This window comes from Solanum tuberosum, unplaced genomic scaffold, assembly GCF_000226075.1.
Source record: "Solanum tuberosum cultivar DM 1-3 516 R44 unplaced genomic scaffold, SolTub_3.0 scf00302, whole genome shotgun sequence".
NCBI classification, from domain to species: Eukaryota; Viridiplantae; Streptophyta; class Magnoliopsida; order Solanales; family Solanaceae; genus Solanum; species Solanum tuberosum.
In genome coordinates this window covers 184260-256348 of record NW_006239238.1, presented here as the reverse complement: position 1 = coordinate 256348, position 72089 = coordinate 184260, and the positions used below count along the sequence as shown (strand labels likewise).

At 33.6% G+C, this 72089-nt stretch overlaps 6 protein-coding genes across 7 annotated transcripts; 2 read left to right on the top strand and 4 right to left on the bottom strand.

Annotated features, from left to right (window-relative positions):
* Positions 1–269: 269 nt before the first annotated feature.
* Positions 270–3522, bottom strand: LOC102578160 (scarecrow-like protein 21). Its single transcript, XM_006360044.2, has 2 exons — positions 3368–3522; positions 270–2321 (listed from the first exon to the last, which is right to left on the bottom strand). Exon 2 carries the CDS (start codon positions 2235–2237, stop codon positions 489–491), a length of 1749 nt encoding a protein of 582 aa, XP_006360106.1. The 5' UTR covers positions 2238–2321; positions 3368–3522; the 3' UTR covers positions 270–488.
* A 21104-nt stretch (positions 3523–24626) lies between these two features.
* LOC102605911 (probable leucine-rich repeat receptor-like serine/threonine-protein kinase At5g15730) lies at positions 24627–30016 on the top strand. Of its 2 annotated transcripts, XM_015314706.1 has the most exons (9): positions 24627–24816; positions 24993–25029; positions 25545–25914; positions 26541–26694; positions 27385–27511; positions 28278–28363; positions 28587–28658; positions 28855–29058; positions 29439–30016. In XM_015314706.1, the coding sequence occupies exons 3-9, from the start codon at positions 25601–25603 to the stop codon at positions 29772–29774; spliced, it is 1293 nt and encodes a 430-aa protein (XP_015170192.1). In that variant the 5' UTR covers positions 24627–24816; positions 24993–25029; positions 25545–25600; the 3' UTR covers positions 29775–30016. The 2 variants fall into 2 exon arrangements, with proteins under 2 accessions (XP_015170192.1, XP_006360104.1); XM_006360042.2 differs by lacking the exon at positions 24993–25029.
* A 352-nt stretch (positions 30017–30368) lies between these two features.
* On the top strand, positions 30369–33441 carry LOC102605576 (50S ribosomal protein L24, chloroplastic). Its single transcript, XM_006360041.1, has 4 exons — positions 30369–30570; positions 32342–32380; positions 32693–32923; positions 33110–33441. The coding sequence occupies exons 1-4, from the start codon at positions 30478–30480 to the stop codon at positions 33314–33316; spliced, it is 570 nt and encodes a 189-aa protein (XP_006360103.1). The 5' UTR covers positions 30369–30477; the 3' UTR covers positions 33317–33441.
* Positions 33442–35421: 1980 nt separating this feature from the next.
* LOC102605244 (uncharacterized) lies at positions 35422–38231 on the bottom strand. The gene is made up of 2 exons (XM_006360040.2): positions 37079–38231; positions 35422–36223 (listed from the first exon to the last, which is right to left on the bottom strand). Exons 1-2 carry the CDS (start codon positions 37737–37739, stop codon positions 35592–35594), a joined length of 1293 nt encoding a protein of 430 aa, XP_006360102.1. The 5' UTR covers positions 37740–38231; the 3' UTR covers positions 35422–35591.
* A 15979-nt stretch (positions 38232–54210) lies between these two features.
* On the bottom strand, positions 54211–55446 carry LOC107063168 (myb-like protein X). Its single transcript, XM_015314673.1, has one exon. The coding sequence runs from the start codon at positions 55444–55446 to the stop codon at positions 54211–54213; it is 1236 nt and encodes a 411-aa protein (XP_015170159.1).
* A 9363-nt stretch (positions 55447–64809) lies between these two features.
* Positions 64810–65285, bottom strand: LOC107063167 (ribosomal biogenesis protein LAS1L-like). Its single transcript, XM_015314672.1, has 2 exons — positions 65198–65285; positions 64810–65078 (listed from the first exon to the last, which is right to left on the bottom strand). Exons 1-2 carry the CDS (start codon positions 65283–65285, stop codon positions 64810–64812), a joined length of 357 nt encoding a protein of 118 aa, XP_015170158.1.
* Positions 65286–72089: the final 6804 nt, after the last annotated feature.

Below are 72089 nucleotides of genomic sequence, written 5' to 3'. Positions count from 1 at the left end.
GAATTTGAATTTTTAAAAGCTCCCAAATAATGAGATTTGACCCAAATACTAGTTTTTTCCTAGTATTTGGAAATTTGGGTTATTTACCAAAAACATTTGTCAAATAATGACAAATTGTATGGACAAACACTATTTGCCAAATTTTTTCCCCAATTTTACTTGAAAAATCTATGGCCAAAGTCGAATGTTTTCAACTGTTCCATTACAAAATTTGGTGTCATTTCCTGAAGGTTATGCAAGAAAAATTCCAAACCAAAGGGACAAACAGATGAACATAATAAGAGATGTCTATAAACAATAATATAGTTTTTGATACATGAAATTATCTATGGAACAGTGAAACTACATGACATGCAAGAAAAGCTATTTCATCTGCTGCTTTCTCTACTTAATGAACTTATAAACTTGTTATTTGCTAAACTAGATCTTCACTAGATCCCGCACATAGTGGGAGCTTAGTCCACCATTCGTAATTTTCTTTTTTTCTTTCAGTGCCAAGCTGATGCAGAGATTAGGTACCTCTTTTTCCATCCCAACAACATAGCTCCATCTTCTTCCACCAGTGTATAATTCTCTGAGTAGCACCTCATGAGGCTCTTTATCACCGAATTTACGTAAGAGCTCAGAGGATACTGGTGAAACCCTGCCATTGCGAACCTCAATTTCCATTTCCCTAATAGCTCGTGGCGTTCCGCTCTTTCCTTGCCTTCGCATGCTATGACGTTAACTATATCCCTTGCCAAACAATGCTGCTCCACGTTGATCCTCTCCTTCTTGTCCCTTTCTAACGTTACATCTATGGACTCGAACATTGCAGAATAGTAGTCTAGAGCTTCTTGAAATCGAGGGAAAAAGGGGGCAGTGTTTGTGTTTGATTCTTGTTCCACCAAAGTGACTACCTTGGGAGAAAACGATTTCACCATCCTTAGAAGCTCATCCCTTGGATTAGTAACATCAACGCTCTCATCGGGTGTGTGGTGAAGTGACAAAGGGAAGTTTACTGCCAGAGCCTCACCAGGCCTCACATCAAGCATATCCCTGGTGACATCAGGAGCAAAAACTGGCACTGCATGAAACTCAACCGGAATGTTGAATTTCTCAGAAATGGCTGCCAGCTTTTTTCCCACTAACGTCAATCCATCTCCCCGGGCATATTTTGAAACTGGATCATCAATACCTGTAATACGTACATAAGGTGCACCGCTAGGCCTGGCAGCAAGAGCTTGAAGAAGAGTCATCCATTGAGTCCCTTGTGCAATCTGGAAGTCTATAATGTGAATGCGATTTTCATTTCTACACGCATCTGCTATTGCACCATTCGCAGCCATGTAACCGAACTTTAGATAAGGGCATATCTCATATAAGATATGCATGTAGGAAAGCAAGTCCCTGCCAGCTGGTTCCTTACACCTGAGAGCCCTGTAAATGTTGGTTCCGGATGCTTCTTTTCTTGCTACTAGCCCTTCTACGATGTAAGCACCGAGACGCTGGATTGGATCACCAGTAATGGACACAGCACTTCTTGCCTTGGCAATCAATTTTTCAAAATCATCCAAGTTGTTCTCAGCAAGAGCTCTGGCACACGCGATAAGCAGCTGCTTTAGGTTGCCAAAAGGAATCCCCTGTGACGGATAATCCACCATTGGTTTGTGATGCTTCTCACTTTGAATTATATTGCCTGATATGCCAAAGACAGAAACATGTGATGGCTGTGTTTCAATTCGATACGAAACCTGGCCATCTTGGTGCCACATCCCGGACCTCTGACCTGATGCTTGTGGCTGCTGAATTTCCCCTGCAGAAGGGCTGTATGTTGTGACTTCTTCTGGCCCCATTAAAGCGGTCTCCAATTGAAGCAGTGCACGTTTCATGTTGTGACCGTGATTTGCATACTGGAGTAAAGAATTATCACCAGAATAAACCAGAAGACTGTTATGGCGGATATCTGCTGAGGGGCTAGGCCTGCAGAAATAAAGATTATAATCCCGCGAGGAATTACTGCAAGGACTAGTCCCTGAAATATTTTCAGTAGAGCTGTGTTGCTCCAGGCTATCACTTAATGTGGTAGGGGTACCAGGATCATTATAGTTTGCAAATGGAGAATTTGGAGAATTTCCCGAATCAAATTTCAATGTTCCCAACAGCCTATTAGGTATCGAAGGAGTAGTAGTCATAGCGTAAGAATATGGCAAATTCACATCAGTCCCACCATATCCATACAGATGGTGTGATTCCATACTATATGGCTATCATTAGCTGCTCTAAGCACAAATCGCTCCTAGTATGCGCACTTAACAGCTTGTATCTGTCAAAATATCAACCTGCAAACGATACACGAACAAGCATAGATCAGTTTGCTAACCCTCGTTGATAGAAAAACAGAGTTTTCTGATGAAGTAGAGAAGCAGAAAATACAAGTTCAAGCACAAGGAGCACAAACATTGTATGTTGCATGATTTTATGAGGCAAAATATGATAATCTATCTTGTGATATTAACAATAGCAGGTAACACTAACAATAAATGAGATGCAATACGAGATTTAAGTGTAGCGACATTTAGATCGAAATCACAACTTCACAACCACAATCGTTAGGATTTTCACAACACAACAGATACATTCAACAACAACATATCGAGTGTAATCTCACAAGTGACACATCTATATCCCTCAACACACTTTCTACCCTACCATAACTTCCATCTCTACTCTCCTCCCAAAAGAACCTACAAACTTAACAGTATGATAGTCGAGATCAGCTTATGCTGCCTTGCACACCACCATTGTAATAACACTCAATGAAAAAAAAAACCTCTAAAACTTACGTCAAAACTAATAATCCCTTCGTTCAAAAAAAAATGACACTATTTCCTTATAACTCTGTTCAAAAAAAATAAATGACACCTTCATTTCCTCTAATAACAAATTTTTATAGCTACACAAGCATTATGTCTTCAAAAATCTTATAATATCATTTTGGAGTAACTAGCTGATACGGCAAATTAGCTGAAAATTTTCATTATAAACTTGAAATATAATAAACTAAGAAAGAAACCTTATTAGTATTCTTTTTTAAAAAAACGTTAAATATGTACGAATTATTTAGTTTAGAGCTCACTAACTTTAAAAAAGACAAACTAAAATCCTGAACGTATAAATTTAAAATCCTAGCTCCACCTTTTAACTCAGGTCAAATACAGTCTCGATGCAGCAAAACCTAATCAGTTAGCTAAGTCGATTAGCTAACTGAACTTTCACCTAAGTTCGATTCTCCACCTCGTAACGAAGAACACAAACACTTGAAATTTCTCGTGTTTGTGTTCGAAAAATGAAAGGAAATTGAATTGAAATTGAGAATAAACAATACCTGATAAAATTTACAGAAGACGCAACGCAAACTCGAAATTCTTCAAAATTAGTTAATTCTATTTTATTTTTTTAGTATGAATTTTTGAGATATAGAAAAGGATAATTGAGCAGGAAAATGAGAAATTGCTTTGTTTTTATGTTAAAGAGGGAGAGCTGACCCTTTAGTTAAGTAATTTTGAATGAAGTATTAATAGGGTTAAATTTGACGGAAGCACTGACGGAATATTTTTAACGGAAGGTTTCGCCGACCACTAATTTCAACAATTGCTGAATGTTCCTGGACCACTCACGCGCTACTTTACTGTGTATAAAACACGATTTTCGTGATTTATTTATTTTTGTAAATAAGTTGTAAAATTTTAAACATGTTTTAATTGAGATTAATGTATATAACTAAAAAAAAGAGGAGGAGTTATCCTAATAGGAATACTTTTTTTTTATTATTTTTTTTATTTTTTTATACTAGAAATCAAAATATTATTATATCAAAACTAATATAAAGAAAAACATTGAAACTTTAGAGAGAATAAATTTCTCCATAAACAAGACTCTTAAACAACTACATTGCAGATGTTATTGTTCCTAATAGGAATACTTATCTCATGTGTTCAATAAGAATAAATGAAAATTCAAATGACTAAATTAATTTATTTATTTATTTTATTTAGCTCTATAGCATTCATCTTTTTTATATATAATTTTGGGTATATTATACTAATCTCCTTTATTTCAAATTTTGGAATGGATAATTATATAAGATATGACATAACTTTATATTATCGAAGACATGAATCTAGATAGGAAAGAGTGAAGTTGCGTATTAGGGTAGAATATTAGTAGGGGTAGAGTGTTGTCTTGCCTTGTGAAGGTTGGTGCATAGTACTAATCGTACCCTTGTAATTCTTATCATATGTTGACTTTGCACTACTTGGATTTGATTCACTTGAGCAAAGAATCTTTCGAAAGCAGTCTCTCTTGCTTCATAAGGTAATAGCAAAATTCGCGTACACTTTACCTTCCTTAAATTGCTTAATAAGATATCACTGATATATTATTATTGTTATATCGCAAATAAATTTAAATTTAATCGAGCCTTAATACATATCGAAAGTGACGTAAATAAGGGTAGGAGATGCAAGTGGTGATGATAGGAGGTGACAATCACGTGTGAGGCACATGACAATGTGTGGGTCACGCCCACTGTATAGAGCTGAGTAATTTCGCCAAGTGTTTTATTCAGCCAACACATATTCACCAATTAAAAACTACTTACTAAATTCTTTTTTTATGACTTTTATATATATATTTTTAGCGCGTTACGCGGTTTAGCTGACTTTCATATACTATACTATATATTATGGGTCTTCTGCAAATGTTACTTTGTTTTTTTGGTCAGCATGACCTGAAAAATGTCACTTATTTTACCATCACTTTTATCTAGGCACCTCTCTCTGGACGCACACGTGACTTTCCTAATCTCGTCCGTATAATATATAAATATATCATTTAATTTAACATTTATATGTTATTAAATTTTTCATGTTCATGAATAGGAAGTTAAATTTATATAGAATTAAACAAGTAGACATATCATAATATACATAGGATATTACGTTTATGTGGGATGTCATGTACGTAGGACGGATGCATCCACTTGTTTAATTTTATATAAATTTAAGTGTTTGCTTGTGCATTGTCAAAATTGAATGAGATAAATAGCAGATTAAATCAAGGTTAAAGAATATGTTTATGTATTATGTCGAAAAAATATTATATCTGTTAAGATCTTAGCTACTGCCTAATTATATGCTGAGTCAGCATGTTAGTTGTTGATTCTGTTAGTTTGTTACATAACTAATTAGTTGAGTAGGTTAGTTAGTTTAGCCACATCATTGTATATAAATACATACTGACGTCTTCAATAAACAACAGTTTTCATTCTCTCTAAATTGATCCACATTATGAAAGATGCTCCTATGGAGCTTGTATCAATGGTAGAGTCCTGAATTTGACATGGTATCAAAGCTTAGGTGAAGATTCGACAGGGGATTTCATCTTCGCATCAATTCCTTTTTTCTCTGGCTTTTGTTGCCATTGTTGGATTTCCTTTCTTCTAGCTTCTACTCTTGTTTGATTCTCATGGCGATCGATGAATCGACATCAACTGCTGCTACCAATGTTACAGCAGGTGGATCCAGCTTGATTGATTTAAACAATCCGTTGTACTTGCATCCTTCAGATAACCCTGGCGCAGCACTCGTTCCAATTCCTTTTGACGGAGGAGGTTATGGATCATGGCGACGGAGTGTACTCCGAGCACTCTCGGCGAAGAACAAATTAGGTTTTGTAAATGGTGAATGTAAGAAACCTGAAATCAATTCCATCCAATTCCGACACTGGGAACGTTGCGATGACATGGTTACATCGTGGATTCTCAATTCTCTGTCCAAGGAAATTTCAGACAGTATGGAATATGTCAACAATTCGATGGAGCTTTGGAAGGAGCTTGAAGATCGATATGATCAGACGAATGGGGCAAAACTGTATCAGATCCAGAAGGAAATCAACGATCTGACTCAAGGAACTCTTGACATCACTGCATACTACACCAAGATGAAGAAATTGTGGGAAGAACTCAACAATCTCTGCACTAAGAATCATTGCACTTGTGTGTGTTCATGTGGAGCAAAGGAAAATGTGCATAAAGCTGAGCAGGATCGTCGTCTGATACAGTTCCTCATGGGATTAAATGAGGTATACACTGCTGTAAGAGGGAGTATTCTTATGTTGAATCCCTTACCTTCCATGGCTCAAGCTTTCTCAATTCTGATTCAAGAGGAAAAGCAACGAGAGTTCAAACCACATAATGTGATGAATATGGACTCTGCTTCACTTACTGTTAGTTCTTCAAGGTCCAGAAATTTCAATCATGGATCCACCAGTAATACAGGACGCTCATCTGCAGGAAATTATGTGGACAAATCTCAATTGTTTTGCGATTACTGCAAAAGAACAAGACACACAGTAAAGAACTGTTATAAGCTTCATGGATACCCCCAAAACAATCAGAACAGTCAGACTGAACATAACAAGCAGATTCCACCAGCTCAGCATACTAAAAATCCACATTTCAATAAAAACACACAGGCATACAACTCTAATCCCAACTACAATTACAAACGAGTTGCAGGGAATGTTTATGGTACACCAGTTGACTCGTTGTTCAATGAAGGGGACAATCAAATGAAGAAGGATACAGATGACAATGTAAGTTTGTCAAGGGAGCAATACCACAATGTTATGACAATGCTGCATCACTTCCAAGTGAATAATGCTGGAGCAGTTGCAGATAGTCCTGATATGGGTAATGGTTCTGTGAACTTTGCAGGTAACGTAGTTTGTACTTCCTCTATTGATCTTGGTAAATTTTCATGCAAACATTTTGAATCAAAATCTGACTTGTGGATTCTAGATTCGGGGGCATCGAACCACATGACTTTTCACAAATCCTTCTTGACAAACATTAGACCTTTACCATATCCTATTTTGATAAGCCTACCAAATGGATATAAAGTAAAAGTGACTGAGCTAGGAGATGTAACACTTACACCTAAGATCACATTGTATAAAGTATTATATGTGCCTTCTTTCAAATTCAATCTCATCTCCATACATTCTCTTACTGTTCCTTTAACAGGCACTGTAACATTCACTGACACTGCTTGTCTATTGCAGGCCCCTTCAATGAAGAGGCCTCAGGAGATTGGTAAGTGCAGGGATGGTTTATATTTCTTGTGCTCAAGATGCTTGATGGATTCTAGTACTTCTTGTTTTTCCATTTCCAATTCTGTAATAGAGAATTCTACATACTCATCTCATTCATGTCTTTTACATTCACCTGTAATTGACTCCAATTCAGTTTTGTTCTCTAGAGATAATGAAGATTTGTTGTGGCACAACAGGCTTGGTCATGTACCTTTTGCAAAGATGAAAGCCATAGATTCAATACCTGCAAATTTTAAAACCAAACAACCGTTTGTCTGTCCAATTTGTCCTATGTCTAGGCAGACCAGATTACCTTTTCCCAAGAGCACTACTCATTCCACTAAATTGTTTGAACTTCTGCATGTGGATCTCTGGGGACCCTACAATACTACCACACATGATAATCACAAGTATTTTATTACTTTGGTGGATGACTGTAGCAAGATCCACATGGACACATCTTTTGAGTTGCAAGAGTAATGCTCTTCAAGTGATCAAAGCTTTCCTTTCCTTGGTTGAAAACCAATTTAACACATCCCTAAAGTCCATTTGGTCAGATAATGGCTTAGAGTTCATAAACAATGAAGCCACTCTCTATTTCCAATCCAAAGGCATAATTCACCAAAGGTCTTGTCCATACACACCACAACAAAATGGTGTAGTTGAAAGAAAACACAAATATCTGTTAGAAACAGCCAGAGCCTTGATGTTTCAGTCTCACTTACCCCAGAAATATTGGGGAGAGTGCATCCTAACTGCCACCCATATCATAAACAGGTTACCTTCTAGCTCCTTACATGGGAAATGTCCTTTTGAAGTTTTATACCAAAGAAAACCTCAATATTCAGCTTTAAGAAGCTTTGGCTGTCTTTGTTATCCCACAATACCAAAGGTTCATAGAGACAAATTTGAGCCTAGAACTACGCCTCACATCTTTGTAGGGTATCCTTTTGGAACAAAAGGTTACAAAGTACTGAGCCTAGCCACCAGAAAAATTCATGTCTCTAGAGATGTGGTGTTTCATGAAACTGTTTTTCCCTTTGCATCTGCACCCAAAGGTGCATCCTTTGATTCTGTCTCCAAATCATTACATTGCATTCCTTCTAGTTCTCTTATCCCTCTTAATCCTCATCTTGACTGTGAGGACACATATGTACCTGTACCTTATTCAAATGATCATGAAAGTGTAAGTGTTATGGATACTAGATCATCACTTGATACTGGTTTACAACCTGCTGTCACTACTCATATAGTTCCCACTGTTGAGGACCCTCTTTTCACAAGAAAATCAAGTAGAACTCACAAGGCACCTGCATATCTAAATGACTATCACTGCCTCACTAATATACATACACAGCATACCCATTCTCTATCCTTACATGCCTTATTCTCCAACAACCACCATATCACCCCTGATGCTCTTTCTCCTGATAGTCAGTTTTTGTTACAAAATGTATGTCATGATTGTGAACCACTGACCTATGAAGAAGCAGCTATTAATCCTGCTTGGCAAGCAGCCATGACTCAAGAATTTGAGGCATTACATGCAAATCATACTTGGGACTTATTGCCACTACCTGTGGGGAAGAGAGCCATAGGGTGCAAATGGGTATATAAGGTGAAACATAAGGCAGATGGAAGCATTGAGAGATTCAAAGCAAGGTTAGTTGTCAAGGGTTATACTCAACAAGCAGGAATTGATTATGTGGAAACCTTCTCACCCGTTGTGAAGATGACAACAGTAAGATCCTTAATTGCCACTGCTGTGAAAAGAGGTTGGAATATTTCTCAACTCGATGTCAACAATGCTTTTCTCCATGGCGATTTGCATGAGGAAGTCTACATGGAGGCACCCCCTGGTTTAATGGTTGATGCACCAGGTCTGGTTTGCAGACTAAATAAATCACTCTACGGCCTTAAACAAGCCAGCAGACAATGGTATGAAAAGTTGACTGCTGCCTTGTATTCTAGAGGCTACACTCATTCTGTTAATGATTACTCCCTATTTTACAAGAAGTCCACCAACTCAACTGTATTTGTGGCTGTATATGTGGATGATGTTATCCTCACAGGAACTGACTCTGCAGAAATAGATTCACTCAAGAGGTTCTTACATGACCAATTTAAAATCAAAGATTTGGGAAGGTTGCATTACTTCTTAGGCCTTGAGGTGTTATACAAAAAGGATGGGGTTCTGATTTCCCAGAGAAAGTTTGCTCTAGACCTTTTGAAAGATTTTGATTGCTTGCATTGTCCTAGTTCTTCTTCCCCCCTTGATCCAACTGTGAAGTTAAAGGCCAAAGAGGGGACTGTCCTATCAGATCCTACTTTTTATAGAAAATTGGTGGGGAAGCTGAATTTTCTCACTAACACAAGGTTGGATATATCCTATGCAGTGCAACATCTAAGCCAGTTTCTACAAGATCCCCGAGAACCTCATTTACATGCAGCTTTTCATCTACTAAGGTACATCAAAAGGGATCCTACACTTGGGATTTTTATGTCCAACAGTCATGACTGCACAGTAAGAGCTTACTGTGATTCTGACTGGGCAGCATGCCCAGACTCTAGGAGATCAGTCTCAGGGTACATTGTGCTGCTGGGAAACACTCCAATCAGCTGGAAATCCAAGAAACAAGAAACTGTGTCATTATCCTCAGCTGAAGCAGAGTACAGGTCTTTGCGGAAGGTTGTTGGTGAACTAGTGTGGTTGAACAGACTCTTTGAGGAACTTGTAGTGCCGACCTCAACACCTTATGCAGTATTCTGTGACAGTCAGTCAGCTCTTCACATTGCCAGGAACCCCGTGTTCCACGAAAGAACCAAACACATAGAAGTAGATTGTCACTTTGTAAGGGACAAGCTCCATGATGGCCTCATGACTCTGCATCATGTCACTACTTCAGACCAACTCGCAGATGTCTTGACCAAAGCATTGACAGGGATTAAACATTCCGCTATTCTTAACAAGTTGGATGTAAGAAGTACACTTCCAACTTGAGGGGGGGTGTTAAGATCTTAGCTACTGCCTAATTATATGCTGAGTCAGCATGTTAGTTGTTGATTCTGTTAGTTTGTTACATAACTAATTAGTTGAGTAGGTTAGTTAGTTTAGCCACATCATTGTATATAAATACATACTGACGTCTTCAATAAACAACAGTTTTCATTCTCTCTAAATTGATCCACATTATGAAAGATGCTCCTATGGAGCTTGTATCAATGGTAGAGTCCTGAATTTGACAATATCCAAACAATTTTATAATATGCCTTTGTTGGGTTTTAGATACTGTATGAATGGCAATAATGGAAGAGTTCAAATGACAAATTTGAAAATGGAGGGGAATGAAAAAAAAAATCCTTTTACAAGAGAGTTTGTCTCTTAATTGACAAGGAAAAACAAAACTTAACTAGCGTGTTGAAATTTTGAATATTCTCTATCATTACCAAGTAAGTTTGAAGTGTGACTTGATTGTTATTTGCGTTTGTTGAATATCAATGTGTGACCAATCAGATTAGATAAGATTGAAAATAATTATATTTGTCAAAAAGTGCAAATAGCACATATTGAAAATTTAATGTGAAAATCTAGTTTAAAATGAACTGATAGATGCATCGGTCCATAAGTATAAAATTATAGCAAGTAAAAATGGTTTCTTTTAAAAAAAAAAAAAAAAAAACTAAAATCACATAGAAAGAAATGACCAAGACCTTTAAATGCTTCAATCTAGTCAGATAGTAACATCAAATACATGAATATGATAAATTTATTTCGAGAGAAACGAGTAAATTCAAGGTTGGTATTTGAGTATTTTATAATTTTAGATAGAATTTAATTGTAGTGGAGTATTAAATTTAATTAACAGAAAGCATGTGTATCACATAGAATAGTGTATCTAATTAATGATATTCTCGCTTCATTAATTTCCTCTAAAAAGAAAAAAATTAAATTAAAACAAAAAATAAATAAGGAGTTGTTGAGTAATCATCCAATGCATTTCATCTAACGCGTTTAAAAAATAACTTAAAGTGCATGTGGATGTGGATGTGCATGTACTTGTGGAAAAATAATTAAAGGATGATTAATTAATTAACCTTAAAAACAAATTAATAATAATTGAGGAATTAGTGGATTTATTTTGGTTAGTGAATGATGATTTCCACTAGAAAAAAAGGGATAAGATGATAGATGGGATTGGTGATTTCGATTCCCCCTTAAAATAATGAAAAAGAAATGATTAACTTTTTGTCATTGCCACTTCATAGATGTGTTCGAGTAGATTAAGCAGGGAATCTCTTAAATGTTCAGTCATGAATTTGATAGCATTTGCACGATTAATTGTCTTGCACAACACTAAATTAATACAATTTGTATTTCATATGTGATTTATAAGCTATTATATTGAAATAAAATTTTATCAGAGCACATTTAAAGGATAGTCAGGCGAATTTCCTTATCGTCTAAAAACACTTTTGTCATGTGTGTATCCAAGATAAGACCCTTTTAGGAGTTTGGGGAAATGAAATCTCATGATTGAGATTTCATAGTGATAAAGATTTTTTATACTCAAAAAGATGTTTTATTATTAACCAAAAGTCTTTTATTTTGAATAATAATGAGTCTAGAGTTCGAGTCTTATATATAAAATTGTCTTTGTTAGAAAAGATTTTATCTTTGATTTGAATTTTCTTAACGTGAATTTAAGTTTAATTAAATTCTAAACCTCAATATAAATAACAAATATTGTGGGTGAGACTATTCCACCCTTAATCAGAATTCTCAAATTTAAATATGAATATATAAAAATTCAAATAAATTATGCAATGCGTGAATTTAGTCGGAGCTAATTTATCGAATGAGAAACCAAAAAAGAAATCTGATTCTCTTACCAAGTTACACTAGCAACCAGCCACATGATCTAATTCTTAGGCTACTTTTTCCCTTTTATTCCTCTTTTTCTTTAATCTGCATTTTTACTGATTATGACCAAATACATGTCATTCTTCCTAATGTTTATCAAATATAATATTTTTCTGGATTCCCACAATTAAAAACCCTTTATCACAGAACAAAATATTCGTAGAGTATTTATTATGTGACATGATATTAGGCGAATAAACTTTTCTAGAATAACTATTCAAGTATTTGTGAACTTTAGAGTATTTTCTAATTATACAATAATAAAAGAAATTCAATGATTTTCATAGTACAATATGGAAATACTATGCATTTACAGGTCGTTTAATAACTGGTTAAAGTTACACATGGATTTATATAATTGAATTTATGTATTATTTTATATAAGTATAAATTATTTAGGATTTAATTATTCAAATATTCTACCTTCTATTTTACATAAAATAATACTCTATAGATTTTTTCATAATTTATATATGCATTAATCATGCAAATTTTTAAATTGAAAATCAAATATCGTATTAATTTTATACATAAACAACTTACCTCCTAACTAGCTACTAAATATAGTACTTACTTACGCTAAATTTAATATCTACATAACTCACCGGCTGTCAAAATACCCCTAACATCAACTAAATAGTTGGATCTTTTTCAAAATTCTCTTTTGAGTTATAAAGGTGGGATTGGGACCTCATAATCATAGCTAAGTTATTTTTCTAGTTATCATTTCATTTAATTGTTGTAAGTTAGGAAAGTTCATGAAAAACGATTTTAGTCTATATCTAGAGTAGTGGTCGTAATTGAACGTGCCAAGTTGAATTTAGGTTGACTAAAAATAGGTTAAATAAAAACGAATCAAAATTCAACTTGTTCATATATCATGAGTCGTCAAAAAAGAATTACTTATTAAAATTATATCAACTCATATTTATGGATTTTCCTTCAAATTAAATGGACGGATTGAAGATGACTATACACGAGTCATGTGGAATTGGACAATTTCGAGTTGAATTATTTATCACCACAAAATTCTAGTCTAACCTTTACAAGTCTACATGTCCTTATCCATCTAAATAAAGCACGAATGGTCAATTTCTTGGATATTACACTAGGAAAATTAAGCTCCAAAAGTCACCATAAATTACAATTTTTTCAATCAAGACTTTGGAATAAGGAAAGTGACCTACGTTCATAATTTTACACGTGCAAATAAAAAGGTTTATAACATTTATCACGAATGTTCATGTCATCACGTATGTCGATGATCATTAATTAAACTTCCTTCGTTAGAAAATTATAGTGTATAGATAAACTCTATAATGAATTATATATGTACGGACAGTACGGTTGGTTGCACGTATATAACTTGGTGCATCTCATTACCAGAAAAAAAATATTTTTAGGTTAATTATATATTATAAGTTTGATTTCAAGCTAGGATATTGGCGGGTCAAGTATTTAAATAAGCGGAGTTGGAAAAAAAAAATATGACAAGGAAATTTTAAAACTTATGTATATGCAAATTGCAAAAGAAAATCATGTTTACCTGTATACATTATATAGTTTTCAACTAACCCCTCCAAAGCTCCAATTTTTTTATTTTCTTAATAACTGAAATTCACAATCTTAAAATTAAAGGTAAACGATACTTTGTTCGAAGTCCACATTGGAGCTTCGACTAAATTCGATCGAGCACTGCAGGCCCATTCGGGGGTGGCCAAGATTTTCTCCATACCCAGTGCTCGAACCCGAGACCTCTGGTTAAGGGTGAAACACTCCCACCAGTGCACCACAACCCACGTCGGTGGTGAACGATACTTAACATTTATCCATAGCACATAAGCTAAGAATAAAAGCCAGGAAAAGTTCACGTTGACTGTTTACCTACCTAGGTTCATGCATTTGAAGACAATCCATAGACTATATTTTATAAGTAAATGTTGTTACATTATCGAAAAGTAGAATGGATAATTTCTTATATTCTTATTCAGAAATTTCAAATTTGAATTATAAAAATACAAACAATCTTAATAGAAAATGTTTTTATTTCAGAGAAATTCAGATTAATTAAACTACCAAGCACGTGTGAAAAGCTAAACAAAAATGGCGATAAAATATGGTACTATTATAATGGAGGCTTGATGAATAAGATATTTGGAGAATTAATAATTGTTAGTCCATAAAAGAATATGAAAGTGATGTAAGTACGCCTTTAAAAATATTATAAAATGCTAATATTATTATTTCGATCTAGGACCGTGTAATTAATATTCGTTGTGAAACAGAAAGATATAATTTTTTTATTTTATTTTTTTGTTATGTTTTAAGACATATATTGCAATTAGGGGGAAATGCACATGTAACACATGGGGAAAAAAGAAAAAAAAAAGACGGTAACTCCAATTAGCACCATGTGTTCTCACTTTGCATCACTAATTTGGGACCTCTGAGATATTATAGTACCGTATAGACCCCACTAATTTTATGTTCCGACCAACACTTAAAATAACTATTCTAACGAGTTTGTTTAGATGGACTTATAACATATGCCTTATAAGTTAAAAACTTCAAATATATGATTTTTTGGATTATTTTAGTTTTAAAACATTTTTTGACGTATTCCTCGTCATTAAACAAGTTTTTTTTAAAAATAAATTAAGAGTAAAAATAACAAAGATTCAACAAGAAAAGAAACTCAAACAATTTTTTATATATAAAAGAATAGGTTTTTTGGCGTGCCTTTAAAAGAAGGCAAAATATGTATATAGATGGAGTTATAGCAACTACAAGATAACTATGTAAGATGTAACATCTAAAACAAGTACTAATAATTTTGTTGAGTTAGATATCATCTACATATCACATCAATCCTTCTTTCATGTGCGAGTCCAATCTACTTACTAGTTCTTTGGAAGATCAATAAAACACAAACTCTTTATTACGTGAAGGGAAAAAAATTGTCTTTATCAAATGATGGAGATCTTAGGTTTTGAGATAGCATATGACTTTTTTTCTTTTTTTTTTAACAAATTCCATCACAACCCCTTGATCAAAATCAGAAATGAATTCATGATTTGAATTATACGCATTTCATCTACATACATATATGTAATGACCCGTAAAGTCAATTTTGGAAATTTTCGTAAAATTATAATTTTATCCCTCCCGATAGTTGCCTCGGGTCCCTTTTGATCGGTCGGTGAAGTTGGTTTGGGAATTTGAACTATTCGATAACTGCGATTATTTGAGTAGCAAGTATTTATCTAATAATTAATTATTGGTAATTAGTATTTAATGGGTCAAGCCCATAATTTAATTAATACCCTTATAACTTGACCCATGTATTAATAAGATGAATTAAAGTTAGTACGATTAATAAGTTATCTCAAAAGCTAACCTGGATGTGCTGCAGAAAAACAAAGAAGTACGAAAGTTTGAGCGGATCAGGTAAATTCTACTACGATTCCTTGTAAAATTTAGATATATATAAATATGTCGTCAGGTGATATTAGTGTGAGGATGAGATTATTGGAAATTGTTTTTTTTAAAAAAGGAAACAAAGAAAAGGGACAAATTGGTTGTCAGTATAGTTGGTTGGAATTGAATTGAAAATAAGGTTGAGGGGATTATTCTAATGGCATAATGTAATCATTGCTCTGAATTGATAAGTTTTAGGAATTTAGTGATTTTGCCTCATATGGTCTCGTCATGGATTTTCGTAAACAGTTAGATTTCCGTAGTTAGTAGTTCTTGTTTTATTATCATATTACAAATTAACTTTTTGATATATTGAGATAAGCAATTAATATTTTGTGTATTATATTATATGAATATCATTAGATTTATGATATTTGAAGGATTTGGAACTTAATCCTAGACATGAAAATTTGGAGAAAAGTTGAAAGAGTGGACATGTTAATTGGCATCAAAAGTTAAGAACTTAATCATAGATTTGTGCTCTATGATTTTTGGGTCAATGTTAGACGTATAGTGATATGGGTGTTGTTAGTTTCATAAATTTATTGGGATTATTTATTTGAATAGATTGCATTGATTTGGAAGCCTAACGAAAGGAAAAGTCTCGAGTCCCGGAGTAATTGTTCGACTGTTTGAGGCAAGTGGATTTCTAAACCCTTGTTAAGTGTATGAAATTCGTGTATTTCCTTGTGGTATGTGTTTGGGAGTAATGGGACTTGGTGCAGGGTTGACTTGTCCACCTTGATAAATTCTAATGATGAAAAGGGGTAATAAAAGGCAATGTGGTTAATTGTTTGTGTGTGATGTGTGTGTTATGAAGGGAAAGTTTATTACTATAGAATGCGAATTGTAATTCGAGAATGCCAAAGCATATGGGCATTAGTTGATATATTATTGACTTGATTTATTATGTGTGATTGTGTTCTTTATTGAACCTGTATACTGGTGATAGCTGAGGTGATTACATATCATATTGATATTTGATTGAGATGCATCGTCCCTTTTATTGAAATCATATTGTGCACATGCATTGACATGAGATTGAGTATAAGTTGGGCACGTGGAGATCGTCTGTGCTGGGGATGGTGAGATATTAAGATTATAATTTGGGCACGTGGAGATCATCCATGCCAAATTTATTTGATTTATGATAGTGCGTTGAGATCGTTCGCACAGACAAGTGGAGATCGTCCGTGTCGGTATATGGACCTCGCGAGTCCCCCATGGGTCATGAACTCTCGATGTATTTCCTAGGAGTATCATGTATATACGGTTGAGAGAGTACTTGGTATTCTGAGGCATATCATTTCATGGTGTCATATTGCATTGCATCCCATGACATCCTTCATTCTTGATGATTTTGTGTTTTATTGGTGATTGGAAAGTACTTGATATTTGATTACCTCTATTAGATGAACTTGATCTTGTGTGTTGCTGATATTGTGAGTGTCCTTTTTGTGGAAGTTGTGATTGATGAATATTGAATTTGTTGTTGAGGATATGTAATTGGTTAAAGTGATTGTTGTTGAGCTGAGTGCTATGTACACTGTGAACTGTTAGCTTGGGCTGGTTTTATGCAGGTTGTAGTTGTGGAGGTTTGGTTGGTGTGTAAGGAGTACTCGTATTTTATTCCCTTAGTTTGTGTTTAGAAGTTTACTTGCTGAGTACCGTGTGGTGTGGTACTCACCCCTTGCTTCTACAATTTTTGTAGGTTACGAGCCTGGATTTTGTGGTACTTGTCATTCTCTTCTTTTCCGAAGCTTCTTGGAGATTTGTGAGGTAGCTATTTATCATCTCAACGGACCTTCTTACTCCTATTTATGATCTTGTTCTATTCTAGAAACAAGGTCATTTGAGACTGATGTTTTTTTCTTTTAAGTCAATTGTAATACTTTAGAGGCTTGTACACGTGACAACTAGATTATTGGGGTATTTTTGAGTTGATTATAAAATTTTCGCATTTTATTATAATGGTTGAGTTTTAGGCTGACTTGTCTTGGTGGGATAAGACGAGTGCCATCACGTCCATTTTTGGATCGTGACAATATATAAGGTTTACTTCGAAAAAATAAAATCTCTCTGATAGTTTATAATATCACACGTATTTTGGTTTTCTTTTTATGTGGCCTTTATCATTTATAGCTGTAAAAAATACTCAAAGTGTAAATGGAATTAACCAGTTTCTTGGGTAATACCAACAACAAGATACAAGGAAAAGAGTGTTCTCTAAATTTAAGCAACCATGATGGGCTTTATTATTACTATTAGAGGTGGCAATTGCGTGGTTTGGATTGGAATGTGGCAGGTTAAAATAGATCAAATTATCAAATAGCCGGGTCAATATGAAATTAACGAGTTTTTTGTATAATATCAAAGAAAAGAAGTAATATTCTCCAAATTTAAGCAACCACAATGGGCTTTATTATTTCCACTAGAGGTGGCAACCGATAGATTTGGAGAAATGTATCAAGTCAAAATTGGCCAAATTGTCAAAAGAGCGGGTTATTTACCCATTCAAATTTTGATTGGGCTAAAATAACCGGGTCAAGATGGACTAATCAATGGATCATAGCTCACCCCGTCCAACTGGACAGGTTGTACGGGTCATTTGGACCCAACGTAAAGCTTAGAGGGTGTTAGGTAAGTTAAAAAGGCCTAATTTGAGCCCAAAAGCAACAATCAATTGAGGAAGCCCAAATATTAATTTCATAGTTCTCAAAATGGAATGATTTTTTTTTTTTACAAAATCAAATAATTAAAAATTAGTTATCTGTTGTGTGTACGAGTAGGTAACCTAGAAATTAAAGATAATAGGTAACCTGCAAGAGAAAATAGCAACACTATTTATATATTGCCAGCTTGTATAATTTAAATCTCCAAAACAATTTAGACAAAAAAATTCAATAGTACTTAGGAGGAAGAAAAATGGAGATCTATGGAGTGGAATTAGAAACATTGTATTTCTATATTATTAGAAAAGAAAAACAGTAAGGAAAGGAAAAGAGAAAATAGAGTCGTAAAATTCCTAGGTTGATGTGAAATGATCGAGATCTCTTTAGACTTGACTTTTAATTAGAGAGTCTCGATTTTGAGTTTCTTGAAAAAATATCTTATTGAGAGTGTTATCACTGAAAATAAGTTGCATTGCACGAATCCTAATTTAGTCAGTCTCTAATACAGATATTGACTACGTGGAACCCCCCACCCCATTGCACGTGCTTGCATGTGTTGATAACATGTTTCTTGGATCACAAAATGGGAGCATCTTTGCTTACAATGATCAATGCTTATATCATTCTTTTTCCCTTTTTCCTTTTTAGTTTAAAAACTAAATGATATATAAATAAAATAATTACCTATAGAAAATCTGATACAATAATTTGATAGTAGAAAGAAAAATTATATAATTCAAACTAATATCCAATGATAGAACTATTAAAGCAAAATAAAATCAGAGCAACCGTTATAACTTACAACTAAAACTAATAAAACTAACATGTTCAATTTAATTCGAATTGCACGTTTAGTAAATTAACTTAATTAATGAATTTCACATAATCAACTTAAACCCAACTACAAATTGCTTTTTCACCTTATTATAAAACATATAATTTTTATCTTCCATCCAGTATTTCTTACCCATAGCGGATCAATTCAAAGTAAAAAAGTTATCACATTCGTTTCATTTTATTCTACTCCTATATTAATATATTCATATTGATCAATATAAATCAATTAATACGAGATGAAATGATTAATTTATAAATGCGATAGTGCAAGAATCCGCGTTACGGCTTTTAAGGGTGCGGCGGAATTTTGGGCGTTGGCTCTAATTTTGGTCTCCTCTTTATGAAACAGTGATGACATTTTTCTAATTCCCCTTTTTAAATTATTTTTTCTGCTTTTGTTGCTTTAATAAAATTATATATTATATGATAGAGGGACATATTGCTTCAAAACATTCTGCTGTTTTGTAGCATTCTTCTATGTACCATTAATGACCTGATTTTTTTAAATCTAGTTGACGTTTATACCCCCACCTCTCTATTTAATGTGAAGTTACCAATCTACCCTCCCTTTCATTTTTTATTTATTTAAGGAGTGTTTGACTGTAACTTTTTTTTTTTGAAGTTGAACTTTAGAAAAAAGCGCTTGATCATAAAATTTTGGTATTCAAGCTGAAGTTGAATTTAGAATATTCAAGAATTTAAAAATGTATTTTCACTTTAAATTACTCATAAAAAATCTAAAATAGCTTCAATTTAAATGCATGATCAAACACAACTTCATTTTTTTTTTCAAATTTCATAATGAAACATGGTCAAACACTTATTTATACTCTTTTTGTTTCATTTGTTTGTTCTATTTTTCTTTTTAGCCCATTGAAAAAAGAATAACTCTTTCTTTTTTTATAACTCTTTAGTTTCAATATTCCATGTAACATACTTGACAATTGATAACACTAAATTAAAAGACAATTTGATATATTTTTAATTTAAGATTACAAGATCTTAATTTTTTTTGACTTTCTTAAATTATATACCAAATTAAAACAGAATAAATAAATTGAAACCGACATAGTATAAATTTGTAGTTGGACATTTTATGAGTTAGATGTTGAATTCATGAATCTTGAAGAATGAGAGTGTGTATGTGATGTGACTTTCCTGCACGTCTTTAGATCCAAAGAAATCTTTTTATTATCATCAACCACGTTTTCTTCTCTACTCAAAATTATTATTAATGTTAAAAAGTAAATGGATAAACAAAAAGTTGCAATATATCCACATGCAATATGTTTAATCTTAACACATCTATGCACTTTCTCTCTTATAATTTGTTTGCTTTTTTTACGACGTGTATATTCAATATATCAATATGCAACTTAATTTTATTAATTTTAAGATCTATGTTTATATTTCAGTGTATATATGTATTCTTAATTCCCTCCTAGATATATTATAATTTATACATGTATTTATAATTATCTGTCACAAATTAAGAGTTGGATGAAGGCTATTATTAAGCATTTAAACCAACTTCTTGAACACACAAAAGCCTAAAACCAACTACTACTATATTATTTTATATATATAAAAGACTATAGGAGATCATGAAAAGACACGATCATATACATATATATATTATTCATAAAGGAAATTTGTGTTATACAATTATAAAACAAACGAATTGATTAATCAAATCATCCGTTGTACTTATATCTCAATCCACGAAAGTCATATAAAAGAGTAATATTCTAACATATGTTTATGACATGTTATTTACGAACACAAATTCTTCATTTATTCTTAAATTTTGTATTCACTCAAATGGATTCACATAGATTGAGAAACGGATAGATAAATACTTAGATATATAAGTTCTAGGTTAAAATTTTACTCTCATGGTCAACTTCTTAGTTTAGACAAATTAAGATTAGGAAAAAACAACCAATCAGTACTAAACACACATATGACGTATAGAGTTGGAAAATGGAAAATCAGAATAATAAAATGAAGCTATGGCATAACTCTATCTATGTAAGCTCATTCACATTACTATCTTATATTGAGTGTCAAGTAGAAATAACATCGCTATCCTATAAATATTAGAATATATAAAATTACATACATATTTTCCTTCTTAAGTTGGCTACTTATAAAATTACACAGAATTTATTATTATAATTGAAAATATAGTTATCACATCCAAGAAATATCAAGTCACCAATTTTTTTTATTTCTTCTTATATATATGGAAGTCGTACTCAAACATGGTCCAACGTGGTAGCTGTTAAATGTATGGCATATCTTGTCGTGTTTGAAATTAATGTCTTCCAAATTTTTATATATCAAATTCAACTTGATTGTGTTAGGTTAACAGATGATTACTGCAATGACTATTTCTTCCAAACTCATAAACCCTCTATATCTACCCATTTTGTTTTGTTTTTTATTTTTACTATTTCATTTCCAAAACTTTAAAAAAGGACTATAGTTCTAATTAATTAATTGGAAATGCAGATTAAGAGTCCTAACAAGTCAGACCAAACACTCTTATCACTCATAATAGTACCATTGAGTTGCTATAATCAACACCACCCTAAAGATTCTGATTAATTAAGCATCCATATTTAGGTCAAATCAGCTTATAACTATTGTCTCGTTTCGTGTACGATAAATTTCAAAGTGCTTGTAAGTTAAAATAGTCAAAAAGGTATCACTACATCAAAAATGATCTTTAGCGGCAATTAATTAATGATAATAGCTCAATTGCCACTAAATATGTATTTTTAGGTGCAATTAGCACTCTTTGTGTATGTCCCTAAAGCCGTTAGCGACATTGAATCTAATGACACTTAACTAATATCGATAAAGGTCTTAACACTCTTTATTAATGTGTCTATTTATTATTGTTAAAAGTTGTTTTTGTTATAGTGTGTAGAATCGGTCTCGCTATTTTCCTATAAGTGGAGTCAACTTCTTCTTCTTCTTTTTTAACAAAAAAATATACTGTGTTGTGTGTATATATATAGGTTAATTTTTTGATTTTTTTTCAGATTAATTAGAATTAAACCTTGTAAGTTCATGTCGATTGGTTGATTAATTTTGTACTTTATTAGTACGGGTTTTTTATTTATTAGTACGGCTTTGATACTTCATATTTGAACTTATGTACCAATTATTTGAAGATATTTTGAGGGAGACTTATGGTATGGTGTTTGATAATTTAGATAAATGGGTTAGTGAAGGTTGATATGACTTAATGTAATTTTATCAGTAAGGTTTACTTTACCAAAAATAATTTTAAAAAAATAGACAAGATTAATCATAGTAAATTTGGTAAACGGAAGTCATTTTCTGGAAAAAAGAGATATACATTAAAGTTTAATAATAATATCAGAAAATATGAAGATATCTTTATGAAACCATGGGCAGAGAGTTACGAGTTTGATTGAATCCACCATTAACTTTGGTATAAGTCCTATATTATCTTAAAAAAATCGCTATAACGTTATTTTTTCCATTTTGATGAAATATTTTTTTCTCCAAAGTACTACATTTTCAGTATCAAAAAATAAAAATGACTTTATTATAAGAAATATTTATCTGAAAAATGAATTTTATAACAAAATCAACATATGATAGAAAGAAAAATAACACAATATGATTATACGAACCATTACTACCAACATAATTTCAGTTTGAAAGAAAAAAAAATAAAAAAATAAAAGAACAAAAAATAAAAAATCAAAGACCATATTGAATTTCTCAAATTCAACTACATACAGAAATATTTTTTGAATTCCATTAGCGCTCTACGTCCTTTTATTTTCAAAATGTAGCTTTTCTATTTTGTTATTTATTTAAAGGGGGCCATAAAATGTCATGTCAAACTTTTTGAAACATCAAAGAAGTTGCAATATTCTCTTATGAAAATAAATAAATTTGTATATAAAAAAAGGGATAAAGGTCTGAAAAATACCTCAACTTTGATCAAATTTGCTGTTGCGATACTAAACTTTCATGAGGACTTATTATCTCCCTAGACTATTTAATACCGTATTTTAAACATATATATTTGCCCACGTGGACATAAAAAATAATGCAAAATTATAAATAATAAGGTGTCCACGTGGGCACATATATACCTTTAAAATATACTATTAAATAGTTTAGGGGGTAAAAAATACGATATTAAATAATCTAGGGAGGTAATAGGTCCTCATGAAAGTTTAGTATCGCAACAACAAATCCGACCAAAGTTGGGGTATTTTTCAGACCCTTATCCCTAAAAAAAACTATCTGTTATTACTGTTACATCTTATAATGTAATTTGTAATTATATTGATTTATCATCGTTTAATAAAGTAACGAGCTAGTTTAAAATGTATATAAACTAAGTACTAACTAATCATGATTAAGTAAAATAAATTTAAGCACCCACATATTATATGTTTATGTTGATTTGATTATAAATATTGGCCGCAAATAATAGTTTTTACCTTTGTAATCTTTGTGTCATTGGATAGAGTAAAATCTTGAGACAAATTTGGATAAGCATTATTAAAGGACAATGATTATAAAGGTAGTTAATGTACTAGCTTTGCTGGATTAAACCCAAAAAACGGTAAACGTGGTTTCACTTTATCGTGTAATTATGAATTTTTGTCCTATTTTAATTTATAATGGAATTTAAGAAGTAAAAAAAAATGAAAATCAAAGCTACGTTAAATATATTAAATTATTTTTAATTTTATATATGTCATGTAAAATTAAAATCAAAGAATTGTTAAAAAGAAAAAAGATGGTTTTTTTAATCAAATTAAAAAGAACAGTATAACAAACAAATTTAAACAAATTCTTCAACAAAAATAAAAATAAAAATTACACAAGACAAAAGTCGTTAACCACAAAAATAATAAAGATAAATTCCAAATAAAGAAAGAAAAACATAAAAACTAATTGTGGATTAAAATGATTATCATCGATCCGCTGTCCACAAATCACAAATCGATTATTCTCTCCTAAAGATGAAAATTATATCATACATAATTAATTTGAGAATAGTAAGATTATATACAGAAACAACATTTAAATTATAGATTTACAGTAGCATCTTTTTGTTTAGATATTTTGAAGACTATTTCTTACCTATTAGACATTTAACTTATGTTCAATATATGTATCTATCAAAGGTTAAAAACCTTATCACAATAAATCATCAAAATAAAAAATCATCAATTTTAATTTTTTTATCTTTTACTATTAAAGGAAAATAAATAAATTTTCTACAAACTTAATAATTTTTCATTGAATTATATGCTATATAATTCAAATTAATCCGATCAATAAAAAGTTTGTGTCTCTTAATCCATTTTATGTAACACAAGAAAAATAATTCACATTTATATAAGGGTCCTAAAAGTAGCTAGACTATCATTAATTCTATATTTATTAATTCATCACAAGAAAAAAACAAAAAAAAAAAAAGAAGAGAAAAAGATATGTTAATATTATATAAACTAAAAGGGCATTATGGGAAATATAAATAATAATCATCATCACGCGCGTTTTAAAGTCTCTCAACGTAAAAAAAAATGTCAGAAGGAGACCAGTTGCCTGAAACAACACTCTGCTCTTTTGCCTCTTCCAATTGAATTTTCATTTTTTTCTCTATCGGCAAATTCCAAACACGGTCTTAACCAGATTCCTTCCTTTTTTGTTGCTTCTCAACGTGCCTAGATCCTTCTTCATCACGCTTTGTTAACTGCTTTACTCAAGGTACAACAATGGAGGAATGAATATGCACTTTACAGTTTTTCGCCTGAAAATTTACGTTTTTCTGAGTATACTTTTTACTTTTTCGCACTAGTTTTTGATCTGTACTGAAATTTATCTTTTGTACTAATCATTATGTTGTTTTCATTTGATTTGTTGTTTGGAACATTTATTTGTAGATTTTCCTTTTTGGCTGCTGGTGGAATAAGCTTAGTCGTAAGTTGAAATTGTCAATTTTTCCAGCGTGTTTTGACCAAATCTGGATTTTTGAACTTATGCGTATACGATGCTCTGTTCCGAAAATATATTTGTGAAAACTGAAAATTGTGTATTGTATTGCAGTTTATTGTCTCGGTTGGAGAATTAGTGGGAGGCATGCTAGAGTATTTTTTTAAGCTTTGAGCTGGATGACACTTTTGCACTTGTGGTTTCATATGTTAATTTTAATTAGCAAGCAAGGCTAATCAAAGCATGTTTTTGTTTTCTTCTCGAATTTGGTTAATTTTTGTACTCATGAAAATGGAGATTGTTTTAGGATTAAAATTTTGTTTATTATTTTTCTGGACTCTTGTATTGGGATGAAATTAGTCCGAATGGAGGTAAATTGGTATTGAGGATTCATATGGTTGATCTTGACCAGTTTGGGATTGTTGGAAGTTGTTGTAGTTAACTTTTTATTTTTCATCCTGACTTTTTGGTTGCAGAAGTTAACTACTTTTAATTTCTTACAGGTATTTCTCAATGGGACCAATGCTTAGGTAGCTGAGAATTGAGGAACACGGAAGAGATGGAGAAGGAGTCATCTGGATTAATTATAGGCATCTCAATTGGAGTGGTGATAGGAGTGCTTTTAGCTATAGCTGCATTTTTCTGCTTTAGGAGGTACCATAGGAGACGTCCTCAGATAGGGAATAGCAGTTCTAGGAGGGCTGCCACTGTTCCTATTCGTGCAAATGGTGTAGATACATGTACAGTATTATCAGACTCCTCAATTGGTACTGAGTCACCAAAGTCTATCCAGAATGGCATGTCATTTTGGTTAGGGAGCGTCAGGAAGTCCAATGTGGTTTCTGCATCCGGTATTCTCGAGTACTCCTACAAGTATGTATCTTTGATAAAATGGAAAGAGTATTGCAACTTCTTAGTTTGGTCTACAATCTACTGCTCTCTCATTGTTTTTGAAAAGGGATGATGAACTTGGCTAAGACTATTATTTTATCATTGGAGAGATTGTTTAAAATCAGTATTTTTATACTATTATAGTTGTTACGATCACTGGAAGTAGAATACAATATAAGGATCTTACGAAATCCAAACTTCCACTTTTATTCAGAACTTGCCGAAGAAGAAATGATCCATTTTTTTGTCTCTTTATCAAAGAAATTGCCTTTAGACCATACAACTTCAAAGGTCGTCCATCCACTGTCAGGCTACTATTAGATTTTCTCAAATCAGAATCCTGAACAATGTACTGTTTGGACGTCGGGCAAAACTAGGAACATTCTCTAGTAGCAAGACTTTGCATCTTCGTCTCATGGCAATATCCTATTATAATGTGTCTGATTCATTACTTTGCTGCATGTATTGCAATTCCGTTCATACTATTTAACATAAATTGCAGTCTTCAATAAATAGACCTTGCATCTTAGGGCCATGAGTGCATGACTACATGCTGTAATGCTTTTGATTCTTAATTGAGATGATGATCATTTACTACTCATGGGCAGGGATTTGCAGAGAGCAACCTACAACTTCACCACATTGATTGGTCAAGGGGCCTATGGTCCTGTTTATAAAGCTCAGATGTCTACTGGTGAGACGGTTGCTGTCAAAGTGCTTGCAACTGATTCTAAACAAGGGGAGAAAGAATTCCAAACAGAGGTACTCTAAACATTACAGAAGAATTCTTTTCAAGACGATATCACGTGTGTTTGACAAGTCAACTTGTTCAAACATTTGTTGTAAATTTTGACAACCTTTAGTAATGTGTGGCAACCATCTCGAGCAAGCTCTAAGTTAACATATGGAAAGGCCAGTTCACCAAACAACCAGTTGATAAAATATGGTGTAGTTGTGGAAAATGCTAAATAAATTTACTTACTTTTTGTGCATCGTAAAAATGTTTACCTTAAATCATGAGCATCACTTAGACAACATGGCAGTGGTACAAGGCCAAGTGATCTTTAACAAAAACATCTGGTTTTCAGATCAAAAGAGAAGGGTATATTAACTTCAACTCCCCTCATATTTTGATTCTGTTGCTGGTGAGGTGCTTGCAACTGATCATAAGCAAATGGGGACAGAAAAATTGGTGTACCCTCCAAACATGAACAATGCTTTCTCTAAATTTCATAGCACGCGAAAAAAGATTTAGGCAAATCCTAGCATTTGTGAGTTAATATTTAACAAAACTTTTCATCCAATAGGCTTCTAGATATGATATGAGCCTCATCCTTTTATTTGTATTTTGTGCTAAACTGTATGTTTTATGCTGTAATAGCTGAACTACATTGTATGATGTAAATGTTTTTCTAAAACTAAATTAACTTCCAGCTTATTTTGTTTCCACAGGTCATGTTACTGGGAAGGCTACACCACAGAAACCTAGTGAATTTAGTTGGATACTGCGCAGAGAAGGGTCAGCATATGCTTATCTACGTTTACATGAGCCGAGGCAGTTTAGCTTCTCACTTGTACGGTATGCTGTTGAGAACTCTGTTTGATTATTTTTGTGGCAAGAGAAAAAGATTTCTTATAGAGGCAGTTTTGATCAAGGCATTTTCTTGCAACATTCTTAAATTTTAAAACATTTCTCTGATTGCATGATGCCGAGGTTACCAAATATTGCATGCCTATATATGTGTACTTTTCACCTCAATTATGTTCATTGAGTAACATATATCAGTCATCCATCAATCAAGGCAACAATTTCAAGAAGCCAATTTGTAGTAAATGGAACTATATTTATATGGGTAAACTAGATTAGTCTGTTAAGAAGTTTACTGCCACCAAAAGCAAGTTTTGGATGTAGTCAGTCTCGTGCTAACCCACTGTGTGTCCTAGCAGTGTAGATTTGAGCTCCTTTCTGAACAATATTTCTCCATTCATGATTTCCTCCATTTGTATGCCCTTCAGCGCCAACTATTTGATCAGTTTATAGCAAGGCTCCCTACTGTCCAGTTTAGCGCTGCTGGTTCTTAACACTGGTACACTGAATGCTAGGGATTGTTTATGTGACTATTAGAAGATATCCCACCTCCTCAAATTGGAAATTATCTTTGTGTTCTGTGAGATGAGATTCATGATACATTGACATTTGTATTTTGACTAGCATATGTACTCATGCAATCAAAGTTTTCATAGAAATGTAAAACATGGTAGTGTAGCCAGATATTTGCATCCAGGATAACCTCTCACATGCATGATAATATGTTAGTATTTTAACAATGGAACTACATTGACAGATGAAAAGCTTGAACCATTGCGCTGGGAGTTGAGAGTTCAAATTGCTCTGGATGTGGCTAGGGGCTTAGAGTATCTTCATGACGGGGTAATCTTATCCCGTAATTCACATTTAATTGCTGACACATGATTAATAACCAGTCTCTCTTCGGTATCAAGGATCCTTGAAATAAGTATGAAATCCATTCACATACAAATACATTTTGGGGGGAACTCAATTTCTGAATCATGTGTGTCCTAGTGGAAACTCTCCTGCTACCGTATATTGCTGATTCACTCACCTCTTTCTTCTTTGTTATTTCCTTTTTCAGGCAGTTCCTCCAGTTGTACACCGGGATATTAAATCATCCAATATTTTGTTGGATCAGTCAATGAGTGCCAGGGTATGTTTCTTTTTTTTCTCTCCAAAGTAAAGTAGACGAAATAGGTTTCTTTGGTTTGATAATAAATGAAATGGCAGACTTTGAGGTGGTCATACTGAAGATTATGACCATCCTGAGTTTATCATAATGAAAATGTAGACACCATTTTGGTCTAATGGTACTAAGCATAACTTGCAATCTTGGGTTTAATACACAGGTTGCTGATTTTGGGCTGTCAAGGGAAGAAATGGTCAGTAAACATGTATCCAATATCCGTGGAACATTCGGATATCTTGATCCTGAATATATATCAACTAGGTCCTTCACTAAGAAAAGCGATGTTTACAGCTTTGGGGTCTTACTATTTGAACTTATTGCTGGTAAAAACCCTCTTCAGGGGCTTATCGAGTATATTGAACTAGTAAGATCTCTCTCTCTCTCTCTCCTCATTATGTGATGTGAAACTTTTTTTTTTTTTTTGTGAAAAAAGATATGGTGAGAACCAAGGGTCCATAACTTCTTGAGCATATAGCTTTATGAGATTGCTTACGCCTTTGTTATAGTGTCTTTGCACAATCTTTTGTCTTCCCTGGTTGTACTTGGATGACTTCATCATATGTATGCTGTATAGTGCCACTACTCCTAACTTTAGGCACACATATATAGAGAGCACTGATAACGAGTAACTTTCGAAACCTCTCCACTCCTCCCCTCTTCCCCTACAACCTCTTTTATTGTCCATATGTTTCTGAAGCCTTTTCAGTGATATAGAAACTAAGCAGATATGATTGATGATTGTAGGCAGCCATGACTACAGATGGAAAAGGCGGATGGGAGGAAATTGCAGATTCCCGTCTTGATGGGAAGTATGATCTGCAAGAACTTAATGATGTTGCAGCACTTGCATACAAATGTGTGAATCGTGCCCCGAAGAAACGGCCTTCCATGAGGGACACTGTGCAGGTTCTGTCAAGGATACTCAAGTCTAGACACGAAAGAAAGCGCCACAAGCGGTCTTTATCTGCAACAGCAGAGGAGATTACCATCAATGTTGAACAGCTAGATCATCGGAGTCCAATCTCTGGACATCGACGTGTGGAATCTATAGATAGTACAGCTGACTCATATGAAGTTTAACTCAGTTCTTCCATTTGTTTATTTTTTGTTTCATCTTGTAAAATTGGTCAGGTTGTTAGGTTCTTTATTTACAAAACACACTTTTGTCTTGGTGAGTTCGTTTGGGATACGTAGGGGTATGTTATAGTCCGAGTGTATGATAGCCTTTGTTCCCAATTTTGTTCAAGTTTTTGTAAATTTGCGTGGAAGGTTAATGAATGGTAGAAAATGGGGAAAATCCCAGATCAGCCTTTTTCACTTCATATCATCTTCTACGTTAATATCCTATTCAATCTAATTTTATTAAAAAAAACCAAGTTTTTTTATTTTTTATTTTTAGGGGAATGAAAAATGGGAGACTTATCAATCGATCCTCACTAGTAAAGTAAAATCCTAATAGTCAATCGATTGAGCAACTTCCCCGATTTTGTTTCAATATATATATTTGTTCAATTCACCATTTATCTGTTTTGTCAAACTATAAAACTTGATAATTTTTCCCTTTTAAAATTAATAGGATTATTCCCCAATAGCTGAAAAGGGCTTTATAATTGGGCCGTACTCGACCCGTTGAAGGTCCAATTGAGTTGGATCGGGTATCTGGACACAGGGATAGAGAGAGAAGAAGGAGGAGGTTCTGGTTTTTATTATCCTATCCAAAAACTCAGCTCAGCTCAGTGTTGTTTCTTCCTTCACAAAAGGATTTTGCAGAAGGTTTTGAGCAATGGCGGCTCTGCAGAGCTCCTTTACTGGTCTCTCCATCTCCTCCACCTCTTTCTTCGGCCAACGCTTCTCTCCTCCTCTCTCCCTTCCTCTGGTATGCTTTCTCATAACTTCCACTATTTGGTTTTCAAAATGAATTTTCTCAAATGTCGTTTTTTTTTGTTTCTATAACTGTGTCATCTGGTCCAACTTGCTCACAACTCGACTAATTACATAGGATACCTGCTACCTCTCGCCAGAATTGAATTGTGTTGCGAGTAACTTTCTCCATCGAGTCTAACACAAATGCGAAGAAATAAAGTAGTGTATTGTGATTTGAACCAACACCTCATAGTTGTCCACCACTTCATTAACCACTAGGCTATGTCCTGTCTGCTTTATCTCAATTTCAATTGTCCTTGTGAAAGGTCTTTTTTTGAATAATTTGACTTCTATGTATTAGGGATCATAGGACAAAGGTATCTATCTCCATTGTACTATTGATTAGAAATTAATTTTCTATTATTTGATTACAATATATTGTGGACTTTTTCTCGTCTTCGTCACCATTGCTACCTGAATCCTTTCTCATATCATATGTTTTTTCGCCATTATAAGTTTTGATTGCTTGTTTGGTACGAAGGAATATGTTTTCCACGGAAAATTATTTCCTAGAAATGTTTTCCTGGAAAACAAGTGTGGAACTTACTAATTTTCTAGTCTTTATATAGTAACTAAGTTAGATAATATTGTCCCAAGAACATTTATATGTTATATATGCAACAAAATACTATGGAGGTACCCTTTGGGATGGCCCAATGGTTTGGGCTTGGGACTTCCATGTTGGAGGTCTAAAGTTCGAAATCCCTTGCCAACGAAAGCAAGGGGTTTGCCTTCTGGGTCGAGCTCGTCGCACCGGGCTTGCCTAGTGCGGGTTACCTCTCCTATGTGGTTTGCGAGCTATTGCATTGGAGCGGGAGTTTTACCTTGTGCGCACCCAAAGGGTAGAGGCTGCGGGTTCCCTTGTCATAAAATAAAATAAAAAATACTATGGAGGTGAGATGGGATGGGGAGTGGGGATTTGGGGATGGCTGGAGGTGATATGGTCAAGAAGTGGGAGTTGGAAGGATTGGGTGTGTGCGGAGGAGATGATAAACTTGAAATGCTACTTATCCATCTTGTTTTCCTTACTTCCACTAGGGAAGTCATTTTCTTCATTTTGAACTTGAACTTGTTTTCCTAAAGAAAATATTTTCGGAACATAGGAAAGTTGGAACTACATACCAAACACAGTGTATTTCTAGCTGCAAGGGAATAATTTGATATATAAGGACATCTACAATTTGCTGCAGTAGTTCCTCAAAAGGTCTTCAAAAAGTCAAGTATATTAAGAATATGCTAATTGGTTAACTTAAACTTACCCCCTCTGTTGCAATTGATGGTCTTCCAAGTTCCAACATAGGATGAATCCTGTATTTGACTTTAGGGTTCGAAATTTTAATATTTGGTCGTATTTAGCAATTTCTTAATACATATATAGGGTTTTGAAAGAAAGCTACTGGGTTCTGCTAAACCCATATTATACATATGCCTCTGTGTTCCTCGATAATATAAATCGTTCTCATATTATAGTTATCTGTTAAACATGTTTACTATGAGGGATCACAAACAATGGTGAATTTGTTGTTAGTGCCTATATAATCACAAGTTATTGGAAGCAAATACGGAATGAGATCTGTTTCCAGAAAATGCACTTGCTTGTTATTCGGTCAACACTCTTTGGATGTATATCATGCCTTACACATTTGTCGCTTTTTGTTGTGTCTACTGTAAAATTGGATAATCTTTAGCCACTTTAATGACGATCTCCATATGATGCCGTGCAGGTTAAATCAACAGAAGGTCCATGTTTGATTACAGCAAAGGTTGGTATCTTGATTCATTTTTTTGGTCCTTTAGTATGTGTGTCCGAGAATAGACATTTGCCGCAACTACTTTTATAGGGTTGCTGTTATGTGGTCATGCATTTCTTTTATAACATGATGTAATGAAGGAAGTGCTCAAACTAACTCGTCAACAGCTTTTAAAAATGGCCACCAAATGTTTGTATTGCTAATCTTCGGGACTAATTCTTATGAGTATGATATTCTTTTAGCTGAAACAACAGTTTCTGAGAATTGTGAATAGAATTAGCTTTATCATTGAATAAGAGCTTCTTTTTTATGTCTATTTTGCAGCTTAAGCGATGGGAGCGTAAAGAATGTAAGCCAAACAGTCTTCCAGTACTACACAAAATGCATGTAAGGCTGGGTGATACTGTAAAGGTAATATCCGGCCATGACAAAGGTAAAATCGGAGAGATCACCGAGATCATCAAGCACAACAGCAAAGTAGTAGTAAAAGAGGTGAACTTGAAAACCAAGCATGTGAAAAGTCGGAGTGAGGAGGAACCAGGCCAGATAGTCAAGGTTTTATCTCGACTTCTCTCTTCTCTAACTCACCTGAAAATTGTTATCTTGAGCTTTACATTTCGTTGTGGCTAGCATTGAATTCATCTTTGCCCTACCAAGAAAGAAAAATTTGTATTAACATTTCAGATTGAAACTCCTCAACTTGTTTGGACTGAGACATAGTTGTTGTTGTTGTTGTTTCAGATTGAAGCTCCTATTCACAGCTCAAACGTGATGCTTTACTCAAAAGAGCAGAAGGTAACCAGTCGGGTGGGCCACAAAACGTTAGACAATGGAAAAAGAGTCCGGTACCTCATTAAAACTGGGGAAATCATCGATAGTGCAGAGAACTGGAAGAAAGCAGTCAAAGAGAAGGGGAAAACAACAGAAGCAGTAGCTGCTGCTTCCTAGGAGATCCACTGGTCTGTAAATTCTAGTTCGATTTTGCTAATTTTGAAATATTATGATTCTGTTATCACCTTCACCTTTTTAAATCAGTAACAGAAGATTTTATATTAAAGTACATTTTACTCAAATTCTGTTTGCCTGTCTATTTAGTACAAGTTTTCAAGTTCCAAGTATTTCAATTTTCAAATTAGAACCCAACAAGAAGTGTTCAAAAAAGTACTAGTATTTGTCATCTTCATCATTTTCTTCTCCACCTTCAACACCACTCCCTCAGTCGTCACCACTGATATTCTTGCTTGTCGTCTTCACTCAACCTTATATTCTTCCATTGATTCTTCCAGTACTCATTACGTACTAGAGTTGGATGATGAATGGGTCGAGGACAATGATCTTCATGTGCTTTATAATTCGGGTTCTTGTCCATTTATTGATGATTCTTTCAACTGTTTCAAGAATGTGGATGTATGTCATGACTCATGATACAGATTATCTCAGGCTTAGATAGAAGCAACATGGTTTGAAGGATCAAAATCATAGGGACCAAAGTCGCTATCCTCCACCCGTCCCCCACCCCAAAACAAAGAAAAAGAAGGAAAGGTTGAAGCAGAGGAACAGTCTAAATCAGCATTAATGAAATGCCAACTGAAATATTCCCCAATTGCAGTTGAATTCAGTTTTCTGAACACAAATAGACAAGTGTCTTTTCTATCAAAATCAGATGCATAGATACGTAATGAGTTGGCATTGCCATGCAACATTTATTAACAGATAGCTACTGTTCAAAACCAAACCACCAACGAAATGATCAACGAGAGAGATGTGGTGTGATAGATAAGAATCTCGATTCGAGTTCTCAGTAAGAGCGTTTCCTCCTTTGAATAGAACTCAAGCATGTTTATATCGAACTTCAGATGATTATACAAAAAATAAAAACCATACTAACTCAAATATAAAAATGAATCTCTTATGCTCACTCACAATTTTAATAGAAAAAGATATCGTACTATAAAAAATACTTTTAATACATATTAAAAGGTGTCCTTAGAACTTGTTATCTTAAGCGGAGGGAAAAATTCAAAATTTAAAATTTAAGAGTTAACAAAAGAAATAATATCACCTAAAATAAAATTGGGTACCACTTTTTTTCAGGTCATATTAAAAGCAAGAGGAAAAAGTTGGTCCCTTTTTTGACTTATCTCATGAATCTAGTTCATTTCTCTGAACAGCAGTAGTGATAAATTAAGGAAAAAAAAATGTGCAGAGAATAAGAAAAAGAGGATCACAACATTTTTCTAGCAACATTAATAGTAGGTCTAATAAGACACAGATAATATAGTCTGCCAAAAGAAACATAGACAATGACTTATTATCTCATTTATTTATGTCTTCTAGCATTTTATGAAGCATATAGCAGTACTAACTTGAGGGACCACATTTTGGTTGCTGCAAGTGGATTTCATTGAGTTGATGATATAACAAAAACACACCCGGTTTGAAGAGGACAGAATATACGTAGATTATACGAGGACAATTATTACTTCATATTTGAATGTCATACTACGATTACACTCTCTAGAGATATTGTCTCACCTATGTCGGATCCTTTAAAAATGCACTACTTTTGAATGATCTGACAATATTTGGGAGGATTAGACACGCGTCCAACAACATTTTTAAAGAGTCTGAACAACATAGGTGCCGGAAGCATAGCTTACAAACTTCTTAAGCCTTAGCAACCATTTGGTTTTGAAGTCACAAGTGTCTAGTCCAAAACTGCCCAGATTTGTGATCATGGATTCATTCTAAAAACTGAAATGGTCCCAAATCTATAGTTGTCTATATTACTATGTATAATAAACGGTATTCTGTTACACCTATACATCATACATGTACGAACTCAACCAAAAATCATCAGAGACACAGAAAAAGGTAGTCGACAAGTGAGGCTTACTCAAGTGGTTGAGCACATCTATCATCAACCAGTAGATTGAGGGTTAATCGAGTCCCATTGGAGGGTACGTGGGAGCACAATTAATCCTCCTGGGGATGGGATGGTTTGGTTTGAATAAAAAGGGGTAGTCACACCCCACAAAGTCAACAAAAAACTATCAATGAAACTTTTGGATCATCTAGCTTTGCCAAATTTTGGTAAATAACAGATACAGAATTTGGACTCCAAGAACCAAAAATTCCTGCAGAACATGTCGAAAAGAAAAGCCTATACGTGACGCAGAATCTCATTACTAATTTAAACATTCAGCAATGTCTTTTTTTCCCCTTAGGCTTTGCAGATTACCACAAAACAAGGAAGAAGAGCCTTTGGATTAAGCAAGTAAAGCTCCTCTATGTTCGAGTACACGCCAACCTTACCTGCCAAAGAATCGAACCCAGTTTGGCCAGCCATTTCTTGAATGTTCTCTAATGGCCTATGCACTCGACCTGCAACTACTCTGCAGACAATCAATGCTTTTCTTAAGGATGGATCATCTTCACTCATCTCGATGCATTCATAAGCACTTCCACTCGTGGAGGTGGTGAAGACGCCAATCCCACCTTTGAGTTCCTTCTTCGTGGAGAAACCGTTTCTGATAATTCGACAGACGCAGCATTTATCAGATATACAGAGACAGCAGGATCCGTTCATGCCAAGGCCGCAAGCCAAAGTAGTTCCATAGAACCTTAAAAGTTCATTTCCATCAGCTATACATCGAGGATGTTTCTTAGGGAGCTTACTTGCTTTGCTTTTCACCATCTCCCTATATTCTTCAAACCGAGCCAGAGTTTTTTGTGTGTTGTGAACTTTCAAGACCCTTTCAATCCGTCCAACTTGGCTCTCGGATTTTAACCAGCTTGAGCGACAGATTATTTCTACAATCTTCCTTGAAGAATCACCCTCCAAAAGTTCACTCACTGTCCATTTGAGCAAAAAACAACAAGCTAAGAAGCCTTTCAAAGAATTAAATCAACAAGTACAGAAAATGAATACAATAATAACAAATACAATTACGACATCTCAATCCCAAGCAAATCGGGACCAACATGCCTAGGTGAGCTTGTCCAAACACATTCTGTATATGAGGATTCATCCTAATTTGACATATAGGGTGATGGGAAGCAAAATTTTTCTCTCATCCAGCAGTGCAATGCAGGCATAGATATCTACGCATAATGCGCAGAGAATTTCACAGTTAGAATTTCATGATTTCTTTTGCTTCACCTCCCTACACCACCAATCCACCAAAGCTAATCAATTTTGGAAGAAATTACTGATATCATCTCACCTTGAAGCAAATTTCAAACAAATTGACTGAAAAAGGACAATATTTCTAACACTAAAGACAAAGACAAGAAGTTCCAATTCCTAAGCAATGAGGGCTCAGAAGCTGCAAATGTACAATCTTGTGATGTAGGCTACACACACATAAGCAAAAAAAAGAAAAGGGGGTGGGGTGGTGGGAGGGGAAGAAAGAACATAAAGCAAAGCAAGTACCTCTTTTCAGGAAATCTCATAGGTTGACTATCTAAACTTTCACTTTATTAGTGCGAGTTCGAATCAGGATACAGTTAACTAATCCATTGCGATAAATTATTTCTCACCTTGTAATCCACTACCCACTTTCCCACCCCAATTTTTATATTAATATTAAAAAAGTACTTTTTTTCAGACAAAGAGCACGAAAAAGGAAATAAGCTATAGTGTAAGCAAGAAAGCATGGATTTAGGAACAGGAATGATGAAAAAAGCAAAAAGGCAAGATTTTTTTACCAGCATGCTTAGAAAGATGATGCTCTTCAAGAGCTTCCCATTTCCCAAATTGCTCTCCACACTTATGACATGTGACCCCAGAAGAAGTTCCATTAACATCATTATCAAGTGAATACCTAGTTTTAGAAGCAAAACTACTAGTATGCCCTTCTTTATCAACAAGAAAAGATGCACTCCTCCTTGTAGGAGTGTTCCTACAACCAGAATTGAAATAATGCATTGTAGGGTGCCCTCCTGGACCTGGTGTACCAGGCCTTAAAGTACCCACAAAAGTTGAACCACCATTAGTACTCACCCCACCCCCAACCCCACTACCCCCATTACCACTTTCTTGAAATCCATTAAAACTAGTGATTTTCAGCTCACATCTTGAATTACTCAGAATAACTTCATGAGTTATTGGATTAAGAAACTCACTACTACCAATAGATCTTGGACTACAACTAGGGGGTTTATCCAAATGTCTTTTACTTCCATGGATTACATCTTTGAGATTTGCTATAGACCTTGAACAACCAGACCTTCCTCCTCCTTTTTTAGTCAAAATTGTGCTTAACTCTTTTCTTGTTTTTGGGTCATGAACATCTGATGGCCCTGATTTACAATGCAAAGATCTCTTTAAAGAAAACCAAACTGCTGGCATATTCTTCTTCTCCCCCATTTTCAAGAATCTATCTTTTCAACCCTTCAATATACTAAAAAATGTAACTTTTCTTCTACTTATACTCAGATAACTTTCTAAAAGAAATGAACTTTCCTAAAGTTATCATCTTTTTCTACCCCCATGAAACTCAAAAAAGTTAGTCAAGAAGATATCTTTCTATTCTTGACTGACATTATCTCCTTATGAAAAATGCTTCTTTTTAGCTATCAGAAAACAAACCCCACACAGCATCCTTCAAAATGCCTTGAAAAGATTAATACTTTACACAAATTAAAGTCACTCAAGAAAATCCCAAAAAAAATTAGTAAAAATTATCCCTTGTAAAAATTCCTTTTTTTTAGCTATCAGAAAACAAAAGTGAACACCCATTGCTCTCAAGAAGACAACCCCAAAACAACATTCAAAATGCCAAGAAAAAAAATCAAAGCTTTACAAAAAAAATATTAAAGTCACCCCAGAAAATCTAACTAGAAATCCATGAAGAAGAAGAAAAAAGTTTTAGAGGCAAAAGAGAAAGAAGAGGATATTGTCAATTGAATGAAAAAAAAGCAAGAATCTATTGGGTTATTATTAAAGGAACAAGACAAAAAAAACATGAAGCTTTAAAAATTGGCATGATTATATAAATACACGCTTAAATTTTGATATTTTAGTATTCCTTTTAATTATATTAATTGAATTTTAAGATAATGCATACTTATTAAGGAAAATATTTAAGACATAATTTAAATCAAAGAATAATAGTGAAAAATATAATTAAAATTATGTCTTAAATGTTTTTCTTAATAAGTATGCGGTATATTAAAATTCAATTAATATAATTAGAAGGAATACTTTTTTTGGGCATATTTTTCACTATTATTCTTTGTTAAATTATAAATATACTTTTTAAGTACATTAATTAATCTCTTTGAAAATATCAAACTTTATTAAGGAAAAGGGCACATATAGAAAAAATTTCAAATATTCCTCTTGAACTTTAAACAATTCAAAATATAAACAATTCAATTATTTTGAATGGTAAAAAACCCTCAAAAATTCACTTAATATAGAATAAAAGTATAAGTGAACAATTCAACTTTGAATATGTATATTTATATACCTTAATTCATTTTTACTGTGTCAATTGAACACTTTAATTTTCAAATTAATCATATAAAAATTTATATTACGGTAATGCTTGTATATCCACTAGACACAATAAAAATAAATTAAAATATTTAATTATCGTTTAATATAAATTAAGGTATACAAATATATATTTTTTTAAAGTTTAAGTGTTTATTTATCAACCGAGTTCAATGTTTAAATTAATGAAGACAGTAACATAAACAAATTAAAGGTGCACAAACAGTATAAAAGATTCAGAAAAGACAGGCTAAAAATTGAAAATTCACTCTGACACTTAAAGAGTCACATTCTCACGCACCTCACCTCACATTTTTGAATTTAATGAGAATCACATTTGAATTTATTAATGATATTACTATATAGTATCATAGATGAATAAAATATATTTTTTTGAAAAAATAACAAATAAGGTAATTAATAATATCACAAGTCTCAATAAATTATTTTTCCCTATTTTAATGAATCCAACAACTAATTTTCATGTTAATAGTAAGCTCTCTTGTTATGTCCTTCTAGCAGGTTTAAGGTAAAGGTAGACAAACATACAAGCCCCACAATTTTATTGTTAGTATTCTTGTCAAGTTTTTTTTTTTTTTTTTGAGAATGCAACACAAATAGATAATTTTTTAAATAAAATAAGATCATTTATTGCACCTAAAGAGAAAAGGTACAGCATTCTAGAGCACAGTGACATTAATTTTCCAGATTTTTGCTTGCGAATTTCAAATGATCAAACATTAAAAAATGAAATATTTATTATTTTTTCGAAAAATTAAATTGTTCCATATAATTGATATTTGCATTGTGAAACTGAGTTTTATATATGTGTGATTGTTTGCAGGTGCTTTAGATGGCTGGGAATCTTAAAAAATGCCTATTATTGCTTAAAAAATGAGGCCATCAAATTAAAGGGCCTAAGACTACTACTTCCTTTTTTTAGGCTTGTTGAGCTGATAATAAGTTAGTTATTTAAAATATGTCATCTCGTTTCATTATATTGTAAAACTTCAATTATGTTCAAAGGGCTATTAAAGCCAAATATCAAGGATAAAATTACCCGCAAAAAAATCTTTTGTTCAAATTCAAAACTCATCATAATCCTCTTCCTTTTTTTTTTTGGCTACTAACACATCATAATCCTTTTTTATTTTGGAAACAAACACATCACATTCCTTTTGTTTTTGGCAACAAACTCATCATAATCCTTAAAATTGATTAAATGTGTTACCATTATCTTTATCCACCATTGATTTGCTCTTCCATTCAACGGTGTACAAGTTCAATCCTCTTGATTGTCTTTTCATTGGCTGGATTATAACTCCCGTGGGCTATAAATACCAAGTCAATTTGCTTTAGAAACTCATAAACACACAAAACAATTCAATTCTTCTGCTTCATTTCTCTCTCGTTTCTATCTATCAAAAAGCAAAACTTGTTTTTTTGATATATATGTCAAGTTTCTAGGGTTTGTGATTACTAAATTTAACATATGTGTGATTATTTGTAGGTACTTGATTACTAAAAATCTTTATGAATGAAAAATTTAGTCAATGAAGAAGCTGTACTATATATAAAAACTTTTATTGTTGCTCTTGATTTTTTTTTTAGCCAAATGTATGTTTTGATATCTAGTTGTGTTTATGATCTGCTACTCAACTTGTGTATTATTAGCCAAAAGGAAAAATAATATGGACCATATCTACTCTTTTTGCAAGTACAAAAATAACAACATATTTAATGTAATTTCACAAGTGGAGTCTGAAAAAGTCTGAATATACATAAATTTTATTCCTATATCTTGAAAGGTAAAAAACTATTACTCTTTTCTAAAGTATTTTGCGCAAATATTATGTGCCTATATATTTGTTTAATTAAGAGTAGCAAATAAATATTTTCTCCATTGCATTCATCTATTCAATCCATTCTTGCTACTATCAAAGTTACTGGTAAAGTAAAAAAAGTAGATACAATCCTTAATTGGCCAGATAGATAAATTAATGAAAGGATATTGCCAAAGAAATTAATAAGCTATTAACAATAATGGAAAAAGATAATATTATTTCATGAAATTACTAAAAAGGAAAAAGTCAAATTAGGTCTCCATGAGGATCGATATGGGTTATAGTTCTCCCTAAAACATGCCCTTTGTAAAATGCATAAAATGAAACTCTTAACAAATCATCGGTTATATAGTTGCAATTATCACACGTCTGCTCCCTTTATTCTTGTAGTGTCCTCGATTCGTTTTGTGAAAGCGGGTATACTAGACTTTGAAAGAATTCTGTCAAAAGATCATAATCAAATTCGCTAGTCTGTGAATATCTGATTAAGTTATCCTTTGGATCGTATATCATCGCAGTATCATCAAACATAAACAAAAATTCACCTCTTTTTGACAAATAAAAAGAGTGAGAAAACAAATAATCCACAGGATTTAGAGCACAATTGATGGTAAACATCTTTATCCAAGATTCTTTGTTCTCGTACTCCTCCATAACCCACACATCTACGTGAGTAGTCGAATTATTAGAAATCGCAGAAAGATTACTTCCCAACACCCCCAACACAAGACCTTCACTCTCTTCTCTATTGTAAGGTCGTTCCACCTTTCTCCATTTCTCATTAATCAAATTGAAAGAGGTTATGCTCCAACCGCTTATGATATTAACACTAGCAGTCCAATAAAATTTTCCATTCACAAATTTACCCGAGCCCATTAATCGTATCACATTTAGTGAACAATGTATTATTTGCCAAGAATCATTCTTTAGACTATATATATTTACCTCTTGAAAATGAGGTGGACATCCAACAATAGAAAAAATGCACATTACCTTGTAATCATCATGGATTTCATCATATCCAAAGCCATATATGCAATAACCCTCATTCTTCAATTGAGTTCTAAAATTAGGCAATTTCTTATACTTTCTTATTGTTGGATTCCATAAAAATATTTCATTTGCCTTATTTACAAGACAAACCAATCCATTGATAAAACCCTCAATCACGAAAGATATACCCGAGTTTTTCATGTGATAATCCAAGTCAGTTTCCTCCATAACAAAACAATCCTCAAGATTGAATTTTGGTTGGGCTATATTCAAAATAACATTATGGTTGGTGAAGTATTTGTTATAATTAGCTGATAAATTTAGATGATACTTGATAAATCTAGGACTACTAATTAATGCATGCCAAGATTTTGAAACATACTTGATTTTCAAGAGAAATTTTACTGGAAGCTTTAAGAAAATTTCAATAACAATTTCAGTTGCCATGCTTTAGAATGAACTGAGAATGAAGAGACAAATCGTCTCTTGCTAAATTTATAGCTAATTCATAACACTAAAATAAATAAAATAGTGTACTAAATTTAATTTTAGATTATCTCTCGTAATACTATTTATGATTGGATTACGGTGAAGTAATTAAAGATGTAATCAATGAAGTTGGATAAACCATTATACGAACAAACTTTCAAATCATAACAAAAGCTATAAATGCTGAGTGACTCTTTTTTCAAAATGAAAAAAATTAGTCTTGTAAGGAGAAATGGTCAATAATGGAGTAAATTCATTCTTATCAGTTACCACTCTTGGTAAAAAAAAATTCATAATAAACATAAATTGCGACCTCCTCTACATTTTCTACATATTATATGACAATGAAAAAAATAACAATGAGAAAAGAGACAAATGTATTCCTCAATTTCATGAATTAAAGTGGATATACTCCTCGTTGAAAAAGTGATATGAAAATATTTTTGTTATTTTACAAATGGTGCATATATACCTCACTATCTAACAAGTATTGCATATTTACCCCTTTATTTAGTGGCCCGGATAAAAAAAATAAAAATAAAAAATATTTTTTAATACAAATAAAAGATATTATGTGGCTTTAAAAAACTATCTCACCCATTTTATTTAAGAAAATAAAAATAATTTAAAATTTTCTCACTAAATAATATTATTATGGTTTTTGTTTGTGGAGTTGCAGCGCATGGGTCAGATTTTGTACAGTTATTATAGGATATAAGTGGACGATAATTAAAAAGCATCTAACGCTATAACAATAACAAAATGTTTGCTCCAATTATTTAGCGACAATCATATAATTGTCGGTATTATATTTAACGTCAATATAAAATTTGAGTACTTATAACAGACATTCTATAAATACCACTAAAGGCAAAATATTTTTGCGGCAAAAAAATTTATAGCCACTAAATGTCTCTTTTATTGTAGGAATACGGTGTTAGTCCTTAATAATGATTTGTATCTAATATACAGATCCTTCTGTCCTAATTTGTAATATCCTTTATATCAGATTCTTTTAGCATCAAGTTCTGAATAATGATTTTAGCCCACTAAGTAATATAAGTTTTTTTCACTTGAGAAAAACATGGAACTCGTGTTCTCTGTCACATAAAAGAAAGAAATCTACTAAAAATAGTAGCTTGCTAATATCAATCTTACTACTAAAGTTAAAAAAAAATCAATCTTTGATTGACCAAATAACTAAATTAATGAAAAGGCATCACCAAGAAAATTTAATAAGCTATTAGAAATAATGAGAAAAAGTTCTTTTTTCATTGAAATATGCAAAAAAGAAAAGATTAAAAAAAACAAGATCTCCATGAAGAGGTGTAAATATCTTCTTAAATATGCAATGATTATTCGATTAAAAAAAGAAAATATAACAGCCCTTTGCAAAATGCATAAGGTGGAACTATTTCAAATCATTACTTATACAATTATAATTATCAGAGCTTCAACCACCTTTATTCTTGTTGTGTTCTTGGTTCATTTTATGAAAGGGGACAAATTAAACTTTCAACGTAGATTTCCACCGTAAGAGCTTTACTAAATTTAGGAGACTTGAGAATTTTGATCGAGTTATCCTTTGGATTGTATATCATGAAAGTTGATTCAAACATAACCAAAAATTCACCACCTTTTGACAAACAAAAGGAATGAGAAAGAAAATAATCCATAGGATCTGGATTTTAATTGATGGTAAATACTTTTATCCAAGATTCTTTATTCCCATACTCCTTCATTTACCACACATCTACTTGAGCGATCGAATTATTACAAAACATAGAAAAATTACTTCTCAGTGCTCTCGTCATGAGAATACCATCCCTTTCTCCATAAAAGGGATGTTCCACCTTTCTCCATTTCTCATCAGCCAAATCAAAAGATGTGATGCCCCAACCCCTTTGGTAACCAAGACCAGCACTAGTAGCCCAGTGAAGCTTCCCATTCACAAATTTACCTGAACTAATTAATCGCGTCTCATTATGAGGATAACCAGTTATCCACCAAGAATAATTCTTTAGACTATAGATATTAACCTCTTGAAAATCACTCTGACGGCCAATATTAGTACAAATACGTACTACCTTATAATCATCATGGATTTCATCGTATCTAAAACCATATAAGAAATGGACAACATCGCCCACTATAGTTTTAAAATCAGGTAATTTCCTGAACTTTCTTATTGTTGGGTTCTAGAGAAATAATTCCTTTGAAACATTTAAAAGACAAATCAATCCATTTATAGAACCCCTGACCAAAGAATATCTACTAGAGTTTTTCATGGAGATAATCCAGATCGAATTCTTCAATAATAGACTCATAGAGTAAAGACTTAAGAGAACAATCCTTAAGATTTTCGGGATGGCCAGTCCTCAATATAAGCCTATGATTGGTGTAGTCATTTTTATTAGCTGATAAAATCATATGAGACTTGATAAGCTTAGGGCTACAGATCAAAGCAAGCCAAGTTTTTGAAATAGACCTGCACCGCAAGAGAGATTTCACCGGAAGCCTTAAGAGAATTTTAATAATGAGATCAAAGCAAACCAAGACTGCTTGTCCATCAGATTTTGAATTTTCTTTCTTCCCTTCATTGTTCTCTCCATTGAGTTCTTTACCGGGTAGCATTGTGATATGGTGATTCTTTGAGAAAATGTTGAAACTCATAAAGAAAGAAAGCAAATATAACGAAAATTTTGGAGCTGATAAAGAATAAAAGTAATTATATTACCAAATTAAAAAAAATTCACATCTGGAAATTTTTTTTAACTGTTATTATCTTTTTCAAATAGGTTACTAATATTTATGTACTAAATGTCTAAATATTTTAATGCTACTAGATTAATATTAAATGTAATTTTATGATGAGACAATGTGAAGTCAAGATGTAAATTAATGGTCAACGAAGTCGGACATAGTGAGACCAAATGTTCAAAGCGGCTAAAAATGCTAAGAATTATTTTTCCATTATTGGTCAAAGCATTGGCAGATATAAGCTTTTTGAGTACATGCATAAGTGGAAGTATCAAATATATAGTAAATTAATTAAGGTGCGGGAAAGTTGTCTTGCAAGGAGGTTATTTAAAAAGTATATGAAATGTTGGCAAATCAAATATAAGGCTAATAAAACTTTATAGACGTTATGAACTATGAAGCATTAGATTCATTACCGATTCTATTTAGTGAAAGAAAATTTAAAAATTTACATTGATGCTCCAAGAAATTAAAAACATGATGCTATGAAAACTTGACCCTCAATAACTCTTTTTTTATTTCTCACAATATTCTTTCCTCAACTGCATAGTGCTCTCCATTTCAACTCATGATTTACGGACGTTCATCCTTGTTCAAGATTGGAAAATATTCTGTTTTGAATGATTCTATAGTTCGATACTCTAAACTCTCACGTGCACATGGTCCTATGATGAGCCAGACAATACGGAGACCATTATAGAGGTTGTTAGGACATCTCTTGCCATTATGCTAAGACTCCCCTTCAGTCGATACAAGAAAAAACTAGTAATAATTTATGCTCATGTATTAAGACTTGATAGACATATATAGTTAAGTAACTTGATCTTCTCAAACCATGATTATTGAATTAGTTGAGGAACATATAAATTGACTCAACCATCACATTTATAAAAAAGCAAGAGAAAAAAAGTTGATAATAGTGCCTGCAATGCGAGCGAAAGAATAACCTATATATATTTGATCTTTTATTAACTAATGCTTTGTATTGAAAAATCAATGCAAAGGCTCGAGCACCCCAAGGAACAATGGGTGATGGATCGGAGGCATTCACCAAGTCCAGTTTCCCAGTTACTCGAATCAGATAGCTAGAATTCGGGAAAGGATTTAGGAAGTCCCAGTCAAGCAAGTCAAGAATTGTGTTGGACTGCTAGTTTCAATTCAAATGCTAGTGACACTGATGATCGACCACGTAGAAGGTGGATCAGAGCCTATTTTTGACGAATAACTTTCTTTCTAATATCAGACTTTGCAAGTGAGTTTGTAGAATGTGTATTTGAATGTCAATGAATTTGCTAAATGATGCTGTTATTAACAAAACACTCTATATAGCAGATTCACTCACAAAATCAACTTTGAAAAAGAGAACATTTTCATATCAAATCAAAATAATCTTTCACAATCTCTAATCCCATAATAAAATTTCAGCTGAAATGAAAAATACAAACAAAAGCATAAACAATTCAAAATGATGCTATGAAGACTTAGACCTAAAAATTTAAGAATGGATCAACACCTTCAGTTTCTCAAATTGTCATCAGTTTCGTCAATCTCTTTCCCAACTTGATAATAGTCTCCAAACCTAACCCCATAAACCCATCGACAAGTTGAAAATTTCACGATGAATAGGGTTGATTATATTAGGATCATATCCTGCAACTTTCAAAATAGCTTTGAAACGCCTTTCTAACAAAATTATCTTAGTCTTCAATGCCAGGCCACAAAATTTCAAATTGGGAATTGAAGCCTCGATGTAATTGATAAAATTCTCTGAATAATTAGGATATGGAATCACCCCATGATTGAAGAAGTAATGATAGATAGCCTTCAAGATAGCCAAATCCTGATAATAATCATAATTATCTTCTTTTTTCAACTTAATTTTCGACGTTCCTCCCTGCATAAGATTGGAAAATTTAGGCTTATTGATGGGCTTCAATTCATAATATTCAGGCATGGGAGACTTCCCCTTTTCTTCAATTTTTGGACATACACACTTCATTTCATACAAGTCAGATTCTGGGAGTTTTCCTTTTTCTGTTGCTTTTTGGTCAACTTTTTCTTTTGCAGATTCAGAGATGATTGATTCTACATTTTGTAGATCGTTGTTCAAGTGATCATGTGGAGGAGAGGAGATAGGTGACCAAACTTCAGATTCTTGATTTTGGTCTGAAGGTAGCATTTTTAACATGTGTCTCTTTGTGAAAATAGTCTGAGAATGAGGAGATGGTTCTTTCTCTCTTGCTAGATTTATAGCATATTCTTTTGACCAAAATCATTAAAATATTAATTGTATTAAATCTCACTTTAATTTTTCATGCCATAAAAGTCATGTTTCTTTCCATAAGTCTATCTATATATTTACTCTAGACTATTTTGGTTAATTAGACATTAAATGACCTTTTCAAGTAAAACATTTACTAATCTGTCATGATTTATGGCTAGTCAAAATTTGACTCATATGACATATTACGCTACATAGGAATGTCCTCAAGCATAGCCATACATCATCATCGTGATAGCATCATGATATCACATATTATATATACTATATGGTCCTAGCTTCAAAGTTGAATTACAAATTTAGCCCTACACTAAATTAAACTCTAATCAAATGGTCATGCTTTATTTACGTAAAGGTAGAAGTAGAAGCCTAACATTTGCATTTAATTCGTTAGTTATGACATTATAAATTTCCTTAGTTATATCTAATTAATGTAAACTTACTCACTTGGAAAAAAACTTTTCTTTTTTTATTCCATAACTATGAAGAATTTGAGGAGTTGCAACGAACTCAATATAGATTATAGGCTAAAATCGTCTGCATGTTAAAAGATTATATGGCATACTCTTCATTTATATTTAGCGATGCATGAAAAATTAGATGATTAAAGGAGTTACCATTAGTCTTTTCTAGTGAACTTAAAAGTGCAAATATTGATACGATTCAATTCAACATTTCATTCTCTCGGATTTGATGTTCAGTTCATCTATTCCAAGACAAAGTATGTAGCACATTAGAGAACATTATGTTGGGTATATAACAAGAGTTAATGAGAAATGGAGGGAAGATGAAAAGATGGAACTTGAAAAATTCTCTTATGCTTTAATAAAAAGACATTTCTCCCTCATGGGTGGTGGAAAGAAAAATAGAAGTGTTTAAATAGAGAAACACTTCTATTAGTTGTTAAAACGGTTGGAAAGAGGACCCCTCGCGCCGTCGTCGTCTCTCGCTTGGCTTTGGCTTTGGCTTTGGCTTTGGGATGTCCCACATAAGCCAAAAGGTGTACAATATTATATATAAAATGAGTTGGTTTTGACTTTTGGGATGTGCCACATAAGCCAAAAGGTGTACAATATTATATATAAAATGAGTTCAGGGGATAATCTAGGGGGTACTTGTGCCTTCTCCCAATATTTAATTAAATAGTCATGTTTTATTTACGTAAACCGAGGGGGTAATCTAGGGGGGTACTTGTGCCTTCTCCCAATATTTAATTAAATAGTCATGCTTGATTTACGTAAACGGGGAAGTAGAAGCCCTACAATTGCATTTTAATTCCTTAGTTATTGACATTAAAAATTTCCTTAGTTATTTCTAATTAATGCGAAGAGATTTAACGCAATAGTGCTATCATGGATTAGAGTTCAAGGGGGTAATAGGATCTTAATTTAGTTAAGGTGTGTCTCTGAGATTTGGGTTATAGTCTAGGGGGGTACTTGTACCTTTTCCCGATAATTATAAGAAAATAAAGAAATTAATTAAAACTAAGTAAAAAAAAACTGGACAAAATGAGTTAAAAATGGAAGGACATTGCATCATTAACTCAAGGTACAAATTCAGTTACAGTCTATTTTTCTAGAATGAAGGATTACTGGGATGAGATAGATGCATTAGTACCCACTGCTGGGTGTAGTTGTGAGACATCTAGACCTTCGATCGAATTGTTGAGAAATCAACGCCTGTTACAGTTTCTAATGGGCTTGAACGAGAGTTTTAGTCATGTGAGAAGTGATATACTATTGAAAACCCCTGTCCTAACTGTTAATCAAGCCTATGCTCTAGTAATCCAAGAGGAGAGTCAAAGAGGTTTAGGAGTAGCAGATGGGAGTAGAGATTCCATGACTATGATGGTAGGAAGACACCAGAACCAAAGATCCAATACTACACCTCCCACTTCACATCAATACCAGATGAATCAGTATCCGAACTACAATCAGAATCAAAATTACAAATCTAGAAGGCCATTAGTACCACCGTGATATGTTTGTGATCATTATGGTTACAAAGGACATCTAAAGACAAACTGTTACAGATTAGTTGGGTATCCACCTGACTTCCAAAGCAAGAAAAATTTGGGATCTGCAGGTGTGCCTACTAAACCTTATGCGAGTAATAATGTAGCTGAGGTAGAAGGGACAAATGATGTGAAGGGACAAGGGAGAAATGATATGAAGGGACAAGGGAGATACATCTCTGAGGATCATTATCAGGAGCTCATTGGAAGAGGAAACAAAGCCAGTACTTCAGGTGACTTTCAGGCTCATATGGCAGGTATTTTTGCACTATTGTCCAATGCTTTTTCACATACATGGATAATTGATTCAGGGGCATCACATCACATTACATTCGATAGAGAATGTCTAGATGAAGTGTTTAAAACAACTAGTTCAGGAGAAAATGGTGGTGTTCAAGTCCCTAATGGTGGAAGATGTGAAGTGACACACACTGGAAGTACTAAAATATTGAGAAGTCATAAATTGAAGAATGTACTTTTTGTACCAGATTTCAAGTTTAATCTCTTATCAGTTTCGAAATTGACTAGAGATCTTGGTTGTTCAGCTTCCTTTTATCCAGAATTTTGTATTTTCCAGGATCTTTACACTGACAGGGTCTTAGGGATTGGTAAAGAGGATAACGGACTCTATTTTTTGAAGGATGAACCAATAGCAGCTTGTTTAGCAGGATCAACAGATCAGGAAGTCCCAGAGCTAGAAGAACTGTTCTGATTGGTTATTCAGAAACACAAAAAGGTTACAAGTTATTTGATTTAGAATCAGGTACTTGCTTAGTGAGTAGAGATGTGTTGTTCAGAGAAGACAATTTTCCTTTTAAGAGCTCACGGGGAGAAGATGAGGATGTATTTGGAGTGCACTTGCCTGAGATGGTTACTCCAGAAGACGAGGATGTATTTGGAGTGCACTTGCCTGAGATGGTTACTCCAGAAGACGAGGATGTATTTGGAGTGCACTTGCCTGAGATGGTTACTCCAGAAGACGAGGATGTATTTGGAGTGCACTTGCCTGAGATGGTTACTCCAGAAGACGAGGATGTATTTGGAGTGCACTTGCCTGAGATGGTTACTCCAGAAGACGAGGATGTATTTGGAGTGCACTTGCCTGAGATGGTTACTCCAGAAGACGAGGATGTATTTGGAGTGCACTTGCCTGAGATGGTTACTCCAGAAGACGAGGATGTATTTGGAGTGCACTTGCCTGAGATGGTTACTCCAGAAGACGAGGATGTATTTGGAGTGCACTTGCCTGAGATGGTTACTCCAGAAGACGAGGATGTATTTGGAGTGCACTTGCCTGAGATGGTTACTCCAGAAGACGAGGATGTATTTGGAGTGCACTTGCCTGAGATGGTTACTCCTCCCTCATTAGAGATACCGGCGTATTTGCCTCCGACTTCACTCCCTAACATGCCATCTGCAGGTGATGATGTTCAGGTCCCTAGCATGAATGTTGATCCTTATCCTGAGCCACCAGCTAAAATTGAAAAACTCAGGAGAACTGGAAGAAGTGTCAATCCTCCTATTTGGTTGAAAGATTATGTCACAGGAAAGAAATCTGCATCTTCTTCATTGTATTCTGTAGACAAGGTACTTTCTTATGATAGGTTGTCCGCTGCCTACAAGGCTTCTATACATGCTTTTTCAACTCATGTTGAGCCCAAAAGCTTCAAGGAGGCAGTTGGTGTTCAATGCAATTGGGTGAATGCAATGCAACTGGAGATTTAAGCATTAGAAGACAATCACACATGGGATTTAATTTCCTTGCCTGTTGGTGTTCATGCTATTGGCTCAAAATGGGTTTTTAAGATCAAATACAAGGCAAATGGTGACATTGAAAGGTACAAGGCTAGGTTGGTAGCCAAAGGTTACAGTCAACTCGAAGGGCTGGATTATCACGACACATTCTCACCAGCAGAGGCGAATCTAGAATTTCAAGAAGACGGGTGCACCATTGTCAGGGGCGGCTCTGTCCCTTTAGAAAAAAGGCAACTAATTTAGGCTTTCAAATTTGAGGGGCCTTATTTATTTTAGCAATAATAAGTATAGGTTTTTCATAAGAAAAATATTAGATACATTTGCAAAATAAATAATTTTTTTTATAAGAAAAAGTCATTAGAAGAAGTTTAAAAAAGGCTGAATGCAGAAACTCTTTTGTGAATAAAATAAAATGCAAGGTTGTGAAAATGCAGCATCTGGGAATCGATCCCCTCAAACCTCAAAGTGGAAAACTGACACTCAAACCAGTGAACCATCCAGTTGTTTGTGTTCATGGGTTCATTCAGTTGCTATTTGACATATTTTAAAAATTATACATGTAATACATCGAGTTTTATCGGATGACCACGGGTTCAAGTGACCCATTTTTTAAGCTTAAAATTCGCCACTGCTCACCAGTGGCCAAGATGGTCACTGTGAGGACTGTCATTGGAATTGCAGCTGCTAAGAATTGGGATTTATTTCACATGGATGTCAATAATGCATTCCTTCAGGGAGATCTTTATGAAGATGTGTACATGCAGTTACCTCAAGGCTTTCATAGCACGTTAGACAACATTCACCTTGAATACTTAGTTAATTCGCCTCAGAAGATTTTCAAATATCGGGTTCAGTTAGACTCGTGGTGTTGCTCCTCATTTCTAGGGCTTTGGAGTTTCATCAATACGAAAGCTAGTACTATCTGTTTGTCATTTTAAAAATATGCTACTTATCTATTCTGATCTTTTCGCCTTCCTAAAAGAACTAACATTTCCGATTCTATAATAAAGTTAACGAGAAGATATCAAACTAAAATGGAAAGTGAAACAATTACAGAAAGTTCAAGTTACCTCAAAACTGCAGTCGAACTGAAAACGCAAGCAAACAACATCTCATATATACTATGTTTAGCAAACGTAATTAAATTGTGAACATAACTCTATCAAAATTAAAGGATCATCAGCTCCAGTTCTAACTTTCTTATCAACTGCATCGTGCTCCTAGCTGTCAACTTAATTATAGTCTCCAAAATTAACCCCATAAACCCATAGACAAGTAGAAAAATTCGCGATAAACAGGGTGGATTTTATCAGGGTCAAATCCTCCAGCCATTGTCATAACAGCTAAGAAATTGTTCTCCAACATAACGATCTTAGTCTCCAATTCCTGGCCACGAACTTTCAAGTTGGGGACTAAAGCTTCGATGTAATTAATCAGTTCCCTCGATATCGGATATGGAATTTTGCCACCATGATTGAAACAGTACTGATACATGGACTTCAAAATCGCCAAGTCCTGATCATAATCATAGTCTTCTTCCACATTTTCGGAAGTTCCAGCTTCTAGTCCAGGATTTGAAAATGCAGGCACAATGTGCTGAAATTCATATAATTCCGACATGGGACGTTTTCCTTTTTTCACTGCCTGTAATTTTTCTTGCTTTCTGTTTTCATCATCCAAGAACTGATTGAATGATTCTTCATTTTCTTGCTCTTTGTTTCTTGTGATTACATCGACATTATCAACTGGGTAATAATCTCTGGGATAACCCCATAAACCCATAGACAAGTAGAAAATTTCACAAAAAACAGGGTGGATTTTATCAGGGTAATGTCCCGCTTCTGCAGTCATTTCCATAATAGAAAAGAATTGGTGCTCTAAAGCAAGGATCTTAGTCACCAATTCCTGGCCATGAAATTTCAAGTTGGAAATTGAAGCCTCGATGTAATCGATAAAATTCTCTGAATAAGGATATGGAATTACCCCGTGATTGAAGAAGTAATGATAGATAGACTTCAAGATTGCTAAATCAAGATCATAATCATACTCATCTTCTTTCATCGATTCATTTTCGGACGTTCCTCCTTGTTCAAGATTGGAAAATGTAGGCTTATTAATGGGCTTCAATTCATATGATTCAGACATGGGACGCTTTCCTTTTTCTTCAACTTTCGAAAACATATACTTCAGTTCAGATTCTTGGAGTTTTCCTTTTCCTGTCGCTTTCTGGTCCTCTGTTTCGTCTGCAGAGATCGTCGATTCTTCATTTTGTAGATCGTTGTTGAAGTATGGTGGATGATGATCTTCATGTGGAGGAGAGGAGATAGGTGATAAAACTGCATCAATTTCAGATTCTTGATTTTCTTGATTTTCATTCATCATTTCTTCTGATGGTAGCATTTCGGAGATGGTGTTTCTTTCTGAAAATGTTCAAGCTGAGAAAGAAAGAAAGAAGAATTTTGAACTGATAACGAGGAGATGATTCTTTCCTCTTGCGAGATTTAAGTGCGTTAATGTGTTACTCTTTAGATCAGTTTTAGGGGAATCCTATATGTAGTTCCTGCTACTGTCTATCTATATCATATTAAATACTGTACTATATGCCGTTTAGATCAGAATAAGTAATAAAATAAAAATTACGGTACATTTTCAAGAAAAGTACATGATATTGACATTCAACTGCTTAAACTAAATATAGACGACAAATGTATAATATGTCTATAATGGTGTATACCGAGTCACCAACTATCCATATTATTATCTTTTGCAATTTCTGATAGCGCGAGTTAGCATTCAAGGGACAGCCTAGTCGATAATAAAGTTGATATTGATCATGGGAGACTAATGTTTTTTTTGTTTTCATAATGGTTTAAATCCCAATCGAAACAAAGAAGAGTGTTCGGTGCACTAAGCTCTCTCACTATACACATGATCAGAGGAAAGGGCGGACAATACTGGGTCCATTTTAGAGGTAGTTCCAATGGCTTGAACCTATGCCTTTCTACGCTAAGGCCTTCAATCGATACAAAAAACACAACAATGTATTCTATAAATGAAAGAGAAGACATCAAACAGAAATGAAAAAGAGAAACAGTTGAAGAAAAATAGCCCATATATCAGATAAACTCATAAAATCAAGTTTCTAATGAGTCTATAATGCTGCTGTAAAGTTTACTATAAGGAGTCTGAATATTATATCATAAGCTATATCCCATCGCCAACATTGTCGTCGGAATTACCCCATAATTGCATAGACAGGTCGAAAATTTCTCGTTCAACAGGCTGTGCCATTTCAGGATTATCTCCATCCAGTATTATAACAGTATTGAAATCATCCTCAAATGCTGTGATCTTTACCGTCAAATCATTTCCGAGGATATTCAAATCAGGCATCAAATCCATGATGTGATTGTGTAATTCATCTGAGTGTGGATATGGTAAATACCCATTGATGAACTTGAAATCATACATGGCTTTTAAAATAGCCAAATCCCGATGATAATCATAACCTTTGTTGTTGTCTGTGTTTATCTCAATATCGACTAATTCAGTATCAACCTTTGGTGTTGAATTTTGAATTTGATCTCCTTTAGTTCTGTGTGATGATTCTCCTCGTAGGAATTTGGAAAAAATTGGTGTGATGGGTATCAATGATGTTTTTTGCCATTTCTTAGCAGCTTGTTGTTTCTGTTCCTCTTCTTCATCTTCTTCGAATAATGGTCTTTTTCCTTTTTCAGCAGCTTTTTGTTTCTGTTCCTCTGTTTCTTTCTCCTCTTCTTCATTTTGTTCAGAGTTTACACGATTGACATTATCTTCTCCTCCTACATTCTCTCTATGCTCTTCGAGATCGTGATTTTCGCCTTCTTCTTCAGCTGTTGAAAATTGGGGCAATTCCTCTGTTTCATCCTCTTTTTCTACTTCCTCTGTTTCGTCTTCTTCGTTTTGATCTTCTTCTCCATTGTTGTTTACTTGATTTCCCCCCTCTGTTTCTTTCTCCTCTTCTTCTTTATCTCCATCCTCTCTGCCTTCCTTTTGTTCTGATTCTTCTGCTCCTTCGTTGTTTTCTTCATTTCCACCATCTTTTTCATCAGCTACTTCAGATTCTTGATTTCCACTCTGTTCTGAATCTTGATTTCCATTCTGTTCATCAATCTCATTTGGCCCTTTTTCTTCTTCTTCTTTATCTTCATGAATTCTACGTGATTTATTCGAATCAGAAACAGCCTCTGTTCCATCTTCTTCTTCTTCTTCAACAGTACGTAATCTCTTACGTTCATTCAACGAATCAGAGCTAACAACTTCTTCTTCTACTTCCTCCTTGATAATTTCACTGAATGATTCATCACATAGTAGCTCTGTTTCAAGACTGTTGGCCTTTGGAGGAGCAGGATCAGGAATTGGAGATGAGGAAGATGAAATTCCTCCATTTTCAGGTAACATTTTCTTTTTTTTGCAGAGAGAAAAAACAGAAAGAAAAAAGGAGCAGAGATTTTACACCTTTTTCGAATATGAAGTGACTCAAGAGATGGTTAACAGCAGCTATATATATACTTATATGATCTGATCATAGTGAAAAGAATGTACTGTAATTACAATTCTGTATTTTGTTTCGATCACAACAAATAATTTAAAAAAAAGGTACATTTTCAAGAAAAGTAGTTAATAATATTAGAAAACGAATGTATAATATGTCTATCCATATAATTATCTTTGCAATTTCTGATAGCGTGAGTTAGCATTCAAGGGTGTAACCTAATCAAGCAATACGTACAATGGTGGAACGTGGTAAGGATTTATGAAGTCCCAGTCAAGCATTGAGTCGGACTACTAGTTTTCAGTTCAAACACATATGACACTGATGATCGGCCACGTAGAAGGTCATTAACTAACTGTCATTAACAAGACACTCCATACATCCCATTCACTCACAAAATTAACTTTCTAGTTGAAGAACTACAGTCAGAATTATCTGAAATCAGAATTATGTTCTCAATTTGTTTTTAAAGGGGCAAAATTTTAAAATGCCATTTGTGCAATTCTCAGAGATCAAAATAAGTACTATGTGAAAAAGAACAAGTGTAACATCTCGCTAATTGAAAGGACTAGAAATAAGTTAAAAATTGGAAATAGTCATTTTTGGGAAAGAATAAAATTCTGGAAAATTTGTTAAGTATGTCAATTTGAGTTTTTGGTCAACTTCAAACGATCATAACTCCTGGCTCAAGATGAGTCAGGTGTGCTACCAGATATCGTAGGAAAGATCTTGGGATAATATTTCCAACACCGCCGAGTTTACTCAATTCCGAGTTCGTATGACTAAGATATTCCCATTTGAAGTTGGGCTGTTCAAATAAGGAAAGTCTAATCTGGATTTTAGAAGGGCATTATGGTCTTTTCCATGCTCCATGACTTAATTTCGGTTTTTGGTAATTAATTGGGGTCTAAACTGATAGGATTCAGTTTACGCTTTTACAATATTGAGTTAGGGTTTTAGAGAAGAGAAAATGTCACGACCCGATTCCTCGAATCATGATGACACCTACTATAACCCATCAGTAGGTAAGCCAACCTGTAACCCGGAACAACAAGTGTTTTATTTAGAAATAGAATTTAGACTGGTTTAAGAGTCGCCACTTAATTTTTAAGAAAAATCAAGAAAACTACTATTTCAAAAAGATTAAAACAGAAATCTAATGAAAATATTCAAAGGGGTTCGGGGGTTCATATTAGCATTTCGGGAAGGGTTTGAAAGCACCCGAAATGTCCGCTAATACGCGGTTATCCGGCAATTAACTATTTGGCTAAATTCGTTTGACTTAACATTGATCAGAGAAAGCGAGTTCTTAATTGGTTAATTTTTTTTTAGGAAATCGGTTTAGAATGGCTATCGTTCGGGAAGTTAAACTGTAGTAACCTTAAGATTAACAAGTAATAACAGGTAAACAAATATAAAATGATAAAGTAAAGAGGGAAATTCAGGTCCGAGTCTGGTTTCCTGTCCGCCTGGACCAATACTTGAGCCTATTTTCGTTTTGGGCCAAAGGCTCAATTTTTGCCACCTTTGTACCTGTCCTAGACTAAATTGAATTTTATTTCTTTGGGCCTTAGACCCATCTTCCACCTGTCCTAAAATCTAACAAGATAATAATAAATAAAATGACGAAGGCTTAGGCCCAAAATAACAAAATACAACTTTTTAAAGAAGAATGGGCCTCTTTAAGCCCAATCTTTCAATTTCTCGATCTGTTGCTTCTTTTGAATTTGGGACCTGTTCGTCGACTTTTATGACTGACCGACTCGATGAAGCCTTAAGAGAATTTCAATAATGAGATCAAAGCAAACCAAGATTGTTTCTCCATCAGATTCTGAATTTTCTTTCTTTCCTTCACTATTCTCTCCATTGAGTTCTTTACTGGGTAGCATTGTGATATGGTGATTCTTTGAGAAAATGTTGAAACTCATAAAGAAAGAAAGAAAATATAACGAAAATTTTGGAGCTAATAAATAATAAAAGTAATTATATTACCAAATTAAAAAAAATTCACATCTGGAATTTTTTTTTTTAACTGTTATTATCTTTTTCAAATAGGTTAATAATATTTATGTACTAAATGTCTAAATTTTTTAATGCTATTAGATTATTATTAAATGTAATTTTATGATGAGACAATAGTGAAGTCAAGATGTAAATTAGTGGTCAACGAAGTTGGACATAGTGAGACAAAATGTTCAAAGCGGCTAAAAATGCTAAAAATTATTTTTCCATTATTGGTCAAAGCATTGGCGGATATAAGCTTATAGAGTACATGCATAAGTGGAAGTATCAAATATACAGTAAATTAATTAAGGTGCGGAAAAGTTGTTTTGCAAGGAGGTTATTTAAAAAGTATATGAAAAAGTTGGCAAACCAAATATAAGGCTAATAAAACTTTATAGACGTTATGAACTATGAAGCATTAGATTCATTACCGAGGCTGCCATAAAATCATAGTTAGTAGTTTTATTTTTCTTTTTCATTTTATGCTAAAAAATCCAATGTTGGAGACATTCTTTGAAAATAAGAAAACATGCATTGCTGCTTTTCGTTCTTCAAATTCCAGCTCTTTCATATAAAAATAAATTTTCATGATCTTTGATCCCACAAAAAATTACAAGCAAATCGATTTCCAAATTAATAATCCATGTAATACTAGATTCTATTTAGTGAAAGAAAATTTAAAAAATTACATTGATCCTCCAAGAAATTTAAAAAATGATGCTATGAAGACTTGGCCCTCAGCAACTCTTTTTTGTTTCTCACAATATTCTTTCCTCAACTGCATAGTGCTCTCCATTTCAACTCATGATTTACGGACGTTCATCCTTGTTCAAGATTGGAAAATATTCTATTTCGAATGATTCTATAGTCCGATACTCTAAACTCTCATGTGCACATGGTCCTATGAAGAGCCAGACAATACGGAGACCATTATAGAGGTTGTTAGGACATCTCTTGCCATTATGCTAAGACTCCCCTTCAGTCGATACAAAGAAAAAACTAGTAATAATTTATGCTCATGTATTAAGACTTGATAGACATATATAGTTAAGTAACTTGATCTTCTCAAACCATGGTTACTGAATTAGTTATTAGTTGAGGATCATATAAATTGACTCAACCATCACATTTATAAAATAGCAAGAGAAAAAAAGTTGATAATAGTGCCTGCGAAGCGAGCGAAAGAATAAGCTATATATCTATTTGATCTTTTATTAACTAATGCTTTGTATTGAAAAATCAATGCAAAGGCTCGAGCACCCCAAGGAACAATGGGTGATGGATCAGATGCATTCACCAAGTTCAGTTTCCCAGTTAGTCTAATCGAATAGCTAGAATTCGGGAAAGGATTTAGGAAGTCCCAGTCAAGCAAGTCAAGAATTGTGTTGGACTGCTAGTTTCAATTCAAATGCTAGTGACACTGATGATCGACCACGTAGAAGGTGGATCAGAGCCTATTTTTGACGAATAACTTTCTTTCTAATATCAGACTTTGCAAGTGAGTTTGTAGAATGTGTATTTGAATGTCAATGAATTTGCTAAATGATGCTGTTATTAACAAAACACTCTATATAGCAGATTCACTCACAAAATCAACTTTGAAAAAGATAACATTTTCATATCAAATAAAAATAATCTTATCTCTAATCCCACAAAAGAGAACATTTTCATATCAAATCAAAATAATCTTTCACAATCTCTAATCCCATAATAAAATTTCAGCTGAAATGAAAAATACAAACAAAAGCATAAACAATTCAAAATGATGCTATGAAGACTTAGACCTAAAAATTTAAGAATGGATCAACACCTTCAGTTTCTCAAATTGTCATCAGTTTCGTCAATCTCTTTCCCAACTTGATAATAGTCTCCAAACCTAACCCCATAAACCCATCGACAAGTTGAAAATTTCACGATGAATAGGGTTGATTATATTAGGATCATATCCTGCAACTTTCAAAATAGCTTTGAAACGCCTTTCTAACAAAATTATCTTAGTCTTCAATGCCAGGCCACAAAATTTCAAATTGGGAATTGAAGCCTCGATGTAATTGATAAAATTCTCTGAATAATTAGGATATGGAATCACCCCATGATTGAAGAAGTAATGATAGATAGCCTTCAAGATAGCCAAATCCTGATAATAATCATAATTATCTTCTTTTTTCAACTTAATTTTTGACGTTCCTCCCTGCATAAGATTGGAAAATTTAGGCTTATTGATGGGCTTCAATTCATAATATTCAGGCATGGGAGACTTCCCCTTTTCTCCAATTTTTGGACATTCACACTTCATTTCATACAAGTCAGATTCTGGGAGTTTTCCTTTTTCTGTTGCTTTTTGGTCAACTTTATCTTTTGCAGATTCAGAGATGATTGATTCTACATTTTGTAGATCGTTGTTAAAGTGATCATGTGGAGGAGAGGAGATAGGTGACCAAACTTCAGATTCTTGATTTTGGTCTGAAGGTAGCATTTTTAACATGTGTCTCTTTGTGAAAATAGTCTGAGAATGAGGAGATGGTTCTTTCTCTCTTGCTAGATTTATAGCATATTCTTTTGACCAAAATCACTAAAATATTAATTGTATTAAATCTCACTTTAATTTTTCATGCCATAAAAGTCATATTTCTTTCCATAAGTCTATCTATATATTTACTCTAGACTATTTTGGTTAATTAGACATTAAATGACCTTTTCAAGTAAAACATTTACTAATCTGTCATGATTTATGGCTAGTCAAAATTTGACTCATATGACATATTACAATACATAGGAATGTCCTCAAGCATAGCCATACGTCATCATCGTGATAGCATCATGATATCACATATTATATATACTACATGGTCCTAGCTTCAAAGTTGAATTACAAATTTAGCCCTACACTAAATTAAACTCTAATTAAATGGTCATGTTTTATTTACGTAAACGTAGAAGTAGAAGCCCAACATTTGCATTTAATTCGTTAGTTATGACATTATAAATTTCCTTAGTTATATCTAATTAATGTAAACTGACTCACTTGGAAAAAAACTTTTCTTTTTTATTCCATAACTATGAAGAAATTGAGGAGTTGCAACGAACTCAATATAGATTATAGGCCAAAATCGTCTGCATGTTAAAAGATTATATGGCACTCTTCATTTATATTTAGCGCTGCATGAAAAATTAGATGATTAAAGGAGTTACCATTAGTCATTTCTAGTGAACTTAAAAGTGCAAATATTGATACGATTTAATTCAACATTTCATTCTCTCGGATTTGATGTTCAGTTCATCTATTCCAAGACAAAGTATGTAGCACATTAGAGAACATTCTGTTGGGTATATAACAAGAGTTAATGAGAAATGAAGGGAAGATGAAAAGAGAAGAACTTGAAAAGTTCTCTTATGCTTTAGTAAAAAGACATTTCTCCCTCATGGGTGGTGGAAAGAAAAATAGAAGTGTTTAAATAGAGAAACACTACTATTAGTTGTTAAAAGGGTTGGAAAGAGGGAACTCCTCACGCCGTCGTCGCTCGCTCGGCTTCGGCCTTTGGCTTTTGGGATGTGCCACATAAGCCAAAAGGTATACAATATTATATATAAAATGAGTTGGCTTTGACTTTTGAGATGTGCCACATAAGCCAAAAGATGTACAATATTATATATAAGATGAGTTCAGGGGTAATCTAGGGGGGTACTTGTGCCTTCTCCCAATAATTAATTAAATAGTCATGTTTTATTTACGTAAATGGGGAAGTAGAAGCCCTACATTTGCATTTTAATTCCTTAGTTATTGACATTAAAAATTTCCTTAGTTATTTCTAATTAATGCGAATGTACTCGCTTAGAAAAAAAACTTTTTTTTCTTATTCCAAAACTATGAAGAAATTGAGGAGTTGTAATGAACTCAAATATAGATTATAGGTCAAAATCATCTTTATGATTAAAGACTACATATATATGGCATGAAAAATTATGGTCATTTGAGAATGTGCAAAAATTATTTAACTAAAGGAGTGAACTCAAAGCAAACTACTTCTAATAACTTCCGGTAGAAATTGGTACGATTCAATTCAACATTTTGTTCTCTCAGATTTGATGATCAGTTCATCTATTCCAAAGGCAAAGTACATAGCACGTTAGACAACATTCACCTTGAATACTTAGTTAATTCGCCTCAGAAGATTTCAAATATCGGTTTCAGTTAGACTCGTGGTGTTGCTCCTCATTTCTAGGGCTTTGGAGTTTCATCAATACGAAAGCTAGTACTATCTGTTTATCTATTCTGATCTTTTCGCCTTCCTAAAAGAACTAACATTTCCGATTCTATAATAAAGTTAACGAGAAGATATCAAACTAAAATGGAAAAGTGAAACAATTACAGAAAGTTCAAGTTACCTCTAAACTGCAGTCGAACTGAAAATGCAAGCAAACAACATCTCGTATATACTATGTTTAGCAAACGTAATTAAATTGTGAACATAACTCTATCAAAATTAAAGGATCAGCAGCTCCAGTTCTCACGTTCTTATCAACTGCATCGTGCTCCTAGTTGTCAACTTAATTATAGTCTCCGAAATTAACCCATAGACAAGTAGAAAATTTCGTGATAAACAAGGTGGCTTTTATCAGGGTCGAATCCTCCAGCCATTGTCATAACAACTAAGAAATCGCTCTCCAACATAACGATCTTAGTCTCCAATTCCTGGCCACGAACTTTCAAGTTGGGGACTAAAGCTTCGATGTAATTAATCAGTTCCCTCGATATCGGATATGGAATTTTGCCACCATGATTGAAACAGTACTGATACATGGACTTCAAAATCGCCAAGTCCTGATCATAATCATAGTCTTCTTCCACATTTTCGGAAGTTCCAGCTTCTAGTCCAGGATTTGAAAATGTAGGCACAATGTGCTGAAATTCATATAATTCCGACATGGGACGTTTTCCTTTTTTCAGTGCCTGCAATTTTTCTTGCTTTCTGTTTTCTTCATCCAAGAACTGATTGAATGATTCTTCATTATCTCGCTCTTTGTTTCTCGTGATTACATCGACATTGTCAACTGGGTAATAATCTCCGGAATAACCCCATAAACCCATAGACAAGTAGAAAATTTCGTGATAAACAAGGTGGCTTTTATCAGGGTCGAATCCTCCAGCCATTGTCATAACAACTAAGAAATCGCTCTCCAACATAACGATCTTAGTCTCCAATTCCTGGCCACGAACTTTCAAGTTGGGGACTAAAGCTTCGATGTAATTAATCAGTTCCCTCGATATCGGATATGGAATTTTGCCACCATGATTGAAACAGTACTGATACATGGACTTCAAAATCGCCAAGTCCTGATCATAATCATAGTCTTCTTCCACATTTTCGGAAGTTCCAGCTTCTAGTCCAGGATTTGAAAATGTAGGCACAATGTGCTGAAATTCATATAATTCCGACATGGGACGTTTTCCTTTTTTCAGTGCCTGCAATTTTTCTTGCTTTCTGTTTTCTTCATCCAAGAACTGATTGAATGATTCTTCATTATCTCGCTCTTTGTTTCTCGTGATTACATCGACATTGTCAACTGGGTAATAATCTCCGGAATAACCCCATAAACCCATAGACAAGTAGAAAATTTCACGAAAAACAGGGTGGATTATATCAGGATAATGCCCTGCAGTAATTTCCATAATAGAAAAGAATTGGTGCTCTAAAGCAAGGATCTTAGTCACCAATTCCTGGCCATGAAATTTCAAGTTGGAAATTGAAGCCTCGATGTAATTGATAAAATTCTCTGAATAAGGATATGGAATTACCCCGTGATTGAAGAAGTAATGATAGATAGACTTCAAGATTGCTAAATCAAGATCATAATCATACTCATCTTCTTTCATCGATTCATTTTCGGACGTTCCTCCTTGTTCAAGATTGGAAAATGTAGGCTTATTAATGGGCTTCAATTCATATGATTCAGACATGGGACGCTTTCCTCTTTCTTCAACTTTCGAAAACATATACTTCAGTTCAGATTCTTGGTTTTCTGTTTTGTCTGCAGAGATTGTTGATTCTTCATTTTGTAGATCATTGTTGAAGTGTGATGGATGATAATCTTCATATGGAGGAGAGGAGATAGGTGATACAACTGCATCAATTTCAGATTCTTGATTTTCTTGCTTTTCATTCATCATTTCTTCTGATGGTAGCATTTCGGACATGGTGTTTCTTTCTGAAAATATTCGAGCTGAGAAAGAAAGAAAGAAGAATTTTGAACTGATAACGAGGTGATAATTCTTTTCTCTTGCGAGATTTAAATGCGTTAATGTTACTCTTTAAGTCAGTTTTAGAGGAATCCCATATATAGTTTCTGCTACTGTCTCTCTATATGTAGTTTAGATCAGAATAAGTAATAAAATAAAAATTACGGTACATTTTCAAGGAAAGTACATGATATAGGCATTCAACTGCTTAAACTAAATATAGACGATGAATGTATAATATGTCTATAATCGTGTATACCGAGTCACTGCCTATCCATTTAATTATCTTTTGCGATTTCTGATAGCGCGAGTTAGCATTCAAGGGACAGCCTAGTCTATAATAAAGTTGGAATTGATCATGGGAGACTAATTTTTTTTTTTTTTTTGGTGCACTAAGCTCTCTCAATATACACATGATCCGAGGAAAGGCCGGACAACTCTTATCGTTACGCTAAGGCTCCCTTCAATCAATACAAAAAAGACAACAATGTATTGTATTCAAACAGAAATGAAAAGAGAAATAGTTGAAAAAAATAGCCCATATGTCAGATAAAATCACAAAATCAAGTTTCTAATGAGTCTCTAATGTTGCGGTAAAGTTTATACTATAATGAGTCCGAATCACACTGCCAACATTGTCATCAGTATTACCCCATAATTGCATAGACAAGTTGAAAATTTCTCGCTTAACAGGGCTGTTCCATTTCAGGATTATCTCCATCCAGTATTCTAACAGTAGTGAAATCATCCTCAAATGCTGTGATCTTTACCGTGAAATCATTTCCGAGGATATTCAAATTAGGCATCAAATCCATGATGTGATTGTGTAATTCATCTGAGTGTGGATATGGATATGGTAAATACCATTGATGAACTTGAAATCATACATGGCTCTTAAAATAGCCAAATCTCAATGATAATCGTAACCTTTGTGGCTCTCGGTGTTTATCTGGATATCAACTAATTCAGTATCAACCTTTGGTGTTGGATTTTGAATTTGATCTCTTTTAGTTGTGTGTGATGATTCTCACTTTGAAAAATTTGGTAAGATGGGTACCAATGATGTTTTTTGCCATTTCTTAGCAGCTTGTTGTTTCTGTTCCTCTTCTGCATCTTCTTCTGAGTCTTCGAATAATGGTCTTTTTCCTTTTTCAGCAGCTTTTTGTTTCTGTTCCTCTGTTTCTTTCTCCTCTTCTTCTTTTTCGCCATTTTCTCCATCCTCGGGCTCGTTGCCTTCATTTTGTTCAGAGTTTATACGATTGACATTATCTTCTCCTCCTACATTCTCTCTGTGTTCTTCGAGATCGTTGATAATTTATACGAATCAGAGCTAACAACTTCTTCTTCTACTTCCTCCTTGATAATTTCACTGAATGATTCATCACATAGTAGCTCTGTTTCAAGATTACTATTACTGTCGGCCTTTGGAGGAGAAGGAGGATCAGGATTTGAAGATGAAATTCCTCCATTTCCAGGAATTGCTTCTCCTCCTTCAGGTAACATTTTCTTTTTTTGCAGAGAGAAAAAAACAGAAAGAAAAAAAGGAGTAGAGATTTTGCCCGTTTTTCGAATATGAAGCGACTCAAGAGATGGTTAACAGCAGCTATATATATACACTTATACGATCTGATCATAGTGAGAAGAATATACTATAATAGTACAATACTGTATTTTGTTTCGATCACAACAAATAAAAATAAATAAATTAAGGTACATTTTCGAGAAAAGTAGTTAATAATATTAGAAAACGAATGTATAATATGTTTATAATCGTGTTCACCGACTATCCATATAATTATCTTTGCAATTTCTGATAGCATGAGTTACCATTCAAGGGTCTGACCTAGTCAAGCAATACATACAATGGTGGAATGTTGTAAGGATTTACAAAGTCCCAGTCAAGCAAGTCAAATATTTAGTCGGACTACTAGCTTCAGTTCAAAAGTAGAGAATACGAGAAAATTGGGAAGAAAAATTTGGAGAACCTTTTAAAAGATGACTTCAAATAATTTTCTATGGTGGAATAAACTATGTACATTTTATTTCTTGTAAACACCGTGAATAAATAATGCACACAGCTACTTTCATTCAAACAACGAAATATCAGCAATATTGACAAAACTAATAACAAAGAACAAAAAGAATGATCATCTCTGAAACCGTAGCTTTTGCCACCAAGCAACGAATCAATCTCTTCAGGGTTTCCATTTACAATGCCTGGGGTTCTAAAATGCAAGAATAGTGTATCCCATTTTCTTCATTCACTAAGACGCGTAAACAAGTATCAAACTCAGACGAACATAAATGTAGCGATATGGATTAGATTACAACACGACATTACAAATGTATTTTTGACAAATCCAAATACAGGAAAAAGAAGAAATGACACAATCAATGGATCAACAACTCTAGTTTCTCACATTGGCATAATACATATATTGGACCCTAAGCTTGGCTTCAAATTTTTACTTTGACCTCCAACTTTCGTGCACAAACAAACACTTTAATTATCCAACTTTTAAATAAATAAACACATGATTTTTGAAGCCAAAGAGCGTGAAATACAAACGTTCCAACGTGTATTAGTGAGCCACTCAATGGCTGCCAACTAATTAAATATTTTACACTTCGATTTTAGAACTAAAAAAATCAAAATTAATTTTAATTTATATACAAGAATCAAAATTAATTCCTCCTAATGGTTTTTAGATCTTGGAGCTCATTGTTTGACGGAGCTTAGAGGTTTGTTGATGGCTGGCTTCTTGGTTTAGGTGTTTGTGGTTGTTGATTTTGTTTTCATGGGGTTTTGGGGATCATTTGGTTGCTGTTTTGTGTCTGGTTCGAGCTGCTGGTTGCAGCAGTGTTGTTTCGTGATGATTCTCGCCGGAGATGGCAGATCTGATGGGTTTGGGGTCGGGTATTTGGTGGGTTTAGCGAGCTTGAAGCTCGTTCGCTTCATGGGTTGTGCTCCGATGTGGAGGAAGAAGGAGAACGGCTGGGTTGGAGGTGTTTGGAGTTGGGAGCTGCTGGTTGTTTGAGGTTGAAGCCGGCTCACTGGTGGTGGCGTGAGCGGAGGGAAGAAGAAGAAAATGAATGGAGGTTTTGGGTGGTTACAAGTGGTGTTTGCTGGCCGGAAAAGGGCCGGAGGAGTAATGGATGTGTTTGCTCACTTGTTTGGGGGTCATTTGGTGATGGCGTTTTGCCTGAAAAAGAAGAAAATGAATGGGGGTTTTGGGTTGCCGGAGATTGGCCGGAATCCGGGGTGGTAGAGTTGTCATTTCAGCATTTTTTTTATCGTTGTGGGCCTCAAAAATTACTCCTAACTCGCGCAGAAACGTGCGCATCACACATTTTGCCAAGTAGGACTCGCGTGTTTATTTATTAAAAGGTTGGATAGTTAAAGTGCATGTTTGTGCACTATGAAAGTTGGAGGTCAAAGTTAAAATTCGAAGCCAAGTTTAGGGTCCAATATATGTATTATGCCTTCTCATAAACTGCATCGATCGCGCTCTTCGTTGTCAAATTGATATGCTAACTAACACTACTAACCAGCTTCAGTCATCAAAATTAAAAGGTTTTTTTTCCTTTTTCAGCAGTTATTCTTCTTTCTTTCTCTTCTTCCTCTTCGTCGTCGCTATATTCTTCTTCATAATAAAAATAATCCTCATCTGATTGTGCTCCTTGTTTATACATTGGTTCTTTCCCTTTTTCTTCTTCGTCGTTGCTATTTTCTTCTTCATAATCAAAGTAGTCCTCATCTGATTGAGCACCTTCTTTATACATTGGTTGTTTTCCTTTTTCTTCTTCAGTCGCTATATTCTTCTTCATAATCAAAGTAGTCCTCATCTGATTGTGCTCCTTCTTTATACATTGGTTCTTTTTCTTCTTCGTCATCGCTATATTCTTCTTCATAATCAAAATAGTCCTCATCTGATTCTCCTCCTTCTTTATACATTGGTTGTTTTCCTTTTTCAACAACTCTTCTTCTTTAGCATCGCCATTTTCTTCTTCATTTTGGCGTTTTTTTTCGTCTTCCATTTCGATCCAATTCCTCTGTTTTTCCATCCTCTGCTTCTTCCATTTTTTCATCAGATTCTTGATTTCCATGCTCTGATTCTTGATTTTCAATCTGTCCATCAATCTCCATTTCCACGCTCTCGCGATTTTCTTCTTCTTCAATTTCAGGAACTGAAGGTAACATTCTTTTTGCGGAGAGAATCAAAACAGAAACAAAAAATGAGTAAAGATTTCAACACTTTTTTCTAATATAAGTGACTGAAGAAGATGGTTAAGAGTGTTTTGGGACAGACTAAAATGTTTAGCAGAAACACTTCATATGAGATAATTATGTAATAAATGTTAGTATAGAAAATAATTTTTTATGTTAGATTAACTTCGATATATCGGTACTATAACATATATTTTTACACTATCATATCGCACTTACAATAAGAATAGTAAGTCTAACCCTTAACCTAAAATATAAACCCTAAACTCTAAATCGTAAAACCCTTAACCCTAAATTAATAAATACAAAAAGAAGTGATGAAGTGTCACGTGTTGTCAGATAGATTTGAAAGAGAAGGCAAGAATAAAATAGTTTCACGCTACTTTAGATGAACAATCTACCATTTATAATTCATGCATTTGTAAAGGAAGTTTGAATTTAATAACTCAACTTACATGGCATATTTTTGCATTATTTAAACATTCTCATTTGTCATAGGCATAATACATAAATATGCTTTTTAACTTAGCTTCAGCTGACATCTATTTGCTTAATTTTATACAAGTTTAATTATCTACTTGTTCATATCCAAAGTTAAAAGGTCATAGTTGTCAGCTGAAGTCAAGTTAAGGGTCATGTTTATCATAGAGTGTAATATAAACTCTATAATGATCATAAAATACCTAGTTCTCTCTAGCTCTTATTTAAGCAGTGTCTTTTCACGGCACTAGTCTATTTCGACCACCAAATGGTACATACCTTCTCCAAAATAATCAGAAAATCACAAACAATCGCAAACCTTCATCCCTCTTTATTAGCATTTCCATGTCATGACATGACTTCACCCTCAGCATTCTGCACAAAGTTTTTTATGGCCTGATAAAATCCATCTTCGTCATCTACGTTCTTCATCTCTGACATGTACGCAGACCTTACTCGACCCTTGTGAGGTAGAGAGATTCTTTACTATAAATCCTCGGCTCAGGAAAATCGTTTTTCACAAAAAGGTTTGAAAGAGAAGTGAGTGCAAAAAGCTAAGATGAAGAAGGTCAATATGAGCAAAGTTATAAAATAACTTATACCAACTATAGTCTATAATCTACTACTTAAACCGGTAAGATATTGAATCTGAAACTTAATTTCCTTAAGATAGATAAAAACATCTTTCTTGATCCTTTTTTCTTTTTTTAACTTTTTTTTCATGAATTACGTAAACGCCAAAATTTAATACTTCTAATTTGAGACTTTGTTGACTCATTTTCTCTCAAGTATAGCAACTTGCCGAATTCATGAGACTTGCCATGTTGATGTATGTTTTGAACAAAGTAAATATAAGGTATATACACATCAAACTCTTATAGTACAAGGACAAATCTAAAGTTCGAGGACATGAAATAAATGAGTCAAACTATAAGCGAATGGCAATGTTAGACTCTTAAAGTATAAGGACAAATCTAGACAATGAGAACATGAATAAATGAGTCAAATTTCTAGCGAATGGCAAAGTTAGACTCTTAAAGTATAAGGACAAATCTAAACAACGAGGACATGAAATGAATGAGTCAAACTTCTAACAAATGACAAAGTTAGACTTAAAGTATAAGGGCAAATCTAAACATCGAGTACATGAAATGAATGAGTCAAACTTCTAACGAATGGCAGAGTTAGACTCTTTAAAGTATAAGGACAAATCTGAACCTTTTCTCTTACACTTGAAAGAAAGTGAAAAGTCTGGGCTCTTGCTAGGATTACAATAAAACATTACATTTTTTATTTTTCAACAAATCCAAATACATGAAACACATAAGATTTTTTCGAGCTTTGGTTGCAAACAAACAAGAAATCAACAGCTCCAGTTTCTCACATTCTCATAAACTAAATGGTGCTTTTCGCTATTTCCATTTCCAGTCATCATAAAATTCCTTCTGATCACCCCATAATCGCATAGACAAGTTGAAAATTTCTCGATCCACAGGCCTGTCCAACCCAGGATAATCTTCGTCGAGTTCCCAAGCATCATTATAATTATTCTTAAATGCAATGATTTTTTTCGCTAACTTCTCTCGTGAGATTTTCAAAATTGGGAGTGAATACATGATGAAATCGAGTAGTTTAATCGAGGGTGGATTTGGGAAATCCCCAGTTTTACTCTTGTAATCCCAGATGGTTCTTAAAATCGCCAAATTCTGATGATAATCGCAATCATAATCATAATAGTCAGCATCTGATTGGCGTCCTTCTTTCCACATTCCCAATTTAGACATTGGTTGTTTTCCTCTTTTAGCAGCTCTTCTTCTTTCTTTTTCTTCTTCCTCTTCATTGTTGCCATCTTCATCATTTTGGCGTTTTCTTTTTCGTCCTCCATTTGGATCCAATTCCTCTGTTTTTCCCTCTGTTTCATCAGATTCTTGATTTCCATTCTGTCCATCAGCCTCCTTTTGCCCTCCTTCTTCTTCTTCTTCATCATCGGTACGTAATCTCTTACGACCATTTTCAAGTAACATTTTTTTGTAGAGAGAATCAAAACAGAAAGAAAAAAGTAGTAGAGATTTCAACACTTGTTTCGAATATGAAGTGACTGAAGCGAATGGTTAAGCGCCACTATATAATAAAATTAATGTGGCTAAAAAAGGAATAGTATTAAACTGAGATCTAAGAGTAAATAATGTAATATTTTCTTTAAGGGATGTAAAAAAAAACATGGCAAGTACATTTTGGTTACTAAATTTTATGTACCAAATATCGAATTTTAGATTACTTTTAAATGTCAAGATATAACTTAGTGGCCAATCAAGTTTGACCAAGCTTACAAAACTTTATTATATGAGTTATGAAATATGAAGCATTAGATTCATTATAGACGCTACCATAAAATTATGGTTTGTTTTGAAAGTAAAACGATATGAATTTTGACTAACATTTTCAGATGTATTTTTTTTATCATATTGATATGAAAAAGTTGCAATTTATATAGTACTTTCCGTATATTTTTTGAATATCTAAAATTTTATTTTAAAATATCAAATTAATGAAATCTAATTTAGCTTTAAAAATTAGTCAAATTGACTTTCAAAAACCACAACATAACGACTAAAAAGGAACGGAGAGAGTATTTCTTATAACCTATAGGAGAAACATGTATGATTTATTATATCACTTTAACACTCTGTTTGGATCATTGTTACCCATTGTATTGTATTGTATTGTATCGTTACTATACTTACAACCTTTGTTTTGATTGTTACTTAAAATGTATTGTATTGTTAAATTTCGTTGTTATGTAACAATGAAAACCTCTATTTTATGGAACAACCGATTTGGTGTGTTCCCATTGTTACTTAATTTCTTTTTCCAATTATATCTTTACATAATATTTCAAAATACCATTTTACCCTTTACCTTATATTATTTAATTTTTAGTCAAACCTCTTACCCTAGAATAATTAAGGATATTTTAGTAAATTTATAAATTACAATATAGTATGATACAATCAAACCAAACAATTAAAACGTTATTAAACAACAACAAACAATATAGTCTAGTCAAACATTGTATCTACCATACAGTACAGTACAATAGAGTACAATACAATACAATACATTATGAAACAATGGGTAACAATGATCCAAATAGAATGTAAGTAAAAGTGATAATGAGGGGACGGCTCTTCCTAGATTTCATACACTAAAAGTGATACTTCTCGATTTAAGTGGTACTTTTCGATTATATATCAATTGAAGAATTTAAGTGATACTTCTCGATTATATATGTAAGTGTTACTCTTCATTACTAAGCTTTCACACAACTGATCAAAACAACAGCTCATGATCTTTAATCCCACAAAAAAATTAAGCTGAACTGAAAATCGTAAGCAAGAAATAGCACATACATCAGATTCACTCACCAAAGTGTAATGCTGCTGTAAAATGAATCAGAAAATTAGTATCAGAACCTATTTCCATCTCGAGATTATCTTCGTCCCCATATTATCATAGACAAGTTGAAAATTTCTCGATCAATAGGTCGAGCCATCTCGGGATCATCTCCTAGCTGTTCCCTAACATCATTGAAACTTTTA

Coding starts and splice junctions, on each gene's coding strand:
- LOC102578160 (XM_006360044.2), bottom strand. CDS start 2,237: ATGGAATCACACCATCTGTATGGATATGGTGGGACTGATGTGAATTTG.
- LOC102605911 (XM_006360042.2), top strand. CDS start 25,601: ATGGAGAAGGAGTCATCTGGATTAATTATAGGCATCTCAATTGGAGTG. Junction 26,695..27,384: donor AGAAAGAATTCCAAACAGAG/GTACTCTAAACA, acceptor TTGTTTCCACAG/GTCATGTTACTGGGAAGGCT. Junction 27,512..28,277: donor TTTAGCTTCTCACTTGTACG/GTATGCTGTTGA, acceptor CTACATTGACAG/ATGAAAAGCTTGAACCATTG.
- LOC102605576 (XM_006360041.1), top strand. CDS start 30,478: ATGGCGGCTCTGCAGAGCTCCTTTACTGGTCTCTCCATCTCCTCCACC. Junction 30,571..32,341: donor CTCCTCTCTCCCTTCCTCTG/GTATGCTTTCTC, acceptor GATGCCGTGCAG/GTTAAATCAACAGAAGGTCC. Junction 32,924..33,109: donor AACCAGGCCAGATAGTCAAG/GTTTTATCTCGA, acceptor TTGTTGTTTCAG/ATTGAAGCTCCTATTCACAG.
- LOC102605244 (XM_006360040.2), bottom strand. CDS start 37,739: ATGGGGGAGAAGAAGAATATGCCAGCAGTTTGGTTTTCTTTAAAGAGA. Junction 36,224..37,078: donor TCATCTTTCTAAGCATGCTG/GTAAAAAAATCT, acceptor TCAAATGGACAG/TGAGTGAACTTTTGGAGGGT.
- LOC107063168 (XM_015314673.1), bottom strand. CDS start 55,446: ATGTTACCTGAAAATGGAGGAATTTCATCTTCCTCATCTCCAATTCCT.
- LOC107063167 (XM_015314672.1), bottom strand. CDS start 65,285: ATGTTACCTGAAGGAGGAGAAGCAATTCCTGGAAATGGAGGAATTTCA. Junction 65,079..65,197: donor TTCTCCTCCAAAGGCCGACA/GTAATAGTAATC, acceptor ACGATCTCGAAG/AACACAGAGAGAATGTAGGA.